Below are 60294 nucleotides of genomic sequence, written 5' to 3' on the forward strand. Positions count from 1 at the left end.
GTGGCTGCAGAGTACTTTATGCTGAAAAACATGAACAGACCCACGAGGACAAACAATACAGTGTAGTTATAGAAATAATGAAGTGTCTTACTATTCTCCACGGTTGGCCATCTTGCCTATTCTTTGAAGGTGGAAGGAGCCACAGTTATACACCTGAGCCTGTTTACTGCACAACACAATCCATCAATCAGATTAATACATGAGTGTGTAGGTGTGGGTTATAGGGTGTCTAATTGTTCTACATTTTTTCAATATGGGTGATTTAAAATAGCCTGTTTTGTTTTTGCACAGACATCACACCCTTACCTAAACAGCACCCTCACCTGAGAAGTAGAAATCAAAGGGAGAGAAACTGTGAATTGAATAACTGCAGTTGACATAGCTCAGTAAATGGAAGAATACTCTTATTGAAATGTGAATGGCTCTTAAAAGAGCCTTTGGTTGTACATAGTGTAGTCCATGGTGTTGCCAGGGAACAGCACCCTCTTTGAAGAAGTAGGAGGTGAAGATCTCCTGCACACGCATTGCCTCTCTTGCTGCGTTGTTGGACCCCATCCTTGAAACATCCTGCAGAGCAGCAGACTTCTCCTCTGGCACACGGCGGCGAGCTGCAGATCCCCTCCTGGTCCTCGTGTCCTCATGAAGTTACGCAGGACACAGGTAGCCTTCACACACCTGAATTCTTCCAGACAGTCCCAGATGACCCTTGTCACCCAACCTTGCAGTGCCCTACACGTTAACTGTAGGCAATCGTTTTGAAGGAATCTACAGTTACAAGGTCTCTGTAGGAATATGGAAGACAATGTAATTATTAGACTGTTACATCACCAGGTCATTGTGGATTACTAAAGTATAATATCCCTGATTACAAATCATGATAACATTGGATTGATAGATGCATGGGCACACATATGTAGATGTGTAGCATGTGACAATAACAGGATCATATCAAGGATAGCATCACAAATGAATACATAAATACCACTTGAAGCTTGATAATGAGTTGATCATTTGAATCAGCTGTGCAGTGCTAAGGCAAAAACAAAAATGTGCCCCTCTTTGAGTCCCCAGGACTGAGAACCACTGCTCTTCATATGTAGACTGGCTTTCATAGCGTTTGTAGCTCTCTTCACGACAACAGACACAGGTTGGTTCCTTGAAACGGGCGTTTATTGCCTTGCACGTCACGCCGTGAGAACTATATGTTTGAATGAACACAGTAACGTTGATAAATTATACAGTACTGAAACAAAGAAATACAAATGCACTTGGCGCGACTATAAACAAAGTTCTATAGGTTGAACAAAATACCTCGTTGGCTGCTTGTCCTGAAAAGAGGTTCTTGAATCCTTAAAGTCCCTTGAAAGTCCCTTTACTGTCTTTCTTAGCCTCTGCCATCAACAATTATGACTCAGACTAAGATCTGCTTAAGTTAGATTACACACAGTCAATTAACAAATTCCGTAGCAGTAACACAACAGAGAACGTTAGTTCCGGGATGGAACATTAAAAAAAAAACAATGGCCTAACGTTAATTTACCTGTTACATCACATTTAAATTCTTATCTATACATCAATAAATCATTTATTTATTTACTACATCAAATAAACCATGAATTATGTATTAATCATGCATCGTGAACACAGCATCTATGTAAGAACACTTACAGCGCTCTTTATCTGAGGACAGAAAACCTCACAAGTAACAGACTTCATTATAGTCAAATTACACCACACTGAATATTATGTTACTATTATCTCCGTCCTCACTTCTAGGGACAGGAACTACACAAAAGTACCTGCCCTATCCAGAATAGCCTCCTCTCTCACTGACAGTTGGGGCTGCTATCCTTTCACCCTCCTCCATGGCTGTTAGCTAGCTACCTACAAATGCATTTGGAGTTTGTTTTTTACTGTGATAAATACATCAAGATAGCTAGCTAATATGAATTTAGGTAGCAGATGATATTTAATTCACTTATCAATCTATCTATACAGAATGTGAAGTTGGGTAGATAGCTAGCTCATTAAGCAGCTCATTTGAGTTAGCCTGCACTGTAGCTAGTTAGCTAATAATACATCTTTTTTTTTACATTTTCAAAATCTATTTACTTACTTGAATAGGTTCTTCCAGCCATGTGGACAATTGGAAACAGGGCAGCAAAGTTTGTCACCAGAGCGTTTTAGAGGATATTACTATTGAACTATGTACCCATTTAATAACCAGACCTTCATACAAACTTGCTCTGCTGAATTCTTGATGGAGTCACAATGGGCGGCCTAAGAGGCATCTAGTCCATCTGCTGACTGGACGCAGTTCAGTAAAATGTACATTTTATTTTCAGACAACAAGTTAAAGGGTTAAAGGGGTCAAATACTTATTTCACTCATTAAAATGCAAATCAATTTATAACATTTTTGACATGCGTTTTTCAGGATTTTTTTGTTGTTATTCTGTCAAATAAACCTTCCATTAAAATTATAGACTGATCCTTTCTTTGTCAGTGGGCAAACGTACAAAATCAGCAGGGGATCAAATACTTCCCCCCCTTGTTAGATATTGCTGCACTGTGGGAACTAGAAGGACAAGCATTTCACTACACCTGCAATAACATCTGCTGAACACCTGTATGTGACCAATAACATTTGATTTGATTTATGAAGGTAATTTGTATATAATGTACTTTTCCCCACTCATTCACCCCATCTCTTTACATTGCTTATTTATATTCAGTGGCCTGACTGCATCCAGACTGTCAAAGGCCCATCCTGGTAGATCTGAACCTAATGCAGCTTGGAGTGATCAGATGACAGAAGTCACATTTAGGTGCCAGGTGTAACTGAGGCCCTAGATGCTCCATATCCATTACTTTGAGTGTTTTATATAATATGACTAAATGTGTTTCTGTGTTGCAGGGGCAGTCAAGAAATGGAACAGCAAGGCCACAGAACATGACATAAGCAGAGCTGTGGGAGACCACCTCAAGCCCCTGGTAGAGCCGGGGGTGGTGTTTACCACTCCAGCAGGCTGGAAAAGTGGGATTGATACCGTTTTTCCATATTAAGATGGACCAAGAGTCTATTGATTGTTCATTGGGTTCATTTGTTCAAATCAAATCAAGCTTTATGTATACAGCACATTTCAGACAGGACACAACACAATGAAAAAACAATGAAAATAAATATTTAGTACACAAACATGAGGATAAAAAACAGGAGACTGACAACTGAAAGACCAATGAGCACTTTAAGGAAATGCAATTGATTAAAAAAATGTATTGGATGCAATATCCAACCCCAAAATATAAGGGGTTCTGAAAGACACTCAGTGTCCACTGAAAGTTGACTAGTAACAACAACTGGGATCTAAACGACACCCACCATGAGACCCACTAAATCTGCCCAAGAAGAGGAAAACAAAAGAAAAACCCACACCAAACTTAAAGACAGGAAGCAAACCAAAAAGGTGGAGCAACTAAAGGTGTTGACTCTCCACATGTATCAAGACAACTGGAGCACTGGGCCAGACACTCTTAAATAGAACCTGGACCAGCTCAGGTGAAACACCTTCCCACTAACGAGATGGACAAGCCAGCACAGGTGTAACACATACTGACTAACGAGGTGACACCAATCAGTGCGTCCTACGTGCTAACGAGCTAGACGTGCTAACGAGCTAGACGTGCTAACGAGCAAAACATAAATGGAAAAACCAAAGCCTGTAACACCTTCCCCCTTAAGACAACAAATATATCCTATATTTTTGTTGGACAAGTTTGCTCACCACCAACAGAAAACAACTTCCATTTCACATTATAATCAACTACAATGCTTCACCTTCTACAATATAAACATGGTGTCTACTGGCTGTCAACAATTAAAAACAAGAAAAAAAACGTATTTTTCCCCCGCAATTCTAGAACTCTCATCTTCCTAAAACTCACTAGCTTCTAGAACTCTCGTCTTCCTAAAACTCACTAGCTTCTAGAACTCTCGTCCCCTTGGAACGTGGCCCCACCTGCTGAACCACTCCTTTATTGGGGGTGTCTTGCTAATTGCCTATAATTTCCACCTGTTGTCTATTCCATTTGCACAACAGCATGTGAAATGTATTGTCAATCAGTGTTGCTTCCTAAGTGGACAGTTTGATTTCACAGAAGTGTGATTGACTTGGAGTTACATTGTGTTGTTTAAGTGTTCCCTTTATTTTTTTGAGCAGTGTATATTGATATCATTTAACAACTCCTTCCTGTATTTTCTGATATTTGATCAGAGGTCTTTTATCAGATTATCTCTGGTCACAGCTATAAGATTTCTCTCCTGTGTGTGTTCTCTTGTGTACTGTCAGCTCTCCAGATCGACCAAAACTCTTCCCACATTGATTACAGCTATAAGGTTTCTCTCCTGTGTGTATTCTCTGGTGTAGAGTCAGCGTGCTAGATGCAGCAAAACTCTTCCCACATTGACCACAGCTATAAGATTTCTCTCCTGTGTGTGTTCTCTGGTGTAAAGTCAGAGAGCCAGACGTACTAAAACCCTTCCCACATTGATCACATCTATAAGGTTTCTCTCCTGTGTGTGTTCTCTGGTGTGATATCAGGGTGGTTGACTGAGTAAACCTCTTCCCACATTGACCACAGCTATAACATTTCTCTCCTGTGTGGGTTCTCTGGTGTAAAGTCAGAGAGCCAGATGTACTAAAACTCTTCCCACATTGATCACATCTATAAGGTTTCTCTCCTGTGTGTGTTCTCTGGTGTAATGTCAGCTGGCCAGATTGAACAAAACTCTTCCCACATTGACCACAGCTATAAGATTTCTCTCCTGTGTGGATTCTCTGATGAATTTTAATGCCTGATGAGGAGAATCTCTTCCCACTGTCAGAGCAGCAGTGAGTTCTCTTCTCTGTGGATCTCTGCAGGTGTTTCTTGAGGTGTTCTGATCTGGAGAGACTCTTCTCTGCCTCATCAGCATCATGAGGTTGTTGAGGCTCCCCAGAGGATCCACGATAGTGAAGTATCTCTTCTGTGTGAACAACAAAGTCAGACAGATGATTTAAAGGCCCACAACAGCAGAAATCCACTGTAAAAGGTGATGCCAACAGCGTAGCCATGATGTTATACAACAATTGACGTCTGTAATGAATGTTAAAATGATTTAACAATTGTCTTAAAATGAGCAAGAACAGTCATATTTTGTCTTGTTTTCACATTAGTAGTAACATCTAAGATTGTAGGCTAGAAATAAGTTATTCATGTTGTTGAAACTCTTGGCCCCTTTCTGTTTTTCCTAAAATTGAGGCACGAGGTCGATGCACATGCAATTTAGTTGTAGAAACTCCTCCCTGCTAATGAGGAAGCCGATAGTTATGGATGTACTACATCTGCCTGGAGCAAAAATGGTGAGCAAAGATTAAAGTTTTTCACAATGTATTCTGAATGGGGGAAAACTCAGGGAAGTAACTTCCATTTCCAGGTTGCTTATGAGTGCATTTCACACTACTTTGGATTATAATTGTAAAGCTCGCTTGAATGTCCTGCTTAATATAATGTTTGCTACAGTATTAAGAACCGAGTTAATGACAGTATCCATTTGGGTGTTGTCAATAAAGTTATGATTTTTTAAATGTATTTTAAATTACATTTTGTTTTTCACCTTTATTTAAGCAGGTAGGCCAGTTGAGAATAAGTTCTCATTTACAACTGCGACCTGGCCAAGATAAAGCAAAGCAGTGCGACACAAACAACACAGAGTTACACATGGGATAAACAAGCATACAGTCAATAACACAATAGAAAAATCTACATACAGTGTGTGCAAATGGAGTAAGGAGGTAAGGCAATAAATAGGCCACAGCAGCGAAGTAATTACAATTTAGCAAATTAACACTGGAGAGATAGATGTGCAGATGATGATGTGCAAGTTGAAATACTGGTGTGCAAAAGAGCAAAAAAGTAAATAAAAACATGGGGATGAGGTAGGTGGACTATTTACAGATGGGCTGTGTACAGCTGCAGCGATCAGTAAGCTGCTCAGATAGCTGATGCTTAAAGTTAGTGAGGGAGATATATGTCTCCAACTTCAGCGATTTTTGCAATTCGTTCAAGTCATTGACAGCAAAGAACTGGAAAGAAATGTGTCCAAAGTAGGTGTTGGCTTTGGGGATGACCAGTGAGATATACCTCTTTGAGTGCGTGCTATGGGTGGGTGTTGCTATGGTGACCTGTGAGCTGAGTGAAGGCGGCCTAGCAAAGACCTATAGATGACCTGGAGCCAGTGGGTTTGGCGACGAATATGTAGAGAAGGCCAGCCAACGAGAGCATACAGGTCGCAGTGGTGGGTGGTATATGGGGATTTGGTGACAAAACGGATGGCATTGTGATAGACTGCATCCAGTTTGCTGAGTAGAGTGTTGGAGGCTATTTTGAAAATGACATCGCCGAAGTCAAGGATTGGCAGGAAAGTCAGTTTAACGAGGGTATGTTTGGCAGCGTGAGTGAAGGAGGCTTTGTTGCGAAATATGAAGCCGATTCTAGATTTAATTTTGGATTGGAAATGCTTAACTTCATCGGGGTAGGGGGCAGTATTTTCACGTCCAGATGAAAAGCGTGCCCAGAGTAAACTGCCTGCTACTCAGGCCCAAAAGCTAGAATATGCATATAATTAGTAGATTTGGATAGAAAACACTTAAGTGTCTAAAATGGTTTGAATAATGTCTGTGAGTATAACAGAACTCATATGGCAGGCAAACCTTCTGAGGTTTGTAGTTTTTCAAGTGATTGCCTATCTAACACACAATATACATCCAATATACAGTGTCTATGGGGTCATATTGCACTTCCTAAGGCTTCCACTAGATGTCAACCGTCTTTAGAATGTTGTTTCAGGCTTCTACTGTGAATGGGGAGAGAATAAGAGCTGATTGAGTCAGGTGTCTGGCCGTCAGCCATTATTTTATTTACGCGCACAGCCATGAGCACGAGCTCAGTTCTCTTTCCTTTATGAAGACAAAGGAATTATCCGGTTGGAATATTTTTGAAGATTTATGATAAAAACATCCTAAAGATTGATTCTACACATCGTTTGACGTGTTTCTACAAACTGTAATATAACTTTTTTGACTTTTCGTCTGGACTTTAGTGCGCGCGCCTTCTGCATTTGGAATAGTGAACCTAACGCGCGAACAAAATGGAGGTATTTGGACATAAACATTAACTTTATCGAACAAAACGTACATGTATTGTGGAACTGGGATTCCTGGGAGTGCATTCCGATGAAAATCATCAAAGGTAAGTGAATATTTATAATGGTATTTCTGACTTCTGTTGACTCCACAACATGGCGGGTATCTGTATGGCTTGTTTTGGTGTCTGAGCGCTGTACTCAGATTATTGCAAAGTGTGCTTTCGCCGTAAAGCTTTTTTGAAATCTGACACAGCGGTTGCATTAAGGAGAAGTATATCTTTAATTCTATGCATAACAGTTGTATATTTTATCAACGTTTATGATGAGTATTTCTGTAAATTGATGTGCTCATTCATCGGGGGTTTTGGAGGCAAAACATTTCTGAACATTACATGCCAATGTAAAATGGGGTTTTTGGATATAAATATGAACTTTATCGAGCAAAACATACATATATTGTGTAACATGAAGTCCTATGGGTGCCATCTGATGAAGATCATCAAAGGTTAGTGATTAATTTTAGCTGTATTTCTGGTTTTTGTGACGCCTCTCCTTGCTTGGAAAATGGCTGTGTAGTTTTTCTTGTCTAGGTGGTGTCCTAACATAATCTAATGCTATGCTTTCGCCGTAAAGTGTTTTTGAAATCGGACACTGTGGTTGGATTAATGAGAAGTGTATCTTTAAAATGGTGTATAATACTTGTATGTGTGAGAAATTTGAATTATGAGATTTTTGTTGTTTTGAATTTGGCGCACTGCTATTTCAATGGCTGTTGGCGAGGTGGGACGGTAGCGTCCCACCTACCCCAGAGAGGTTTTAACATGCCGGTACATACTGCTGTAATAACATGCAAGCAAATTGTCAGCCAAAATATCGTGTAAGGTAACTTACTTGAAAAGAAATGTCTTTATTACATTGCTTAACATGTTCTTAACATTTGTCATAATTAGTTAAAGCAATGAATTTGTTTCGGCTCTCGTTGGACTTCGGCTGCATATTTTCTGCCATTTTCTTCAAATCTGAAAATGATGTGAAGATACGTCCATTTCCTGAAGAATTGCATTATGGGCCATAAAGTACTGCGTGTATACGTCATATTTTGGCGAATTAAGTACGACATCCGGGAACTTTTGGCATACTAACTACATCAACGACATCATAACCGCCATCGATAAGAGACATTACTGTGCAGCCGTATTCATCGACCTGGCCAAGGCTTTCGACTCTGTCAATCACCACATTCTTATTGGCAAACTCGACAGCCTTGGTTTCTCAAATGATTGCCTCGCCTGGTTTACCAACTACTTCTCTGATAGAGTTCAGTGTGTCAAATCGGAGGGCCTGTTGTCCGGGCCTCTGGCAGTCTATGGGGGTGCCACAGGGTTCAATTCTCGGGCCGACTCTCTTCTCTGTATACATCAATGATGTCGCTCTTGCTGCTGGTGAGTCTCTGATCCACCTCTACGCAGATGACACCATTCTGTATACTTCTGGCCCCTCTTCGGACACTGTGTTAACTAACCTCCAAACGAGCTTCAATGCCATACAACTCTCCTTCCGTGGCCTCCAACTACTCTTAAACGCAGGTAAAACTAAATGCATGCTATTCAATCGATCACTGCCCGCACCTGCTCGCCCGTCCAGCATCACTACTCTGGACGGCTCTGACTTAGAATACGTGGACAACTACAAATACCTGGGTGTCTGGTTAGACTGTAAACTCTCCTTCCAGACTCACATTAACCTGTTAGGGCTAGGGGGCAGTATTGACACGGCCGGATAAAAAACACGTACCCGATTTAATCTGTTTACTACTCCTGCCCAGTAACTACAATATGCATATAATTATTGGCTTTGGATAGAAAACACCCTAAAGTTTCTAAAACTGTTTGAATGGTGTCTGTGAGTATAACAGAACTCATATGGCAGGCAAAAACCTGAGAAAATTCCTTACAGGAAGTGCCCTCTCTGACAAGTTCTTGTTCTTCTTGGCTCTGTTTATTGAAAACTGAGGATCTTTGCTGTAACGTGACACTTCCTACGGCTCCCATAGGCTCTCAGAGCCCGGGAAAAAGCTGAAAGATATCGAGGCAGCCCCAGGCTGAAACACATTATCGCTTTTGGCAAGTGGCCGATCAGAGGACAGTGGGCTTAGGCGCGTTCACGAGTCGACCCCATGCTTTATTTTCTTTCGTCTTTTTACCTAAACGCAGATTCCCGGTCGGAATATTATCGCTTTTTTATGAGAAAAATGGCATAAAAATTGATTTTAAACAGCGGTTGACATGCTTCAAAGTACGGTAATGGAATATTTAGAATTTTTTTGTCACGAAATGCGTCTGGCGCGTAACCCTTATTTACACTTCGGATAGTGTCTTGAACGCACGAACAAAACAACGCTATTTGAACATAACAATGGATTATTTGGGACCAAACCAACATTTGTTATTGAAGTAGAAGTCCTGGGAGTGCATTCTGACAAAGAAAACCAAAGGTAATAATATTTTTCTTATAGTAAATCTGACTTTGGTGAGTGCTAAACTTGCTGGGTGTCTAAATAGCTAGCCCTGTGATGCCGGGCTATCTACTTAGAATATTGCAAAATGTGCTTTCACCGAAAAGCTATTTTAAAATCGGACATATCGAGTGCATAGAGGAGTTCTGTATCTATAATTCTTAAAATAATTGTTATGCTTTTTGTGAACGTTTATCGTGAGTAATTTAGTAAATTTTTAGTAAATTCCCCGGAAGTATGCTAGTTCTGAACGTCACATGCTAATGTAAAAAGCTGGTTTTTGATATAAATATGAACTTGATTGAACAACACATGCATGTATTGTATAACATAATGTCCTAGGTGTGTCATCTGATGAAGATCATCAAAGGTTAGTGCTGCATTTAGCTGTCTTCTGGGTTTTTGTGACATTATATGCTAGCTTGAAAAATGGGTGTCTGATTATTTCTGGCTGGGTACTCTGCTGACATAATCTAATGTTTTTCTTTTGTTGTAAAGCCTTTTTGAAATCGGACAGTGTGGTTAGATTAACGAGAGTCTTGTCTTTAAAATGGTGTAAAAATAGTCATATGTTTGAGAAATTGAAGTAATAGCATTTCTAAGGTATTTGAATAACGCGCCACGGGATTCCACTGGCTGTTACGTAGGTGGGACGAAATCGTCCCACTGGCCCTAGAGAAGTTAACATAGAACAGTGCTCAAAAACCCCGGAATACATAAATCGAATACCCTTCTACAAAAACACCACCACGAACCACATAAAACAAATACCCTCTGCCACGTCCTGACCAAACTACAATAACAAATAACCCTTATACTGGTCAGGACGTGACAGTATGGCTCCCTCCATACTAATTTTCCTGAAAAAAACTGTCCTAACCAAACAAAGCCACAAAAAAATGTTAAAAAAAATAAAATAATAATAATAATAATAATAATAAAAACAAATAAACTTGACTCCCCTTTGGAGTGCTAACTTTTTTTTCTACCTAACCAGCGGTATGGTTAATCCAGTGCCCACATTCTCCACCACGTGTGGCAAACCTCTTCAAAGTTAGGAGCGTTTGTCACAAATTAAGTGGGAAACTGTCACCAAAGTCAGCCCAGAATGAAAGTTATTTTGAACATGACAGCACCTGTGTGTTTGTTTCTCTGTCCTGGTCCACCCAGGCCGCAGGTAAGGTCAAGGATAGCAGGGTTCGGTACACAAATCTGATTCTCAGTAGGTCCATGTCTAAACGCCAACAGGTAAGTCCAAAACAGTCCAGCTCGTACACGGTAAATCCAGCCAATGTAGATTGTCTCTTTCTCTATGGTTTGTAGATCCTTCCCGCCCTCTCTCTCTCTCTTCCTGGTTTTTCTTGACCCTTTATCCGTGGGTCGGCTCCACCTTCTGAGGGTTCCCCTTGCTTCTGGGAACTGTAGTTTTGGCAGTCGGCCATTTTGTGATCTGTAGTTCTGATCGGGGTGGCCGTTTTAGTGATCGGGCAGAGCCCGTTTATTAGTTCTGCCCTCACATATCTGCCATTTATCACTCGACCCCCTTCTTTGCCACAGTTTGTACAGTCTGGTGATATACCAGGGACTGGGGATGCAGTTAGGTTTGTATGCAGTCTGATGATATACCAAGGACTGGGGATGCAGTTAGGTTTGTATACAGTCTGGTGATATACCAGGGACTGGGGATGTAGTTAGGTTTGTTTTCCTCTAGCTATTCTCCAGTTTTCTCCCAGCTGCGTTCATAGAACATAGATCACTGTTAAACTAGGCTGCAGAGTTCCTAGTTTGACAGATAATTCAACCAGTGTGTGACCAGTGGGTTTCTTTAAATGAATGAATATCAAACTGCCTTAAATACAGATGTGAAGGACAGTATGTTTTAAATTCTCACTTAAAATATGCACTGCTCTATTTGAATGTCTCAATATAAGATCACTGCACCAGTACATAGATGGGCTATCTACCTACCTCATCCCCATACTGTATTTATTTATCTTGCTCCTTTGCACCCCAGTATCTCTACTTGCACATTCATCTTCTGCACATCTACCATTCCAGTGTTTTATTGCTATATAGTAATTACTTAGCCACCATGGCCTATTTATTGCCTTAACTTACCTCATTTGCACTCACTGTATATAGACTTTTTGTTTTCTTTTGTTCAACTGTATTATTGACTGTTTTGTTTATTCCATGTGTAACTCTGTGTTGTATGTGTCGAAATGTTATGCTTTATCTTGGCCAGGTCGCAGTTGCAAATAAGAACTTGTTCTCAACTAGCCTACCTGGTTAAATAAAGGTGAAATGAAATAAATAAAGAAAAATATTATTTCATGAAAGGAATGAAAAATACATTTGTGTGCAACAAAAAAAGTATCTAAACTGCGTTTCCCTCCAGACGGCGATGTGCGTCTTTCAGGTGATGCTGCCAGCGTGACGTATAATCTAGTGGACGGAACGGATCAACAACAACGAGTCAGCCACCTTGGTAGCCAACAGCCGAAACATTTAGACTGTTTCTGTGCATATTTGCCTCTGTGTTTTAAATATACTTCTGACGTCTAGTTAATTGCCCCCATTTAAATGATATAGGTACATTGTTAGTCAACTAGCTGGCTTGATAAGTTAGCCTAGCACTACACTAGTCGCTCATGCTAACTAGCTAGCTAACATCCCCGACCATGAGCTCGCTGATGTATTCCTCGCCTGCTAAAGAAGACGTCTGTTGGACGGAGAAAGATGCTCTGGGGCTGAACATTGTCGTGAAAGAGGAGAAGGAAGAGGAGGATGTTACAGTAAAAAAATAAGTAGAGGGTGAGGCTGTTACCGTGAAAGAAGAAGAGAAAGACGTTACAGTGAAAGAAGAAGAGAAAGCCGATACAGTGAAAGAAGAGGAAGACGCGTTCAGAGTGAAAGAGGAGGAGGATGTTACTGTAAAAGAAGAGGAGAAAGTGGATGATGCAGTTTTTGGAGTGAAGAAGGAGAAAGAGGGAGAGAACTGTCATATTGACAGAGGAGGCAGGAGATCTGATTACCATCAGTAAGTACTGTCTTAAAAACGGGCTCTAACTGTCCAAAGGTTTTGAACGAATGTGAGGTTTTAAAGCAGCATACTGAAATTCTATACTTGAAAATGTTGTTCTGTACTATAGGAATTTATGTTATAATATAATGTTAAAGCTACATTTTAAAATGGGTTATTAAAGCCCTGAATGCTGATTGGCTGACAGCCGTGGTATATCAGGCCGTATACCACGGCTATGACAAAACATGTATTTTTACTATTCTAATTACGTTGGTAACCAGTTTATAATAGCAATAAGCCACCTCGGGTTTGTGATATATGGCCAATATACCACGGCTAAGGGCTGTATCCAGGCACTCTGCGTTGCGTTGTGCATAAGGACAGTCTTTAACCATGCTATATTGGCCATATACCACACTTCCTCAGGCCTTATTGCTTAACTGTAACATGTGTATACCATCAGAGTCCCTCCCACCTCAAAATCACAACTTAATTGTCTCACAGAATGGCAAACAAGTTATATATTAAACTTTTGACGTGTCTATTGTAGGCCTTGCGTGGAGTGTGGATACCAGCAAAACGCAGATTTCTAAATAATGTTGGAGAAATACATAAAATAAGTAGCATTATTGACATGAAAAGGACAGTGGTTTTGGGGAGACTGAACATATTAGCAAAAGGACAAGCGTTTTGGGGAGACCCAACATATTAGCAAAAGGACAAGTGTTTTGGGGAGACTGAACATATTAGCAAAAGGACAAGTGTTTTGGGGAGACTGAACATATTATCAAAAGGACAAGTGTTTTGGGGAGACTGAACATATTAGCAAAAGGACAAGCGTTTTGGGGAGACTGAACATATTAGCAAAAGGACAAGCGTTTTGGGGAGACTGAACATATTAGCAAAAGGACAAGCGTTTTGGGGAGACTGAACATATTAGCAAAAGGACAAGCGTTTTGGGGAGACTGAACATATTAGCAAAAGGACAAGCGTTTTGGGGAGACTGAACATATTAGCAAAAGGACAAGCGTTTTGGGGAGACTGAACATATTAGCAAAAGGACAAGCGTTTTGGGGAGACTGAACATATTAGCAAAAGGACAAGCGTTTTGGGGAGACTGAACATATTAGCAAAAGGACGAGCGTTTTGGGGAGACTGAACATATTAGCAAAAGGACGAGCGTTTTGGGGAGGCTGAACATATTAGCAAAAGGACAAGCGTTTTGGGGAGGCTGAACATATTAGCAAACGTTTGTTAGTCGACAAAAAACATGGGCAAAATAGCCATTTCAAGGAAAGGCTTGGCTAAAGAATTATCATTTAGAAAAGATAGTAATTATTACTTTAGAGATTAAGTGGGCCACCAACAAAACGTTATTAACATTGGATCAAATGCAGCCTTTAACATTGACTGGAATAGTAATATATATTATTATAGAGCTCTGCTCAGCTTATAAACATTACATTATCTATTATTATAGAGCTTTGCTCAGCCTATAAACATGACATTATCTATTATTATAGAGCTCTGATCAGCCTGTAACCATGACATTATCTATTATTATAGAGCTCTGCTCAGCCTATAAACATGACATCTATTATTATAGAGCTCTGTTCAGCCTATAAACATGACATCTATTATTATAGAGCTCTGCTCAGCCTAAAATACGACATTATGTAGCCTGGCAGGTAGGAGCGTTGGGCCAGTAACTGAAAGGTTGCTGGATCAAATCCCCGAGCTGACAAGGTAAAAAGCTGTCATTCTGCCCCTGAGCAAGGAAGTTAACCCACTGTTCCCTGGCTGCCGATGACGTGGATGTCTATTAAGGCAGCCCCCCACACCTCTCTGATTCAGAGGGGTTGGGTTAAATACAGAACACACATTTCAGTTGAATCCATTCAGTTCACTAGGTATCCCCCCTTTCCCTTTTCCTATTATAGAGCTCTGCTATAAACATGAGAGCAAGATTAGATTTTATGTTCAACATTATTATTATTATTAGGGCAGCCACCAAGTTTTTATTAAACTATGGAATGTTCTGAAAACTGACTTCAGGTTTTTGAGGAATCTTGCCTCACAGGAAGACTAATATTTAACTAGTATTTAACTAAATACTCTGTTTGTCTTTGGTAGGAGAGGGACCAGACTGTCACTCTGACAGCGGGGAGACTCCTTCAGGGGAACCAGACCCAGAGACGCCCAAACCAGCGAGACAACACCACTGTTCCCAGTGTGGAAAGAGTTTTAAGTGGTTAAGGAACCTCAAAGTACATGACAGAACGCATACAGGAGAAAACCCTTATGATAGCTCCCACTGTGGAAAGAGTTTTACCAAGTTAGGGAACCTAAAAGAGCATGAGAGGACACACACAAGAGAAAAGAGTTTCCAATGTTCCCAGTGTGGAAAGAGGTTTACCCAGTTACGGTACCTGAAACAACATGAAGAAATACACACAGAAGATAGGAAGACCTACCACTGCTCTCAGTGTGGAAAGATATTTGCTGGGTTAGGGAACCTGAAAATACATACGAGAATACACTCTGGAGAGAAGCCTTATCACTGTTCCCACTGTGGAAGGAATTTTAGGTTGTATGCGAGCCTGAAGGAGCATGAGAGAATACACACTGGAGAGAAGCCTTATCACTGTTCTCATTGTGGAAAGAGTTTTAGGTGGTCAGGGAGTCTGAAAAAGCATGTGAGAAAACACACAGGAGAAAAGCCTTACCACTGTTCCAATTGTGAAAAGAGTTTTAACCATCGAGGGAGTCTGAAAGCGCATGAGAGAATACACTCAGGAGAAAAGCCTTACAAATGTTCCCGATGTGAAAAGAGTTTTACCCGGTTAGGGAGCTTGAAAAGGCATGAGAGAACACACGCAGGAGAAAAGCCTTTCCAACATACTAATACACAGGAGGAGAAGGCATACCACTGTTCTCATTGTGAAAAGACATTTTCCCAGTCAGAGGACCTGAAATCACACGAGAGAATAGAGAGGCTGTGTTCTGACTTGTGTTTTTGACTGAGAATTTGTGTTTTTGTTCATGCTACATTAAATCAAATTGTATGAATGAAATTATACTGAAAAATAGGTCAACATTTTTTTTTCAGCTCAAGAAATGATCATGTCGAAAATCGCATTAAAATAGTTAAAACATTTTTTTTAAATATTTTGATTATGAACTTAAGATTGATTGAATGCAAGTGTAAACCCCTAAATGTTGTTCACGATATAATTGGGATATTTCAAACATGTTAATTATTAAATAGATTAATATTAGTATTTCTTCATTCAGATTGTCATTGTAAATTCGAATTGGTTTTTCTGCTAAGGGGACAGGACAACTTCACCGCATCAAAGGGACGATGGATGGGGCCATGTACCGTCAAATCTTGGGTGAGAACCTCCTTCCCTCAGCCAGGGCATTGAAAATGGGTCGTGGATGGGTATTCCAGCATGACAATGACCCAAAACACACGGCCAAGGCAACAAAGTAGTGGCTCAAGAAGAAGCACATTAAATCAAATTTATTTATATAGCCCTTCTTACATCAGCTGATATCTCAAAGTGCTGTACAGAAACCCAGCCTAAAACCCCAAACGGCAAGCAATGCAGGTGTAGAAGCACGGTGGCTAGGAAAAACTCCCTAGAAAGGCCAAAACCTAGGAAGAAACCTAGAGAGGAACCAGGCTATGAGGGGTGGCCAGTCCTCTTCTGGCTGTGCCGGGTGGAGATTATAACAGCACATGGCCAAGATGTTCAAATGTTCATAAATGCCCAGCATGGTCAAATAATAATAATCATAGTAGTTGTCGAGGGTGCAACAAGTCAGTAACACAAGAGTAAGTGTCAGTTGGCTTTTTCATAGCCGATCTTTGAGAGTATCTCTACCGCTCCTGCTGTCTCTAGAGAGTTGAAAACAGCAGGTTCTGGGACAGGTAGCACGTCCGGTGAACAGGTCAGGGTTCCAGCAGGTCTGGGACAGCAGGTCTGGGACAGGTGGCACGTCCGGTGAACAGGTCAGGGTTCCATAGCTGCAGACAGAACAGTTGGAACTGGAGCAGCAGCACGGCCAGGTGAACTGGGGACAGTAAGGAGTCATCAAGCCAAGTGGTCCTGAGGCATGGTCCTAGGGCTCAGGTCCTCCGAGAGAGAGAAAGAAAGAAAGAGAGAATTAGAGAGAGCATATTTAAATTCACACAGGACACCGGAAAGACAAGAGAAATACTCCAGATGTGACAGACTGACCCTAGCCCCCCGACACATAAACTACTGCAGCATAAATACTGGAGGCTGAGACAGGAGGGGTCAGGAGACACTGTGGCCCCATCCGATGAAACCCCCGGACAGGGCCAAACAGGTAGGATATAACCCAAACAGGTAGGATATATCCAGAGTGACTTACAAATTGGTGCATTCACCTTATGATATCCAGTGGAACAACCACTTTACAATAGTACATCTATATCTTATTTTGGGGGGGGGGTTAGAAGGATTACTTTATCCTATCCCAGGTATTCCTTAAAGAGGTGGGGTTTCAGGTGTCTCCGGAAGGTGGTGATTGACTCCGCTGTCTTGGCGTCGTGAGGGAGCTTGTTCCACCATTGGGGTGCCAGAGCAGCGAACAGTTTTGACTGGGCTGAGCAGGAACTGTGCTTCCGCAGAGGTAGGGAGGCGAGCAGGCCAGAGGTGGATGAATGCAGTGCCCTTCTTTGGGTGTAGGGACTGATCAGAGCCTGAAGGTACGGAGGTGCCGTTCCCCTCACAGCTCCGTAGGCAAGCACCATGGTCTTGTAGCAGATGCGAGCTTCAACTGGAAGCCAGTGGAGTGTGCGGAGGAGCGGGGTGACGTGAGAGAACTTGGGAAGGTTGAACACCAGACGGGCTGCAGCTTTCTGGATGAGTTGTAGGGGTTTGATGGCACAGGCAGGGAGCCCCACCAACAGCGAGTTGCAGTAATCCAGACGGGAGATGACAAGTGCCTGTATTAGGACCTGCGCTGCTTTCTGTGTGAGACAGGGTCATACTCTGCGAATGTTGTAGAGCATGAACCTACAAGATTGGGTCACCGCCTTGATGTTTGCGGAGAACGACAGGGTGTTGTCCAGGGTCACGCCAAGGCTCTTAGCACTCTGGGAGGAGGACACAATGGAGTTGTCAACCGTGATGGCAAGATCATGGAACGGGCAGTCCTTCCCCGGGAGGAAGAGCAGCTCCGTCTTGCCGAGGTTCAGCTTGAGGTGGTGATCCGTCATCCACACTGATATGTCTGCCAGACATGCAGAGATGCGATTCGCCACCTGGTTATCAGAAGGGGGAAAGGAGAAGATTAATTGAGTGTCGTCTGCGTAGGAATGATAGGAAAGACCATGTGAGGATATGACAGAGCCAAGTGACTTGGTGTATAGCGAGAATAGGAGAGGGCCTAGAACTGAGCCCTGGGGGACACCAGTGGTGAGAGCACGTGGTGCGGAGACGGATTCTCGCTACTTCACCTGGTAGGAGCGACCTGTCAGGTAGGACGCAATCCAAGAGTGAGCCGCGCCGGAGATGCCCAAATCGGAGAGGGTGGAGAGGAGGATCAGATGGTTCACTGTATCAAAGGCAGCAGATAGGTCTATAAGGATGAGAGCAGAGGAGAGAGAGTTAGCTTTAGCAGTGCGGAGAGCCTCCGTGACACAGAGAAGAGCAGTCTCACTTGAAAGACCAGTCTTGAAACCTGACTGATTTGGATCAAGAAGGTCATTCTGAGAGAGATACCACGAGAGATGGCCAAGGACGGCACGCTCAAGAGTTTTGGAGAGGAAAGAAAGAAGGGATACTGGTCTGTAGTTGTTGACATCGGAGGGATCGAGTGTAGGTTTTTTGAGAAGGGGTGCAACTCTCGCTCTCTTGAAGACGGAAGGGACGTAGCCAGTGGTCAAGGATGAGTTGATGAGCGAGGTGAGGTAAGGGAGAAGGTCTCCGGAAATGGTCTGGAGAAGAGAGGAGGGGATAGGGTCAAGCTGGCAGGTTGTTGGGCGGCCGGCCGTCACAAGTTGCAAGATTTCATCTGGAGAGAGAGAGGGGAGAAAGAGGTCAAAGCATAAGGTAGGGCAATGTGAGCAGGACCAGCGGTGTCGTTTGACTTAACAAACGAGGATCGGATGTCGTTAACCTTCTTTTCAAAATGGTTGACAAAGTCGTCCGCAGAGAGGGAGGAGGGGGGAGGGGGAGGAGGATTCAGGAGGGAGGAGAAGGTGGCAAAGAGCTTCCTAGGGTTAGAGGCAGATGCTTGGAATTTAGAGTGGTAGAAAGTGGCTTTAGCAGCAGAAACAGAGGAAGAAAATGTGGAGAGGAGGGAGTGAAAAGATGCCAAGTCCGCAGGGAGGCTAGTTTTCCTCCATTTCCGCTCGGCTGCCCGGAGCCCTGTTCTGTGAGCTCGCAATGAGTCGTCGAGCCACTGAGCAGGAGGGGAGGACCGAGCCGGCCGGGAGGATAGGGGACATAGAGAGTCAAAGGATGCAGAAAGGGAGGAGAGGAGGGTTGAGGAGGCAGAATCAGGAGATTGGTTGGAGAAGGTTTGAGCAGAGGGAAGAGATGATAGGATGGAAGAGGAGAGAGTAACAGGAGAGAGAGCGAAGGTTGCGACGGCGCAATACCATCTGAGTAGGGGCAGAGTGAGTAGTGTTGGAGGAGAACGAGAGGGAAAAGGATACAAGGTAGTGGTCGGAGACTTGGAGGGGAGTTGCAGTGAGATTAGTAGAAGAACAGCATCTAGTAAAGATGAGGTCAAGCGTATTGCCTGCCTTGTGAGTAGGGGGTACGGTGAGAGGGTGAGGCCAAAAGAGGAGAGGAGTGGAAAGAAGGAGGCAGAGAGAAATGAGTCAAAGGTAGACGTAGGGAGGTTAAAGTCACCCAGAACTGTGAGGGGTGAGCCATCCTCAGGAAAGGAACTTATCAAGGCGTCAAGCTCATTGATGAACTCTCCAAGGGAACCTGGAGGGCGATAAATGATAAGGATGTTAAGCTTGAATGGGCTAGTGATTGTGACAGCATGGAATTCAAAGGAGGAGATAGACAGATGGGTCAGGGGAGAAAGAGAGAATGTCCACTTGGGAGAGATGAGGATTCCAGTCCCACCATCCCGCTGACCAGATGCTCCCGGGGTATGCGAGAACACGTGGTCAGACGAGGAGAGAGCAGTAGGAGTAGCAGTGTTTTCTGTGGTAATCCATGTTTCCGTCTGCGCCAAGAAGTCGAGGGACTGGAGGGTAGCATAGGCTGAGATGAACTCTGCCTTGTTGGCCGCAGACCGGCAGTTCCAGAGGCTGCCGGAGACCTGGAACTCCACGTGGGTCGTGCACGCTGGGACCACCAGGTTAGAGTGGCAGCGGCCATGCGGTGTGAAGCGTTTGTGTGGCCTGTGCAGAGAGGAGAGAACAGGGATGGACAGACACATAGTTGACAGGCTACAGGAGAGGCTACGCTAATGCAAAGGAGATTGGAATGAAAATTAACTAAACAACTGGGGAAGCGAGAGAGCAGGGCCTCCCTCACTAACCATTCGCTGAAACACTCAAATATAACTATTCCAACTTCCACTTAGAAATTATAATTGATGTAAACCACAGTGGTTCAATGTTTCCAGGAATAGGCTCAAACTTATTTTATTCAGCTAGATAACTTGGTACAGTGTTCTTCCGTGAAACCCACCCAGTGCACCGTGTCCTATGACGCCATAGCTAACTAGCATGCTAGCATCCAATAACACACGGTTAGCACCAATACACAATGTTAGCACCAATACTTGGTTACAACAAACTACCAATGGATCATTCGTGTCCGTGTCTAGTTCCTTTCATAACGCAGAAGTAATTAAACGTTGGCTAGCTAACACAAAGTCAGTCCTGCTAGCTACACAAGTGGACTACACAACTCGAAAACTTACGTTGCAAAAATCTTATTGACTATAAATGATACACTACTGCTAGCTGGTAGAGTTGGCTAGCTAGCAGTGGCTGCGTTTACCTTTATCTTTGATACAAAGACAACTATGTAGCTAGCTAACGTTACACTAATCAAATCGTTCCGTTGTAATGTATTTCGTTTCTACAGTACTGCTAGTTGGTAAAGTTGTCTAGCTAGCAGTGGCTGTGGTGTTGTGTTGTTGACACCGTTTGGAAAACGGCGCGAACGAACGAATACAGCTGGCTAGCTAACCTTGTTAGTTTCTCAAAGTTAGTTTCTCAAAGCTACACCTACACCTTTAGCTACACCTTTATCCTTGATGCAAAGACAACTATGTAGCTAACTAGCTAACATTACACTAATCAAATCGTTCCGTTGTAATGTAAGGAATGTAAGGAAATGTAATATTACCCGCGGAGCGAAGTACAGCACGACTACTCACTCCAGCATCCGGAAGTCTCAGGTGGCTGTTGTCCTTGATGATCTAGTTTGTCCCCAGTGATGGGTTGGGCAGACCGCATCACCGGGGGGGAGTGCAGTTGCAGGCATTATCAGTTGCCGTACCAGACGGTGATACAGCCTGACAGGATGCTCTCAATTGTGCATCTGTAAAAGTTTGTGAGGGTTTTAGGTGCCAAGCCAAATTTCTTCAGCCTCCTGAGGTTGAAGAGTCACTGTTGAGCCTTCTTCACCACATTTCTGTGTGGGTGGACCATTTCAGATTTGATGTGTACGACGATGAACTTTAATCTTTCCACCTTCTCCACTGTGTCCCATCGATGTGGATAGGGGGGGTGCTCCCTCTGCTGTTCCTGAAGTCCACGATCATCTCCTTTGTTTTGTTGACGTTTGGTGAGAGGTTATTTTCCTGGCACCACACTCCCAGGGCCCTCACCTCCGCCCTGTGGGTTGTCTCATCATTGCTGGTAATCTGGCCTACTACTGTTGTGTCGTCTGCAAACTTGATGATTGAGGCTTGCGTGGCCACGCAGTCATGGTGAACAGGAAGTACAGGAGGGGGCTGAGCACCCTTCCTTGTGGGTATCAGTGACGTGGAGGTGTTTTCTCCTATCTTCACCACCTGGGGGCGGCCCGTCAGGAAGTCCAGGACCCAGTTACACATGGCAGGGTTTCAGACCCAGGGCCTCAAGCTTATTGAAGAGCTTGGAGGGTACTATGGTGTTGAATGCTGAGCTACAGTCAATGAACAGTATTCTTACATAGGTATTCCTCTTGTCCAGATGGGATAGGGCAGTGTGATGGCGATTGCATCGTCTGTGGATCTATTGAGGCGGTAAGCAAATTGAAGTGGGTCTAGGGTAACAGGTAAGGTAGAGGTGATATGATTCTTGACTAGTCTCTCAAAGCACTTCATGATGACGGAAGTGAGTGCTATGGGCCGATAGTCATTTAGTTCAGTTACCTTTGCTTTCTGGGCTCCCGAGTGGAGCAACGGTTTAAGGCACTGCATCTCAGTGCAAGATTCATCACTACAGTCCCTGGTTCAAATCCAGGCTGAATCACATCCGGCTGTGATTGGGAGTCCCATAGGGCAGCGCACAATTGGCCCTGTGTTGTCCGGGTTTGGCCAGGGTAGGCCGTCATTGTAAATAAATAATTTGTTCTTAACTGACTTGCCTAGTTAAATAAAGGTTAAATAATAATAAATAATAATAATAATAAATATATATATTGGCTACAGGAACAATGGTGGACATCTTGAAGCATGTGGGGACAGTAGACTGGGATAGGGAGAGATTGAATATGTCCGTAATATGTCTCATAGCAAAGGGTCTGAATACTTATGTAAATAAGGTATTTCTGTTTTTTATTTGTAATACATTTCCGATAATTTCTAAAAACCTGCTTTCACTTTGTCATTATGGGGTATTGTGTGTAGATTGATGAGCAACATTTTCTATTTAATCCATTTTAGAATGAGGCTGAAACGTGACAAAATGTGGAAAAGTCAAGGGGTCTGAATACTTTCCGAATGCGCTGTAAACTAAAGTAAAAAAAGGTAATTAAATACATTTAAAATTGACTTTATCTAAAAATAAAATATTTCCCTCAACTGCGTTTCCCTCCAGTCAGCAGACGGCGATGTGCGTCTTTCAGGCGATGCTGCCAGCGTGACGTATAATCTAGTGGACGGTTCTTCATAAACAGCTCGTCAACCACCTCGGTAGCTTGCTAGCCAACATAGCCGAAAGATTCAAGCTATTTAGACGCTTTCGGTGTATATTACCTACCGTGTTTTAGACACACTTCTGTCGTATCTACTTGTTGACCTATTTAATTTAATATTACGTTATTTTGTATTAGTCAGCTATAGTAGCTGGCTGGTTAAGTTAGCATTAGCCTGGTCGCTAATGATAGCTAGCTAGCTAACATCCCCGAACATGAGCTCCCTAAACTACTCCCCTCCTGTTAAAGAAGAGGAGGTCTGCTGGACGGAGAAAGAAGCTCTGGGGCTGAACATTGTCGTGAAAGAGGAGAAGGAAGAGGAGGATGTTACAGTAAAACAAGAAGTAGAGGGTGAGGCTGTTACAGTGAAAGAAGAGGAAGACGCGTTCAGAGTGAAAGAGGAGGAGGATGTTACATTAAAAGAAGAGGAGAAAGACGTTTCAGTTAAACAAGAGGAAGAAGAGGATGATGCTGTTTTTGGAGTGAAGAAGGAAGGAGAGATTATTGTCACATTGGAAGAGGAGGAGATAGGAGATCTGATTAACACCAGTAAGTACCGCCTTAAATTAGTTTTTAACTTTGGATATTCGGAGTTGGCTCGTCAATACCTCTTCAACGGAGGGCCCTGGGATGATGACTGATATGTCTAGAATCAGACGACGTAGAGAGCAAGCTACCCCTTGTTTCCAGAAAGTGACTTAACATATATATTTGAGAAGGGTCTATCTGCTGACCGCAGACTGGGGGGCCACGGCATGTAGTGATTTTAATGTAGTGATGTTTTACTACACACCGTGCACCCCAATAGAGCCATGTGAGAGTTGGGTTGGCTACACCAAAGATTATGGATATACTGACAAGATGTCTCTCTGCCCTAACAAGGGGAGTCGTTGTCCACAAAGCGGCACTGTGAGTTGTCTATTTCCCACCTATCCTTTCTTTAAATTGGTGGATACATCTTATTATTGTAATCTATTGTTTATAGTCTATGAGGGTTGTTGTCGTCAACCGCCTGTATTCAATGGAGAGAGATGCTAAGCTACTAGCATGAATATGCATAGCGATCTGGAGACAACTCCTATAGTGTTTTTATCAAAGTTGTCAGTATGTCACGTGTCCACATAACAACTTTATCATTACGAAACTTCTGTTAGATCAAGTAAACCTCATGTAGGAAATAAGCCATTCATTTTGTTATTGACCAAATTCAACACTTTCCACATTGGGTTGATAATATACAACCTGTTGGGGCAAGGTGGCAGTATTTGCACGGCCGGATAAAAAACGTACCCGATTTAAACTGGTTACTACTCTTGCCCAGAAACGAGAATATGCATATAATTAGCAGATTTGGATAGAAATCATTGAAGTTTCTAAAACTGTTTGAATGGTGTCTGTGAGTATAACAGAACTCATCTAGCAGGCCAAAACCTGAGAAGATTCCATACAGGAAGTGCCCTGTCTGACAATTTGTTGTCCTTCAGTTGCATCTCTATCGAAAAAACAGCATCTCTGCTGTAACGTGACATTTTCTAAGGCTTCCATTGGCTCTCAGAAGGCGCCAGAAAGTGTAATGGGTGTCTGTAGTCTCTGGGCAAAGAACAGCAGCTCTGTTTGTGAGTGGTCAGCCTGGGAACAGTGAGACTGAGAAGCGTGTTCATGAGAATTCAATTTTTTTTATTTCAGCCTTTGAATGAATTCAACGTCGCCCGGTTGGAATATTATCGCTATTTTACAAGAAAAATAGCATAAAAATTGATTTTAAACAGCGTTTGACATGCTTCGAAGTACGGTAATGGAATATTTTGAATTTTTTTGTCACGAAATGCACTTGCGCGTCATTGTTTGGATAGTTACCTGAACGCATGAACAAAATGGCGGTATTTGGATATAACTATGGATTATTTGGAACCAAAACAACATTTGTTGTTGAAGTAGAAGTCCTGGGAGTGCATTCTGACGAAGAACAGCAAAGGTAATCCAATTTTTCTTATAGTAAATCTGAGTTTGGTGAGGGCCAAACTTGGTGGGTGTCAAATTAGCTAGCCGTGATGGCCGGGCTATGTACTCAGAATATTGCAAAATGTGCTTTCGCCCAAAAGCTATTTTAAAATCTGACACCGCGATTGCATAAAGGAGTTCTCTATCTATAATTCTTAAAATAATTGTTATGTATTGTGTGAACGTTAATCGTGAGTAATTTAGTAAATTCACCGGAAGTTTTCGATGGGTATGCTACTTCTGAACATCACATGCTAATGTAAAAAGCAGTTTTTTGATATAAATATGAACTTGATTGAACAGAACATGCATGTATTGTATAACATAATGTCCTAGGAGTGTCATCTGATGAAGATCATCAAAGGTTAGTGCTGCATCTAGCTGTGGTTTTGGTTTTTGTGATATATATGCTTGCTTTGAAAATGGCTGTGTGATTATTTTTGGCAGGGTACTCTCCTGACATAATCTAATGTTTTGCTTTCGCTGTAAAGCCTTTTTGAAATCGGACAATGTGGTTAGATTAACGAGAGTCTTGTCTTTAAAATAGTGTAAAATAGTCATATGTTTGAGAAATTGAAGTTATAGCATTTTTGAGGTATTTGTATTTCGCGGCACGCGATTCCACTGGCTGTTACCTCGCCCAGGGAGGTTAACCTACTGTCATGACCTAGAGAGTTACAACCTACTATAACCTACTGGCATGACCTAGAGAGATACAACCTACTGTAGCCTACTGGCATGACCTAGAGAGATACAACCTACTGTAGCCTACTGGCTTGACCTAGAGAGCTAAAGTTTTAAAATTCCTGGATTTTAAATGAATATTTTCCATAATAATGATAATTTGTATCTTCCTATCCACATATTGGATCCCTCTTCTTTGTCATCCACTCTACACCAATAACAGACAACTACTGTGGGACTCCCAATCATTCAGCCTGTATTCGAACCAGGGACTGTAGTGACGCCTCTTGTACTGAGATGCAGTGGCTTAGACCGCTGCATCCGTGTGTGTGTGTGTGTGTGTTAACTATGTAACTGTACTAGAATGCTTAGAAGGCCGCTAAAAGTTTTAATATCGGTTATCGGTATCATTTTTTGGGGCAAGGAAAATATTGGATATCGGTATTGGCCAAAAATGTAATATCGGTTTTAGGATATTGCGGTGAGAAAATCCCTCTAAGCTCACACAGCTCTCCTGCACCTTTATCAGATCCTCAGCGATTCTCGTCAGCCTCCAGAGAGGTAGTCAGGTGTAAAGTGCTGCAATCATCATGGTGTGTAATTGTTGTTTTGAGTGAGGCCATAGCAGGCACAGTCTTGTTTCACAGATTACTTCAATCTGTTTTGAAAGTATCAGAAACCTCTTGTATTCAGGTCTGAATCGTAGCCACGACCTCAGTTGAAATGAAAACTATCTCCGAGCATAGTAGCTTGATGGCCTCGAATGTTCATTTTAGCCCCCAGACAAAACCACACACCCGGGCAAAGTGCAAGTCTCTGGGCTTTCAGTCTCAGGAGAGGGTGGTGATGAAACTGGGTGTTGTAGGCCGGGTTCATCTAACTAATATTTGAAAATATATGTTTTACTGCTAATTTCACATACATTTTAAGAATACTGCTGCAGCAAACAGAAAACACATTGGGTTTTTACAGAAATGTTTGATGATTGACTAGGAATGCCTTGGTGACCACTGTTTTTCACACTGGCTATTATTTTAATGAACTCCCCCAAACAAGACCCAATCTGAACCAATCATAGATTTATATGTTTCACCAGTTTGGCCACACAGTACAGCACAGGAGACAACTAAGTAACTAGATACTCTGTTTGTCTTTTTCAGGAGAGAGACCAGACTCTCCCTCTGACAGTGGGAAGAGTCCTTCAGGGGAATCAGACCCAGGGAAGAGTCCTTCAGGGGAATCAGACCCAGGGAAGAGTCCTTCAGGGGAATCAGACCCAGGGAAGAGTCCTTCAGGGGAATCAGACCCAGGGAAGAGTCCTTCAGGGGAATCAGCAGAATCAGGCCCAGAGATGCCCAAAGCAACAGGAGGACATCATCACTGCTCCCACTGTGGAAAGAGTTTTACCAAGTTAGGGAACCTGAATAGGCATGAGAGGACACACACAGGAGAAAAACCTTTCCAATGCTCCCAGTGTGGAAAGAGTTTTAACGAATTAGGGTACCTATTAATACATAAGAGAATACACTCTGGAGAGAAGCCTTACCATTGCTCCAAATGCGGAATGACTTTTACCTGGTTAGGGAGCCTGAAAACACATGAGAGAATTCACACTGGAGAAAATCCTTTCCAATGTTCACACTGTGGAAAGAATTTTACCCAGTTAGGGAACCTAAATCGGCACAAGAGGACACACACAGGAGAGAAGCCTTATCACTGTTCCCAGTGTGGAAAGGGTTTTAGGGGTTTAATGAGCCTGAAACAGCATGAGAGGACACACACAGGAGAGAAGCCTTATCACTGTTCCCACTGTGGAAAGAGTTTTAGGGGTTTAATGAGCCTGAATCAGCATGAGAGGACACACACAGGAGAGAAGCCTTACCAATGCACCATATGTGGAAAGAGATTTACCCTGTTAAAGTCCATGAAATTACATGGAAGAATACATACGGGAGAGAAGCCTTATCAATGTTCCCAATGTGGAAAGAATTTTAGGGGTTTAGTGAACCTGAAACAGCATGAGAGGACACACCCACAAGAAAAGCCCTACCACTGCTCCCTGTGTGGAAAGAGTTTTACCAAGTTAGATGGCCTGACTAGGCATGAGAGGACACACTCAGGAGGAGATAAGACCTACCACTGCTCCCTGTGTGGAAAGAGATTTAACCGGTTAAGGCATCTGAATAAGCATGAAAGAATACATACACAGGAGGAGAAGACATACCACTGCTCTCATTGTGGAAAGACATTTTCCCAGTCAGAGGACCTGGAATCACATGAGAGAATAGAAAGACTGTGTTCTGACTTGTGTTTTTGACTGAGAATGTGTGTTTTTGTTTATACCACATGAAATATTGTTTATATGAAGTCTTCAACAAAATAGGTTTACTTAAAAAAAGTATGTTTTATGTGTCTAAAATGAGATTTAAAAGTACATTGATGTATTGGATACAAGTGTAAAGCCTTAGATTTTCATTTGATGACTGGAATATTTGAAAATGTTAATTATTATATAAGTAATGTGGTGGAAATTCTAACCAGAAAGGGAAAGAGAGACTGTAGATTCTTCAAATACCTTATTTTATGATAAGAATTCCAATTGTGGAGCGGTTAACAATCACACAACAGGTGCAACAGCCAAGAGCCCAACGAACAAGAGGTCTCTGCTTTTAGAACCTTTGTCTACGTGGCAGTTTAGCAGGTGTGTGACATCATGATGGGAACATGGCATACAAACAAGTGATGATGCCAGTTTTGTTGCTCCTTTCTGCTGATAGAATTATCACTGCTGCTCAAACTAGCCTCTGTTCTCTTCATATCTCCACACAGCTTTGACCTTGACAGATACGAAAAGAACTAGATGGACCAAAAACTGGTCTCTCTCTGACGGCCCTTTGTCTTTGGCCACGTGACCAAGTTACTCAGAAACAAGAGAGGAAAAACACTGGATTCTTCTGACATGAGAGAAACAGACAGAGGAAATGTACAGGTTTAAGGCTCATACAGCGCAGGTGCATAACAAAGTTTGTAATTTTCCACGATAGTAAGTAAGTAGCCTTGCAGGAGCCTTGGCTTGTCTGATCCAGAACATCTCATAGTAACAGGAGCCTTGGCTTGTCTGATCCAGAACAGCTCATAGTAACAGGAGCCTTGGCTTGTCTGATCCAGAACAGCTCATAGTAACAGGAACCTTGGCTTGTCTGATCCAGAACAGCTCATAGTAACAGGAGCCTTGGCTTGTCTGATCCAGAACAGCTCATAGTAACAGGAACCTTGGCTTGTCTGATCCAGAACAGCTCATAGTAACAGGAGCCTTGGCTTGTCTGATCCAGAACAGCTCATAGTAACAGGAACCTTGGCTTGTCTGATCCAGAACAGCTCATAGTAACAGGAGCCTTGGCTTGTCTGATCCAGAACAGCTCATAGTAACAGGAGCCTTGGCTTGTCTGATCCAGAACAGCTCATAGTAACAGGAACCTACTTCCCCTGGACAGGACTCTAGTCTATAGATCCTCTTAATTTTTCACTGCTGCTCTTTAATTATTTTGTTATCTTTATTTCTCATTTGTATTTTTTGAAGTTATTATTATTTATTTATTTATTTAACTGCATTGTTGGTTAGGGCTTGTAAGTATTTCACTGTAAGGTGACGGTCTACACCTGTTGTATTCAGTGCATGTGACATAAGATTTGATTTGATAGTCTATTAAGTTGTTATATAGATTAATGGAATTTTGCATTTCTTGATTCCAACCTTGAAACCTCTTGAATTGGATTTGATATATGATTTGAATATTGCTAAATGAATTTGATTGGATACATTTGCAGATAAACATATTGGCACCGTTGCACTTTTCTTAAATAATGACCCATTTCTTCTAAAATAAGTTGAAACTGATGGTCTCCATATCTTATAGGATTTTCAACATTGCAGAACCAATACATTTTTTTGTTAACTTAAGTTTACATTCGGCTAATTCAGCCGCACCCGTTGCTGACAGGTGTATAAAATTGAGCACACAGCCATGCAATCTCCACAGACAATCATTGGCAGTAGAATGGCCTTACTGAAGAGCTCAGTGACTTTCAACGTGGCACAGTCATAGGATGCCACCTTTCCAACAAGTCAGTTTGTCAAATTTCTGCCCTGCTTGAGCTGCCCCGGTCAACTGTAGGTGCTGTTATTGTGAAGTGGAACCGTCTAGGAGCAACAATGGCTCAGCCGCGAAGTGGTAGGACACACAAGCTCACAGAACGGGACCGCTGAGTGCTGAAGCGTGTAGCACGTAAAAGTCGTCTGTCCTCAGTTGCAACACTCACTACCGAGTTCCAAACTGCCTCTGGAAGCAACGTCAGCACAAGAACTGTTCGTCGGGAGCTTCTTGACTATCTTCACATTACGCACACACACACACACACACACACAGCTGCCTAGCATGAAAATATTTTTGATATCTCGGATTGTTCTGACAAATATTTCCAGGCTGCGCTGGCATGGAATCTCCCAGGATAAACATCCATGCTCTCCTCCCGGAGGTTATGACAACACAACATCAAACACCGTAAATACACAACTTCAAGCAACCACATGAAAAGGTTGGGAACATGTTTTCATTGGCCAGTGAGTGGTTAAGCCCTCGCCACAGCTACAACTTATTGATCAACGCGAGTTTGATAAGATTTATGTTTGGTTTGTTAAAATAGAATCTTTAGTCTTGGTTCCCTGCATTTTATAACATTTCTTTACTTTTGATATTGAATACTGCATTGTTGTTGAGGAAGAGCTTGCAGGTAACGGGGCATTTATACTATTGGTAAAACATGTGGATAACCACGCTAGCTTCGCTCTCGTGTGGTGCTAACAAGTATAATAGGTAGTGCTAGGTATCAACAGCCTCCTGAGTGGTGCTAACAAGTATAATAGGTAGTGCTAGGTATCAACAGCCTCCTGAGTGGTGCTAACAAGTATAATAGGTAGTGCTAGGTATCAACAGCCTCCTGAGTGGTGCTAGCAAGTATAATAGGTAGTGCTAGGTATCAACAGCCTCTCGTGTGGCGCAGCTCTGCATCGCACTACAGATCCGGGTTCGATCCCGGACTGTGTCGCAGCCGGCCGCAACCGGGAGACCCATGAGGCGGCACACAATTGGCCCAGCGTCGTCCGGGATAGGGGAGGGTTTGGATTTCCTTGTCCCACCGATCATAAGATCTAAATGATAGGTTTACAGTCTAAGCCCTGTCTGAGGATGTCCCTGCCTGAGGATGTCCTTGTCCCACTGATCATCAGATCTAAATGATAGGTTTACAGTCTAAGCCCTGTCTGAGGATGTCACTGTCTGAGGATGTCCCTGTCTGAGGATGTACCTTGTCCCACCGATCATCAGATCTAAATGATAGTTTTACAGTCTAAGCCCTGTCTGAGGATGTCCCTGTCTGAGGATGTCATTGTCCCACCGATCATCAGATCTAAATTATAGTTTTACAGTCTAAGCCCTGTCTGAGGATGTCCCTGTCTGAGGATGTCCTTGTCCCACCGATCATCAGATCTAAATGATAGTTTTACAGTCTAAGCCCTGTCTGACGGGGGAGGTTCCTCTAAGCTATATGGAACTGTTTTAAGAAGGTTATACCAAGGATCATTTTGCTATTTGATTTTGAACTTTAAGACCCATGGAAGTATCAATAAAGAAATATTCAAAAGTTATTTTATGTAAAACAATATTTGGCCATACTGCTATAACCCATACTAAGGCATAGCATAACATTCACAACATGGAACAACAGTCCCCCAAAACATCTAAAGGAAGTTTGTTCTGAAGTGTCTGTCCTATATCTGAGAGATGCATGTCTTTAACCCCCTTTTTTTTGCCACTTAAGTCTTTCCACATTGTGTTACGTTACAGCCTTATTCTACAATGGATTAAATAAATAAGAATCCTCATCAGTCTACACACAATACCCCATAATGACATCACAATACCCCATAATGACATCACAATAAATGTCACATTTATTAAAAATAAGAAACATAAATACCTTATTTAAATAAGTATTCAGACCCTTTGCTATGAGACTCGAAATTGAGCTCAGGTGTGCATACTGTTTCCATTGATCATCGTTGAGATGTTTCTACAGCTTGATTGGACATGATTTGGAAAGGCACACACCTGTCTGGCTACCACAGCATTCTGAAGCGATACGCCATCCCATCTGGTTTGCGCTTAGTGGTACTATCATTTGTTTTTCAACAGGTCAATGACCCAACACACCTCCAGGCTGTGTAAGGGCTATTTGAGCAAGAAGGAAAGTGATGGAGTGCTGCATCAGATGACCTGGCCTCCACAATCACCCGACCTCAACCCAATTGAGATGGTTTGGGATGAGTTGGACTGCAGAGTGAAGGATAAGCAGCCAACAAGTGCTCAGCATATGTGGGAACTCCTTCAAGACTATTGAAGAAGCATTCCAGGTGAAGCTGGTTGAGAGAATGCCAAGAATGTGCAAAGCTGTCATCAAGGCAAAGGGTGGCTACTTTGAAAAATCAAATATATATTTTTAACTGTTTACCACTTTTTTGGTTACTACATGATTCCATATGTAGAAAATGGTAAAACAAATAATTATAACCCTTGAATGAGTAGGTGTGTCCAAACATTTGACTGGTACTGTATATACACTTACAACTGTATATCTCATGAATGTTTTTACATTCAGTTACATGAAGTCACTTTCTTACCACTTCTTCCATAGGCAAACATGTAAGGAAAGCTTTTTTTATATCAAAAGGGATGCTGCCAAAAATGTATTGAATTCAAATGGATTTACCCAGCCTACAAAGCACTACAGCCACTCTGTGATGACCAGTTCTGCTCTTTTATTGAGGGATCTCGTCTAGATTAAACCTCATAGGAAGACAGTTTTATCATGTGGAGGTTTCATTCAGGTCTCTGTTTAACGGGATACTCTGTTTGTCTTTGGCAGGAGAGAAACCAGACTCTCACTCTGACAGCGGGAAGAGTCCTTCAGGGGAACCAGACCCAGAGACGCCCAAACCAGTGAGACAACACCACTGCTCCCACTGTGAAAAGAGCACTCAGACCTCAGACTGGGGGCGAAGGTTCACCGTCCAACAGGACAACAACCCTAAGCACACATCCACGACAGCACAGGAGTGGCTTTGGGAAAAGTCTCTGAATAACCTTGAGTGGCGCAGTCAGAGCTGGAAATTAACCCAATCTAACATCTCTGGTGAGACCTGAAAATAGCTGTGTAGCAAAGCTCCCCATCCAATCTGACAGAGTTTGAGAGAAGAATGGTTGAAACTCCTCAAATACAGGTGTGCCAAGTTTGTAGCATCATACCCATGAAGACTGGAGGTTGTAATCGCTGCCAAAGGTGTTTCAACAAAGTACGTAGTAAACGGTCTGAATACTTCTGTAGATTTTTCAGTTTATTATTTTAATAAATTAGCAAAGAAATATATATAGTGTTTTTGGTTTGTCATTATGGGGTATTGTGATGTCATTATGGGGTATTGTGTGTCGATTGAGTATTTAAACAAATCATTTTAGAATAACCTAACAAAATATGGAAATAGTGAAGGGGTCTGAATACTTTCCAACTGCACTGTGTTGTTACACCATGTAGGAGCAGTATAGACCTAGTCTGTTCATTATATACATCTACATGATGTATTGTTACACCATGTAGGAGCAGTATAGACCTAGTCTGTTCATTATATACATCTACATGATGTATTGTTACACCACGTAGGAGCAGTATAGACCTAGTCTGTTCATTATATACATCTACATGATGTATTGTTACACCATGTAGGAGCAGTATAGACCTAGTCTGTTCATTATATACATCTACATGATGTATTGTTACACCACGTAGGAGCAGTATAGACCTAGTCAGTTCATTATATACATCTACATGATGTATTGTTACACCATGTAGGAGCAGTATAGACCTACAGTAACTAGCTACTTATTTAGATTTAGTTTGACTGAATGAAACTGGCTTAAATGTGCTGTAGTAAACATGTTTTATTCGCACTAATCAATCAACACATTCAGGGCTTTGTATGTCTAAATATAATAGTATTATTTAATTAAATCTATGTAAAATAATCTTTGTCTGAAAATAAAATCTGATCCTCAACTGCGTTTCCCTCCAGTCAGCAGACGGCGATGTGCGTCTTTCAGGCGATGCTGCCAGCGTGACGTATAATCTAGTGGACGGTTCTTCATAAACAGCTCGTCAACCACCTCGGTAGCTTGCTAGCCAACATAGCCGAAAGATTCAAGCTATTTAGACGCTTTCGGTCTATATTAGCTACTGTGTTTTAGACACACTTCTGTCGTATCTACTTGTTAACCTATTTAATTTAATATTACGTTATTTTTTATTAGTCAGATATAGTAGCTGGCTGGTTAAGTTAGCATTAGCCTGGTCGCTAATGATAGCTAGCTAGCTAACATCCCCGAACATGAGCTCCCTAAACTACTCCCCTCCTGTTAAAGAAGAGGAGGTCTGCTGGACGGAGAAAGAAGCTCTGGGGATGAACATTGTCGTGAAAGAGGAGAAGGAAGAGGAGGATGTCACAGTAAAACAAGAAGTAGAGAGTGAGGCTGTTACAGTGAAAGAAGAGGAAGACGCGTTCAGAGTGAAAGAGGAGGAGGATGTTACATTAAAAGAAGTGGAGAAAGACGTTTCAGTTAAACAAGAGGAAGAAGAGGATGATGCTGTTTTTGGAGTGAAGAAGGAAGGGGAGATTACTGTCACATTGAAAGATGAAGAGGGGGAGATAGGAGATCTGAGTAACACCAGTAAGTTCCGCCTTCAATTTGTTTTTAACTTTGGATATTCGGAGTTGGCTCGTCAATACCTCTTCAACGGAGGGCCCTGGGTTTGATGACAGGTATGTCTAGAATCAGACGACATAGAGAGCAAGCTACCCCTTGTTTTCTCCGTTCCGTTTCCAAAAAGTGACTTAACATACACTACCGTTCAAAAGTTTGGGGTCACTTAGACATTTCCTTGTTTTTGATAGAAAGCAATTTTTTGTTGTCCATTAAAATAACATCAAATTGATCATAAATACAGTGTAGACATTGTTCGTTGTAAATGACTATTGTAGGTGGAAATGGCTGATCTTTAATGGAATATCTACATAGGCGTACAGAGGCCCATTATCAGCAACCATCACTCCTCTGTTCCAATGGCATGTTGTGTTAGTTAATCCAAGTTTATCATTTTAAAAGGCTTATTGATCATTAGAAAACCCTTTTGCAATTATGTTAGCACAGCTGAAAACTGTTGTGCTTATTTAAAGAAGCAATAAAACTGGCCTTCTTTAGACTCGTTGAGTATCTGGAGCATCAGCATTTGTGGGTTCGATTACAGGCTCAAAATGGCCAGAAACAAAACTTTCTTCTGGAACTCGTCAGTCTATTCTTGTTCTGAGAAATGAAGGCTATTTCATGTGAGAAATTGCCAAGAAACTGAAGATCTTGTACAACGCTATGTACTACTCCCTTCACAGAACAGCGCAAACTGTCTCTAACCAGAATAGAAGGAGGAGTGGGAGGCCCCGGTGCACAACTGAGCAAGAGGACAAGTATATTACTGTCTTGTTTGAGAAACAGACGCCTCACAAGTCCTCAACTGGCAGCTTCATTAAATAGTACCCGCAAAACACCAGTCTCAATGTCAACAGTGAAGAGGCAACTCCAGGATGCTGGCCTTCTAGGCAGAGTTGCAAAGAATAAGCCATATCTCAGACTGGCCTATAAAAGATTAAGATGGGAAAAAGAACAGACACTGGACAGATGACTTCTGCCTAGAAGGCCAGCATCCTGGAGTGTTTTGCTGGTACTATTTAATGAAGCTGCCAGTTGAGGACTTGTGAGGCGTCTGTATCAGCAGGTTGTGTTCCTCTGACAGGTTGTGTTCCTATAGGTTGTGTTCCTATATCATAACACACTAACACCAGTGTTCCTATATCAGACCACACTAGCACCAGTGTTCCTATATCAGACCACACTAGCACCAGTGTTCCTATATCATAACACACTAACACCAGTGTTCCTATATCATACCACACTAACACCAGTGTTCCTATATCATACCACACTAGCACCAGTGTTCCTATATCATACCACACTAGCACCAGTGTTCCTATATCAGACCACACTAGAACCAGTGTTCCTATATCATACCACACTAGCACCAGTGTTCCTATATCAGACCACACTAGCACCAGTGTTCCTATATCAGACCACACCAGTGTTCCTATATCAGACCACACCAGTGTTCCTATATCATAACACACTAGCACCAGTGTTCCTATATCATACCACACCAGTGTTCCTATATCAGACCACACTAGCACCAGTGTTCCTATATCAGACCACACCAGTGTTCCTATATCAGACCACACTAGCACCAGTGTTCCTATATCAGACCACACCAGCACCAGTGTTCCTATATCAGACCACACCACTGTTCCTATATCAGACCACACTAACACCAGTGTTCCTATATCAGACCACACTAGCACCAGTGTTCCTATATCAGACCACACTAGCACCAGTGTTCTTATATATGAACACACTAGCACCAGTGTTCCTATATCAGACCACACTAACACCAGTGTTCCTATATCATAACACACTGACACCAGTGTTCCTATATCAGACCACACTAGAACCAGTGTTCTTATATATGCCACACACCACCTCACCCAGCACCAGCCCTGTTCCTATATCAGACCACACTAGAACCAGTGTTCTTATATATGAAAACACTAGCACCAGTGTTCGTTGTTGCCTCAGTTTGCCACTTTGGCTTGTTGTTATTTCATTCTGTTATTTTCTTCTTGTCCCATCGGCCATGGTCATAGGAGCTTATATTAATGAATCCCCTCTGTTGCAAACCAAATGCTAGGCTAGAATCATGGGGTAATAATCTCTAGATAATTCTTTCTAGTGGACATTAGTTTATAAATTGCCTGGCAGGGCTGTGGGACAGTGGATATATAGGAATGATTCAAATAGAACTGTTAACAGCCATTACCCGGGTAGTATTGTGAATAACTAACGGCTATTAACCAATCAGCATCTAGGATCCAAATGTTGTGTTATAATGAAATATCTAGGTCTGGATTAACCTGTTAGGGCTAGGGGGCAGCATTTGCACGTCTGGATAAAAAAAATGTACCCGATTTAATCTGGTTACTAATCCTACCCAGTAACTAGAATATGCATATACTTATTATATATGGATAGAAAACACTCTAAAGTTTCTAAAACTGTTTGAATGGTGTCTGTGAGTATAACAGAACTCATTTGGCAGGCAAAACCCTGAGACATTTTCTGACAGGAAGTGGATACCTGATGTGTTGTATTGACTTTAAACCTATCCCATTGAAAAACACAGGGGCTGAGGAATATTTTGGCACTTCCTATTGCTTCCACTAGATGTCACCAGCCTTTACAAAGTGTTTTGAGTCTTCTGGAGGGAGATCTGACCGAACAAGAGCCATGGAACGATGATGTCCCATTAGACACCTGGCGCGCGAGTTCATGTTGGGTACCCTCGTTCCAATACGTTATAAAAGAGTATGCATTCGTCCACCTTGAATATTATTCATGTTCTGGTTAAAAAAGGCCCTAATGATTTATGCTATACAACGTTTGACATGTTTGAACGAACGGAAATATATTTTTTCCCCTCGTTCATGACGAGAAGTCCGGCTGGCTTAGATCATGTGCTAACAAGACGGAGATTTTTGGACATAAATGATGAGCTTTTTTGAACAAAACTACATTCGTTATGGACCTGTGATACCTGGAAGTGACATCTGATGAAGAGAATCAAAGGTAATGGATTATTTACATAGTATTTTAGATCTCCCCAACACGACGTCTAGTCTGTATCGCAACGCGTATTTTTCTGGGCGCAGTGCTCAGATTATTGCAAAGTGTGATTTCCCAGTAAGGTTATTTTTAAATCTGGCAAGTTGATTGCGTTCAAGAGATGTAAATCTATAATTCTTTAAATGACAATATAATATTTTACCAATGTTTTCTAATTTTAATTATTTAATTTGTGACGCTGACTTGACTGCCGGTTATTGGAGGGAAACGATTTCCTCAACATCAATGCCATAGTAAAACGCTGTTTTTGGATATAAATATGAACTTGATAGAACTAAAAATGCATGCATTGTCTAACATAATGTCCTAGGAGTGTCATCTGATGGAGATTGTAAAAGGTTAGTGCATCATTTTAGCTGGTTTTATGGTTTTGGTGACCCTGTCTTTGACTTGACAAAACATTACACACAACTCTTGTAAATGTACTGTCCTAACATACTCTAAATTTATGCTTTCGCCGTAAAACCTTTTTGAAATCGTAAAACGTGGTTAGATTAAGGAGATGTTTATCTTTCAAATGGTGTAAAATAGTTGTATTTTTGAAAAATTTGAATTTTGACATTTATTTGGATTCAAATTTGCCGCTCTTGAAATGCACCTGCTGTTGATGGAGTGCACCACGGGTGGCACGCTAGCGTCCCACCTAGCCCATAGAGGTTAAACCTCAGTAGGAAGACTGTTTTATCATATGGTTTCATTCAGGTCTCTGTTTAACTAAATACTTTGTTTGTCTTTGGCAGGAGAGAGACCAGACTTTCCCTTTGACAGACGGAAGAGTCCTTCAGGGGAACCAGACCCAGAGACTCCCAAACCAGTGACACGACATCACTGTTCCCTGTGTGAAGGGGTTTTACCAAGTTAGGGAACCTAAAAGAGCATGAGAAAAAACACACAGGAGAAAAGCCTTTCCAATGCTCCCAGTGTGGAAAGAGATTTTCACGAACTCATGAACTAATATTACATGAAAGGACACACACGGGAAAAACCACACTATTGCTCCCAGTGTGGAAAGAGTTTTGCGCAGTTAGGGAACCTAAAAAAACACAAGAGAGTACACTCTGGAGAGAAGCCTTACCCCTGTTCCCATTGTGGAAAATATTTTAGGCTGTCAGAACACTTAAAATCACATGAGAGGACACACACAGGGGAAAAAACACACACTTGCTACCAGTGTGGAAAGAGTTTTTCTCATTTAGGGAACCTAAAAAAATCATAAGAGAATACACACTGGAGAGAAACCTTACCCCTGTTCCCATTGTGGAAAGAATTTTAGGTTATTACAAAACTTAAAATCACATGAGAGGACACAGGGGAAAAACCACACAATTGCATCCAGTGTGGAAAGAGTTTTTCCCATTTAGGGAACCTGAACAAACATAAGAAAATACACTCTGGAGAGAAGCCTTACCCCTGTTCTCGTTGTGGAAAGAATTTTACATTGTCAGAAAGCTTAAAGTCACATGAGAGGACACACACAGGGGAAAAAACCACACAATTGCTCCCAGTGTGGAAAGAGTTTCCCATTCAGAGACCCTGAATCAACATAAGAGAATACACTCTCGAGAGAAGCCTTACCGCTGTTCCCAATGTGGAAAGAGTTTTGCATTGACAGATAACCTGAAGGAGCATGAGAGGCCACACACAGGAGAAAAGCCTTACCAATGCTCCCAGTGTGGAAAGAGATTTTCAAGAACACCAGATCTTAAGAAGCATGAACGGACACACACAGGAGAAAATCCTTACCACTGCTCCCAGTGTGGAAAGAGTTTTACTGACTTAGCCTGAACATACATAAGATAATACACTCTAAAGAGAAACCGTACCATTGTTCCCAGTGTGGAAAGAGTTTTACTAAGCTAGGGAACCTGAAAAGGCATGTGGACATACACACATAGGGGAGGATAAGCTCCCAGTTTGGAAAGATTTTTAGTTAGGGAACCTAATTGTGGAAATACATTTTCCCCGGACAGAGGACCTGAAATCACATGACAGAATAGACAGGCTGTGTTCTGACTTATGTTTGACTGTTGTTTTATGGCACATTAAATCATATTGTTTACATGAAATTTAACTCAAAAATAGGCCTCTACTTTTGTTTTAGTTTTTTCCTCTGGAGACATGATAACTCAATGCCTAGGTTTACCTCCACTGTTCCCGCACCCTACCATACCCCTGTCTGTACCTTATGCCTTGAATCTATCCTACCACGCCCAGAAATCTGCTCCTTTTATTCTCTGTTCACAACGCACTAGAAGATCAGATCTGATAGCCTTTAGCCGTACCCTCATCCTACTCCTCCTGTTCCTCGGGTGACGTAGAGGTTAAGCCCTGTGTGTCCCCAGGCGCTCTCATGTGTTGACTTCTGTAACCGTAAAAGCCTTGGTTTCATGCATGTTAACATCAGAAGCCTCATCCCTAAGTTTGTTTTACTCACTGCTTTAGCACACTCCGCCAACCCTGATGTCCTTGCCGTGTCTGAATCCTGGCTTAGAAGGCCACCAAAAATTCAGAGATTTCCATACCCAACTACAATATTTTCCGTCAAGATAGAACTGCCAAAGGGGGAGTTGTTGCAATCTACTGCAGAGATAGCCTGCAAAGTTCTGTCATACTTTCCAGGTCTAAGCCCAAACAGTTTGAGCTTCTAACTTTAAAAATGAATCTCTCCAGAAATAAGTCTCTCACTGTTGCAGCCTGTTATAGACCCCCCTCAGCTCCCAGCTGTGCCCTGGACACCATATGTGAATTGATTGCCCCCCCATCTATCTTCAGAGTTCGTTCTGTTAGGTGACCTAAACTGGGATATGCTTAACACCCCAGCAGTCCTACAATCTAAGCTAGATGCCCTCAATCTCACACAAATTATCAAGGAACCCACCAGGTACAACCCTAAATCCGTAAACATGGGCACCCTCATAGATATTATCCTGACCAACTTGCCCTCCAAATACACCTCTGCTGTTTTCAATCAGGATCTCAGCGATCACTGCTTTCGACTTTGTCAATCACCGTATTCTTATCGGCAGACTCAACAGCCTTGGTTTCTCAAATGACTAACTCGCCTGGTTCACCAACTACTTCTCAGAGTTCATTGTGTCAAATCGGAGGGCCTGTTGTCAGGACCTCTGGCAGTCTCTATGGAGGTACCACAGGGTTCAATTCTCAGACCGACTCTTTTCTCTGTTCAACGATGTTGCTCTTGCTGCGGGTGATTCCTTGATCCACCTCTACGCAGACGACACCATTCTGTATACATCTGGCCCTTCTTTGGACACTGTTAACAATCTTCCAAACGAGCTTCAATGCCATACAACACTCCACCCGTGGCCTCCAACTGCTCTTAAACGCTAGTAAAACTAAATGTATGCTCTTCAACCGATCACTACCCGCCCGTCCAGCATCGCTACTCTGGCATCGCTACTCTGACTTATGTGGAATATGTGGACAACTATAAATATGTGGACAACTATAAATACCTAGGTGTCTGGCTAGACTGCAAACTCTCCTTCCAGACTAATATTAAGCATCTCCAATCCAAAATTAAATCTAGAATCGGCTTCCTATTTCGCAACAAAGCCTCCTTCACTCACGCTGCCAAACATACCCTTGTAAAACTGACTATCCTACCGATCCTTGACTTCAGCGATGTCATTTTCAAAATGGCCTCCAACACTCCACTCAGCAAACTGGATGCAGTCTATCACAGTGCCACCTGTTTTGTCACCAAAGCCCCATATACCACCCACCACTGTGACCTGTATGCTCTCGTCGGCTGGCCCTCGCTTCATATTCGTCGCCAAACCCACTGGCTCCAGGTCATCTATAAGTCTTTGCTAGGCCGCCTTCACTCAGCTCACTGGTCACCATAGCAACACCCACCCATAGCACGCGCTCCAGAAGGTATATCTCACTGGTCATCCCCAAAGCCAACACCTACTTTGGCCACCTTTCCTTCCAGTTCTCTGCTGCCAATGACTGGAACGAATTGCAAAAATCGCTGAAGTTGGAGACTTATATCTCCCTCACTAACTTTAAGCATCAGCTATCTGAGCAGCTTACCGATCGCTGCAGCTGTACACAGCCCATCTGTAAATAGCCCATCCAACTGCCTACCTCATCCACATGTTTTTATTTACTTTTCTTGCTCACACCAGTATTTCTAACTATGTGTTGTTGTATGTGTCGCACTGCTTTGCTTTATCTTGGCCAGGTCGCAGTTGTAAATGAGAACTTTTTCTCAACTGGCCACCTGGTTAAATAAAGGTGAATAATAGTCACATGTTCAACTATCATCAGCTGATCCAGGAAATCATTTTCTGAATGACAGTCAAATGACAAACATCACGACATATGTGAGGTTTGGGTACTACAGTAGGTCTATGTTATTGTTAGGTGGAGTTATGGGCCAATTTGGCAAACACTTAGTGTACAACCCCTCATTGTCAGGCTGATGGAAAAGCTAGCCAAAGAGCATTTTACTGTTTGAAGTGTTTTTAAGTATAAAGCGGTTGATTTGCGATGATGACACAACCATTATATTAAACAGAACATTCAAACGAGCCTTACAATTATAATCCAAAGTAGTGTGAAATGAACTCATAAGCAACCTGGAAATGGAGGTTACTCCCCTGAGTTTTTCTCCATTCACATTCAGAATACATTGTGAAAAACTCTAATCTTTGCTCACCATTTTTGCTCCAGGCAGATATAGTACATCCGTAACTAGTGGTTTCCTCATGACCAGATATACTACATCCATAACTAGTGTTTTCCTCATTAGCAGGGAGGAGTTTCTGCAATCAAATTGTGTGTGCATCGCCCTCATGCTGCAATTTTAGAAAACACAGAAAGGGGCCTATATTGGAGAACAAAAGTCGTCTGGCACACTGCTTAGAGTTTCAACAATTTTAATACCTTATTTCTAGTTACTACTAATGTGAAAACAAGACAAAATATGATTGTTGCTAAGTTGACTGTCTTAATTGTCAAATAATTTAACAGATGTCAATTGTTGTACAACTTCATGGGTATGATCTGGTCATCGCCTTTTACCTCAAATAAACAGTGGATTTCTGCTGTTGTGGGCCTTTAACCGTCTGTCTGACTTTGTCGTTCACACAGGAGAGAGGCGGGACAGTCGTGGATCCTCTGGGGAGCCTCAACAACCTCATGATGCTGACGAGGCAGAGAAGAGTCTCTCCAGATCAGAACACCTCAAGAAACACCAGCAGAGATCCACAGGGAAGAAATCTCATTGCTGCTCTGACTGTGGGAAACGTTGCAAATATTCATCAGACCTTAAAATACACCAGCGAGTACACACAGGAGAGAAACCTTATAGCTGTAATCAATGTGGGAAGAGTTTTACTACATCTAGTCAGCTGATAGTACACCAGAGAACACACACAGGAGAGAAACCTTATAGCTGTGATCAATGTGGGAAGAGTTTTACTCATTCAAGCTCCCTGAAATCCCATTGTAAACTACACACAGGAGAGAAATCTTATAGCTGTGTTCAATGTGGGAAGAGATACTCTGATAAAAGTTATCTGATCAAGCATCAGAAAATACATACATGAAGGAGTTGTTTCATGATATCAATGAAATGATGTCACAATGTAGAATGTTTTAACTTTGTAGTTGGAGTATTTTAAGGAATTTCACAATTTAGAACCCCAAACGTTTGCCCCATTCAATTGATTTCAGCGTGATTTGGATATTAGCCTTGGCAAAAATCCAGGCTCTGAATTGAAAGAGTACTTACCATGTTGGTGACCCACTTGAATCAAAATGCAACACTTCAAAATGTAGCTAGCTGTTTTCTACAAATTATCCTCTAACCAGTGATGTACACATTATTCCCAGATTCCGTGTGGTTTTTGAGCTGTTAGTTTTAACAGGACGTGCAACCTCATCTCCCCTCCGCAATTGATTTCAACATGATATTAATGAGTGATGACAAATAAGTGTTGCGTTCCTTTGTTTAGCGACCCCGAAATTTAAATGCAAAACTCCAAAATGTAGCTGACTGTCTTCTGCAGGTTGTCCTCTAATCAGTGAGGTAAAATATATCTCCCATTTCCATGTGTTTGTTTAGTTGTGTTTTTTAGTTGTGTTAGTTTCAACAGCACGAACAACCTGATTTCCCCCCTAATCGATATCATTGATTTATTGCTAAAACAACAGCGTTTTTGGTGCTTGTGCAGTTTATAACGTGCTTGTTTAAAAAAAAAAAATACAAGTAATATGATTATTATGGCAGATGTTTGTGGATATAGTACATTTTACGTTTAGGTTTTCAATTTATCACAAACTGTTTCTGCATTTGGACTATTGATATGGACACGTTAAAACTGTGACATTGGGGACTTCCAACCTAGCAAAATGTCGTTGAAACTAAGACTATGCCCGACATACAATATAAGTTTGGTTTTAGTTGAAAAGAAAACTATTTAATTTCAATGTACTTGCAGCTTATACACAGCTTATACACATGGACGTCTATAATCAGTTTTATTAACAAGCCTAATAAATTGAGTCATAAATATACAATATATTTGTTGTCCTAAGGGGAAGGTGTTTCAGTCTTTGATTTTGAGGTAGCTCGTTAGCACGTCTAGCTCCGTTAGCACGTATAGCTCGTTAGCACGTAGGACGCACTGATTGGTGTCACCTCGTTAGTCAGTATGTGTTACACCTGTGCTGGCTTGTCCATCTCGTTAGTGGGAAGGTGTTTCACCTGAGCTGGTCCAGGTTCTATTTAAGAGTGTCTGGCCCAGTGCTCCAGTTGTCTTGATACATGTGGAGAGTCAACACCTTTAGTTGCTCCACCTTTTTGGTTTGCTTCCTGTCTTTAAGTTTGGTGTGGGTTTTTCTTCTGTTTGCCTCTTCTTGGGCAGATTTAGTGGGTCTCATGGTGGGTGTCTTTCAGGTCCCAGTTGTTGTTACTAGTCAACTTTCAGTGGACACCCCCATAGTGTCTATCAGAACCCCTCCTAAAACCTCACCTGTTTAGTTGTGGTTGTTGTCAGTGACTCTTTGTTAGTTCTCTCTTCTATTTAAGGGACATTTCTGGTTTTCTTGATGGGGAACGTAACAACAAACAATGTAGTAAAACAAGCTGATATTTTGGGTTGGATGTTGCATCAAATTAATATTTTAATCTATGGCATTTCCTTAGAATGTTTATTAGTCTTTCAGTTAATCTTTTTTATCTTATGTTTGTTGTGGTAAATATTTGTTTATTTTCATTGTTTTTTTCCTGTGAAGCCATTGTGTTGCATCCATGTCTGAAATTTGCTATATAATTAAAGCTTGATTTGATTTGAACATATTGCAAAACAAATGAACCCAATGATTGACAAATCAACAGACTCTTTGTCCCTCTTGAGTATGAAAATCAGTATCAATCCCATGTCAAAGGATTCAACTACTGAAAACTGAAACAAGCAAATGGATCCCACTTTTCCAGCCTGCTGAAGGAGTGGTAAACACCACCCCCGGCTCTACCAGGGGCTTGAGGTGGTCTCCCACAGCTCTGCTTATGTCATGTTCTGTGGCCTTGCTGTTCCATTTCTTGACTGCCCCTGCAACACAGAAACACATTTAGTCATATTATATAAAACACTCAAAGTAATGGATATGGAGCATCTATGGCCTCAGTTACACCTGGCACCTAAATGTGACTTCTGTCATCCGATCACTCCAAGCTGCATTAGGTTCAGATCTACCAGGATGGGCCTTTGACATAGTCTGGATGCAGTCAGGCCACTGAATATAAATAAGCAACGTAAAGAGATGGGATGAATGAGTGGGGAAAAGTACATTTTACACATAACCTTCATAAGAAATGAAATCAAATGTTATTTGTCACATACATGTGTTTAGCAGTTGTTGTTGCGGGTGTAGCGAAATGCTTGTGCAGTAATATCTAACAATTTCACAGCAAATACCTAATACACACAAATCTAAGTAATGGAATAAAATATATAAATATATGGACGAGCAATGTCAGAGTGGCACAGACAGATACAGTAGAATAGTATAGAATACAGTATATACATATGAGATGAGTAATACATAGACAGATACAGTAGAATAGGATAGAATACAGTATATACATATGAGATGAGTAATGCCAGATATGTAAACATTATTAAAGTGACTAGTGTTCCATTCTTTAAAGTAACCAATGATTTCAAGTCTGTGTATGTAGGCAGCAGCCTCTGTGTTAGTGATGCTATTTAACAGTCTGATGGCCTTGTGATTGAAAAACAGCTTCTGTCTCTCGGTCTCAGCTTTGATGTACCTGTACTGACCTCGCTTTCTGGATGATAGCGGGCTGAACAGGCGGTGGCTCGGGTAATAACAAAGAACAAATGTGTGTGCCTGAGGGGAAATTCACTTTCATACAGCCAAAAGGGGTGAGAAATTACACCAATATCAGTGGATTATTTGCACTAATGTAAATAAACATGGATGATGGAACATATTCCCTTTGCTGACGTGATGGCTATTTAAACCTCTCTAGGGTACGTGGGACGGTAGCCTCCCACCTGGCCAACATCCAGTGAAGTGCAGGGCACCAAATTCAAACTACAGAATAGTAAATATTTAACATTCTTGAAAATACACATGCAATATGTCAAATTAAAGCTTGACTTCTTGTTAATCCAGCCACGGTGTCATATTTCAAAAAAGGCTTTACGGTGAAAGCAAACCATGCGATTATCTGAGGACAGCACCCCATCAAACAAACACAGACAATCATATTTCAGCCCGCCCGGCGCGACACAAAACTCAGAAACAACGATATAATTCATGCCTTACCTTTGAAGATCTTCTTCTGTTGGCACTTCAAAATGTCCCATAAACATAACAAATGGTCCTTTTGTTCGATTAATTCCGTCGTTATATCTCCAAAATGTCCATTTATTTGGCGCGTTTGATCCAGAAAAATACTGGTTCCAACTCGCACAACATGACTACAAAATATCTAATAAGTTACCTGTAATCTTTCTGCAGCGATACTCCATCACATCTGGTTTGCACTTAGTGTGACTATCATTTGTTTTTCAACAGGACAATGACCCAACACACCTCCAGGCTGTGTAAGGGCTATTTGACCAAGAAGGACAGTGATATGTAGCATCAGAGGACCTGGCCTCCACAATCACCCGACCTCAACCCATTTGAGATGGTTTGGGATGAGTTGGACCGCAGAGAAGGAAAAGAAGGAAAAGCAGCCAACAAGTGCTCAGCATATGTGGGAACTCCTTCAAGACTGTTGGAAAAGCATTCCTGATGAATTCCTCATGAAGCAGGTTGAGAGAATGCCAATAGTGTTATTGTCGTCACTATTATTGTACAATGTAGAAAATAGTAAAAAAAATGTAAAAAATTGAATAAGTGTGTCCAAAATGTTAGTCCATAATCAACTAGTCTCCCACTGTTTAACCAGAATAACATGAGTTGTGTCCTTCAAACTGTTAGACTGTTAGTCCATAATCATATTCAGCTACTTAGATGTCATGTGTTGTCATGTCATGTTCTCTATAATGAAACATCACCAAGTGAAATAAAGTTGATAAGATATTCTTAATAGACATTAAATAAAAAATGGTTGTTCAGAAATCATTAATTATCATGTTGCTCTCATGAAATGAACTAAATATTTCACAATCATTACCACTGCTGATATTCACATAGAATAATTACAAGGATCATATTTCTCAGTTTCATTGACCTGCAGACATCAGACACCACCTCTCCCTTATGCACATGTGACTGAAATGGAACCAAGCACACAAATCACTAAACAGATTTGATGGCCCAATAAAAAACAGCAAGTTTCTGCGAGCCAATGGGATAATTCCAGTGCAGTACATGTGTAAAGGGTGTAGAGGGATACTCGAAATTAACCAATCCTCCGTGGGTCTGGACAGGTGTGATGTAGTTAATGCAGATGGAGGTGTGTTCTAGTGGGTCTGGGCAGGTGTGATGTAGTTAATGGAGATGGACGTGTGTTCTAGTGGGTCTGGACAGGTGTGATGTAGTTAATGGAGATGGAGGTGTGTTCTAGTGGACAGGTGTGATGTAGTTAATGCAGATGGAGGTGTGTTCTAGTGGGTCTGGGCAGGTGTGATGTAGTTAATGGAGATGGACGTGTGTTCTAGTGGGTCTGGACAGGTGTGATGTAGTTAATGGAGATGGAGGTGTGTTCTAGTGGGTCTAGGCAGGTGTGATGTAGTTAATGGAGATGGAGGTGTGTTCTAGTGGGTCTAGGCAGGTGTGATGTAGTTCATGGAGATGGAGGTGTGTTCTAGTGGGTCTGGACAGGTGTGATGTAGTTAATGGAGATGGAGGTGTGTTCTAGTGGACAGGTGTGATGTAGTTAATGGAGATGGAGGTGTGTTCTAGTGGGTCTAGGCAGGTGTGATGTAGTTAATGGAGATGGAGGTGTGTTCTAGTGGGTCTGGGTAGGTGTGTGTATGTTTTGTATTGTTTATAAAATATCAAATAAAATATGTTTAAGTCCCAATGCAAAGGTACACCTCACTGTTCTATTTTTGGAGTTATTACATAAAACCAATTAGAATTACAAAGAATGATAAAGTCAGGTGTGATGTAATATGGAGGACCAGCCTATTCCCTATGATGTAAACTACAACAGAAATAACTTCAAATGTATAACTTCATATTAAACCAATCGTTTGCACTCATGGGTTCCCACTAGATAACACAACCACACAGTATATGAAACGCATGAGGTGTGGCTAATGTTGACAAGCTGCAGCTAGCTACCGAGCTAGCATACAAACTCTGTAGCACAGAGTAGATCCTCCATATGACGTAGAGAAATAGTGCATTGCGGGTAGTTTAGAAGATATCCAGAAATAAGTTAAGAAATATGGAATAACACAAAAATATAACTGTACTTATAGGAAACCAGATCGTGATTACAACTCAGTTACTAAGTATTTAACCACACTGTGTTGTTACACGGGTGAGTAAAAACTCATGCTTCCTACACTTTAACTTGTTGTCTGAAGATAAAATGTACATTTTATAGAACTGCGTCCAGTCAGCAGATGGACTAGATGCCGCTTAGGCCGCCCATTGTGACTCCATCAAGAATTCAGCAGAGCAAGTTTGTATGAAGGTCTGGTTATTAAATGGGTACATAGTTCAATAGTAATATCCTCTAAAACGCTCTGGTGACAAACTTTGCTGCCCTGTTTCCAATTGTCCACATGGCTGGGTAAACCTATTCAAGTAATTAAGTAAGTAAATAGATTTTGAAAATGTAAAAACCAACAATGTATTATTAGCTAACTAGCTACAGTGCAGGCTAACTCAAATGAGCTGCTAAATTAGCTAGCTAGTTGGCTAGCTAACTATCTAACCAACTTCAAATACTGTATAGATAGATAGCTAGCTAAGTGAATTAAATATCAGCAACTACCTAACTTCATATTAGCTAGCTATCTTTATGTATTTATCACTGTAAAAAACAAACTCCAAATGCATTTGTAGGTAGCTAGCTAGCAGCCATGGAGTAGGGTGAAAGGATAGCAGCCCCAACTGTCAGTGAGAGAGGAGGCTATTCTGGATAGGGCAGGTACTTTTGTGTAGTTCCTGTCCCTAGAAGTGAGGACGGAGATAATAGTAACATAATATTCAGTGTGGTGTAATTTGACTATAATGAAGTCTGTTTCTTGTGAGGTTTTCTGTCCTCAGATAAAGAGCTCTATGAAAGCCAGTCTACATATGAAGAGGTCCCAATGAAGAGCAGTGGTTCTCAGTCCTGGGGACTCAAAGAAGGGCACATTTTTGTTTTTGCCTTCACACTGCACAGCTGATTCAAATTATTCAAACTCATTATCGAGCTTCAAGTGGTATTTATGTATTCATTTGTGATCAAATCAGATTTATTTATATAGCCCTTCGTACATCAGCTGATATCTCAAAGTACTGTACAGAAACCCAGCCTAAAACCCCAAACAGCAAGCAATGCATGTGAAAGAAGCACGGTGGCTAGGAAAAACTCCCTAGGAAAAACTCCCTAGAAAGGCCAAAACCTAGGAAGAAACCTAGAGAGGAACCAGGCTATGAGGGGTGGCCAGTCCTCTTCTGGCTGTGCCGGGTGGATATTATAACAGAACATGGTCAAGATGTTAAAATGTTCATAAATGACCAGCATGGTCAAATAATAATAATCATAGTAGTTGTCGAGGGTGCAACAAGCATGTCCGGTGAACAGGTCAGAGTTCCATAGCCGCAGGCAGAACAGTTGAAACTGGAGCAGCAGCACGGCCAGGTGGACTGGGGACAGCAAGGAGTCATCATGCCAGGTAGTCCTGAGGCATGGTCCTAGGGCTCAGGTCCTCCGAGAGAAAGAAAGAAAGAAAGAAAGAGAGAATTAGAGAGAGCATATTTAAATTCACACAGGACACCGGATAAGACAAGAGAAATACTCCAGATGTAACAGACTGACCCTAGCCCCTCGACACATAAACTACTGCAGCATAAATACTGGAGGCTGAGACAGGAGGGATCAGAAGACACTGTGGCCCCATCCGATGATACCCCCGGACAGGGCCAAACAGGCAGTGATGCCGTCCTTGATATGATCCTGTTATTGTCACATGCTACACATGTACATATGTGTGCCCATGCATCTAACAATCCAATGTTATCATGATTTGTAATCAGGGATATTATACTTTAGTAATCCACAATGACCTGGTGATGTAAAAGTCTAAAAATTACATTGTCTTCCATATTCCTACAGAGACCTTGTAACTGGAGATTCCTTCAAAACGATTGCCTACAGTTACCTTGTAGGGCACTGCAAGGTTAGGTGACCAGGGTCATCTGGGACTGCCTCCTGGAGGAATTCAGGTGTGTGAAGGCTACCTGTGTCCTGCGTAACTTCATGAGGACACGAGGACCAGGAGGGGATCTGCAGCTCGCCGCCGTGTGCCAGAGGAGGAGTCTGCTGCTCTGCAGGATGTTTCAAGGATGGGGTCCAACAACGCAGCAAGAGAAGCAATCCGTGTGCAGGAGATCTTCACCTCCTACTACTTCAGAGGGTGCTGTTCCCTGGCAACACCATGGACTACACTATGCACAACCAAAGGCTCTTTTAAGAGCCATTCACATTGCAATAAGAGTATTCTTCCATTTACTGAGCTATGTCAACTGCAGTTATTCAATTCACAGTTTCTCTCCCTTTGATTTCTACTTCTCAGGTGAGGGTGCTGTTTAGGTAAGGGTGTGATGTCTGTGCAAAAAACAAAACAGACTATTTTAAATCAATGTAGAACAATTAGACACTCTATAACCCACACCTATACACTGATGTATCAATCTGATTGATGGATTGTGTTGTGCAGTAAGCAGGTTCAGGTGTATAACTGTGGCTCCTTCCACCTTCAAAGAATAGACAAGATGGCCAACCGTGGAGAATAGTAAGACACTTCATTATTTCTATAACTACGCTATATTGTTTGTCCTTGTGTGTCTGTTCATATTTTTCAGCATAAAGTACTCTGCAGCCACTTAGTGTGGTGTGGACACCAGGTGAGGCCACACACAGATTCCTGTTGAACACTGTCGCTTTAACTACCTTATTTTCTCAATAACAGTCTCTCTCCTTCACTTCATCCCTCTCTCCTCTTCTCCCTAAATCCTCTAGGTTATATCAGCTGTGTCGGTGAACCCCTCCTGCATCTGAACTGGCTACATAGAGGGCATAGCATGATCAGAGGTGAGAGGTCACTTGGTCAGGTCAACAGGAAGTATTATTAAAGAGATGATTTACATTGAATTACAGACAGCGATGCAGTAGTCCCAGAGTTAATGATGCCTGGTCAGTTTATATTATACAGGAAGTATTATTAAAGAGATGCTTTACATTGAAATACAGATAGAGATGTAGTAGTCCCAGAGTTAATGATCCAATGTCAGTTTTGCATTTCACCTCCTGATTGATGACTAACAATGTTAGAATAAAAAATAAAAACACATGCTCTCTCTCTCCATCTGTCTCTCGTCTGCAGGTATATTTTGATGTGAGATGATGCCAACCCCCAGTCCCATCATCGCCACCTCACCTGCTTTTAAGAACCTTTGGGCCGACGAGAGACACTATTATGTAATTGTGATGAACTGAGAGAATATTTAGGTAGCACTGTGATTCAATAATCATGTGCTGCCTTCCCTGCTCCTATGTGCTTACCTCTTTCCCTTTATGTCTTTTACATCTCTTTCACCACCTCCTCTTTCTTCCTCTGTTTTTATAATGCACAACAGATGTGCATTGAAGGACAGATTGAAACTTGTATTTCTAACACTTGGATAATGAGCTTTTCAATAAAGCGTTTCACATTCTCTACTGGTTGAAATGAAGTGTAATTTGATGAAATACTCCACCTATCCTGTGTTTATCAGATCAATGCAGATGAAGGACATTAGATGGTGAGATGAACCAGTGTTAGAGTATTTACATGATGCATAGGAAGTGTAGTGTTCTGTTTTTTAACATATTTCTGTAGATATGAATTAACTAGTTAAATCCTGTTTCTAGTCTATTAGTTACAATGTGTAACCATTGATGTCCCAGGAGTACAATTTCATACTCATGTCACAACACCCATAAAGCTAGTCAGCTTGCTGGCTAATATTAGCTAGTCAGCTAGCTGGCTAATGTTAGCTAGCCCAGCTAGCTGGCTAATGTTAGCTAGCCCAGCTAGCTGGCTAATGTTAGCTAGCCCAGCTAGCTGGCTAATCTTAGCTAGTCAGCTAGCTGGTTAATGTTAGCTAGTCAGCTAGCTGGCTAATGTTAGGTAGTCAGCTAGCTGGTTAATGTTAGCTAGTCAGCTAGCTGGCTAATGTTAGCTAGTCAGCTAGCTGGTTAATGTTAGCTAGTCAGCTAGCTGGTTAATGTTAGCTAGTCAGCTAGCTGGTTAATGTTAGCTAGTCAGCTAGCTGGCTAATGTTAGCTAGTCAGCTAGCTGGCTAATGTTAGCTAGTCAGCTAGCTGGCTAATGTTAGCTAGTCAGCTAGCTGGTTAATGTTAGCTAGTCAGCTAGCTGGTTAATGTTAGCTAGTCAGCTAGCTGGTTAATGTTAGCTAGTCAGCTAGCTGGTTAATGTTAGCTAGTCAGCTAGCTGGTTAATATTAGCTAGTCAGCTAGCTGGCTAATGTTAGCTAGTCAGCTAGCTGGTTAATGTTAGCTAGTCAGCTAGCTGGTTAATGTTAGCTAGTCAGCTAGCTGGTTAATATTAGCTAGTCAGCTAGCTGGCTAATGTTAGCTAGTCAGCTAGCTGGCTAATGTTAGCTAGCTCAGTTAGCTGGCTAATCTTAGCTAGTCAGCTAGCTGGTTAATGTTAGCTAGTCAGCTAGCTGGTTAATGTTAGCTAGTCAGCTAGCTGGTTAATGTTAGGTTGTCAGCTAGCTGGCTAATGTTAGGTAGTCAGCTAGCTGGCTAATGTTAGGTAGTCAGCTAGCTGGCTAATGTTAGCTAGTCAGCTAGCTGGTTAATGTTAGCTAGTCAGCTAGCTGGCTAATGTTAGGTAGTCAGCTAGCTGGCTAATGTTAGCTAGTCAGCTAGCTGGTTAATGTTAGCTAGTCAGCTAGCTGGTTAATGTTAGCTAGTCAGCTAGCTGGCTAAATTGCGATTTTCGTAAATGAACTTCACGATAAAAAAAAGCATAATCGTTTGTCTCTACATTAACTAACATTCCTGTCAACTGTACATGTTTTTGCATGATTCGTTATGACGTTATAATCCTTTACATTTGCTTCCATCCTAGTATTTCTGTCCGCCGTCTTTGATCCAGTTCAGTTCTGTGTAGGGGTACCCCTCTCTCCTAGTATTTCTGTCCTCCATCTTTGATCCAGTTCAGTTCTGTGTAGGGTTACCCCTCTCTCCTAGTATTTCTGTCCTCCATCTTTGATCCAGTTCAGTTCTGTGTAGGGATACCCCTCTCTCCTAGTATTTCTGTTCTCCATCTTTGATCCAGTTCAGTTCTGTGTAGGGGTACCCCTCTCTCCTAGTATTTCTGTCCGCCGTTTTTGCTGAAGAAAGTCTAACAGTCACTAGTGCAGCAGCAGCCTCCCCTGGTCCGAGTGCCGGCCTGGTAAGAAGTTCAAGATGCGATGGAACGGTTGACGAAAAAAAGAAATCACAGAAAAAATATATTGATTGATATTGATTTATTTGGGGGGGGGGGGGGACCTAATGAATATTTTAGGCCTAGCGACGTCCCTGATTCCTACCCTTTATCTTTTGTCTGAAAATAAAATAAATATTTTACTCAACTGTGTTACCCACTCCAGTCAGCAGATGGCGGTCTGGGAATTTAAGGTAATGCTGTTGGTGTGACGTATAATGTAGTGGACGGAACGCTTCTTTCAACAGCAGCAACAGTTATTCAGCCTCCTCGGTAGCTTGCGAGACAAAATAGCTGAACCAATTAAGCTCTTTAGACGCTTTAGTGTATATTAGCCGCTGTGTTTTAAACCCAATTCTGTCGTTTAGTTAGTTATCCGATTTAATTTCATATTTACGGTGTTGTTGTTATTGGTAAACTAGCGGGCTGGTTAAGTTAGCATTAGCCTAGCTAACATTCCCAACCATGCGGTCACTAAGCTACTCTCCTGCTAAAGAAGAGGAGAACATCACAGTAAAACAAGAAGTAGAGGGTGATGCCGTTATACTGTGAAAGAAGAAAAAGACGCGTTCAGAGTGATTGTTGTTATTGTTTCAACTGCAGATTGCTGGGTTGTGTGGGTTTTTAAAACAGCAACAAAATGGCTGCCCAGAGGCTTGGTTTGGTAAACAGCTGATGGATGGGGGAAGAAGTGTAACCACTCTCAAATTCATACAGAAAGCTATTGTAGCAACCGTAACTCAACACCTAGCGACCTCTTCAAGAAGTTCAGACATCTTGGCGTAACAGTTATAAGGTGTTGGCATGACAGTCACTGGACCCAGGTTTGAGTTCAGCTCAGGGCCTCCCCCTGAATTCACTATACTATGAATACAAAGATCAGCCATCCATGATGTCATAATGATAGTTTAACCAGGTTTCTAGGCTATATAGTATATTCTAGAATTCATCCATGATGTCACAATGATAGTTTAACCAGGTTTCTAGGCTATATAGTATATTCTAGAATTCATCCATGATGTCATAATGATAGTTTAACCAGGTTTCTAGGCTATATAGTATATTCTAGAATTCATCCATGATGTCACAATGATAGTTTAACCAGGTTTCTAGGCTATATAGTATATTCTAGAATTCATCCATGATGTCATAATGATAGTTTAACCAGATTTCTAGGCTATATAGTATATTCTATAACTGCCAGTGTAGATTTCCTGTGGAGGCTAATTATTAGAGCTGTTGATAAGTCATTGTATAATATTCAGCCCAATTTTTTTCATGCCATTACATTAAAGGCAAGACATACCTAGATTTAATTACATTCATGAATTGGTTTGAAACCTTTGTTTTAAACCCTTCTCAAAGTTGGTGCCTTGACAGATTTGTAAAAAATGGTTTGTCATGAAACACTATTTTTATATTTATTTAAACGTAACCTTTATTGAACTAGGCAAGTCAGTTAAGAACAAATTCTTATTTACTATGACTGCCTACCCTGGACGACGCTGGGCCAGTTGTGCGCCGCCCTGTGGGACTCCCAATCACGGCTGGTTTTGATACAGCCTGAATTTGAACCAGGGTGTCTGTAGTGACGCCTAAAGCACTGATATGCAATGTCCGCTGCGCCACTCTGGAGCCCCAACATCATGTTCTAGTGCTGTCCCCAACTAAAATACATCTTGGTTAACCAAGAGTCATCTGTTCTTTCTACCAATCGCCCCATGTGTTTTTATAAAATCTATATGTACTGAACTTGTCTGATGCTTTAAGCATGCTGTTTGATTAAATAAATAAGACACACAAATGACTAGAGGGAGCCAGTCGTCAACATAACCTGACTAGAGGGAGCCAGTCATCACTATAACCTGACTAGAGGGAGCCAGTCGTCACTATAACCTGACTAGAGGGAGCCAGTCATCACTATAACCTGACTAGAGGGAGCCAGTCGTCACTATAACCTGACTAGAGGGAGCCAGTCATCACTATAACCTGACTAGAGGGAGCCAGTCATCACTATAACCTGACTAGAGGGAGCCAGTCATCACTATAACCTGACTAGAGGGAGCCAGTCATCACTATAACCTGACTAGAGGGAGCCAGTCATCACTATAACCTGACTAGAGGGAGCCAGTCATCACTATAACCTGACTAGAGGGAGCCAGTCGTCACTATAACCTGACTAGAGGGAGCCAGTCGTCACTATAACCTGACTAGAGGGAGCCAGTCATCACTATAACCTGACCTAGAGGGAGCCAGTCATCACTATAACCTGACTAGAGGGAGCCAGTCATCACTATAACCTGACTAGAGGGAGCCAGTCGTCACTATAACCTGACTAGAGGGAGCCAGTCATCACTATAACCTGACTAGAGGGAGCCAGTCTTCACTATAACCTGACTAGAGGGAGCCAGTCATCACTATAACCTGACTAGAGGGAGCCAGTCGTCACTATAACCTGACTAGAGGGAGCCAGTCATCACTATAACCTGACTAGAGGGAGCCAGTCGTCACTATAACCTGACTAGAGGGAGCCAGTCATCACTGTAACCTGACTAGAGGGAGCCAGTCGTCACTATAACCTGACTAGAGGGAGCCAGTCGTCACTATAACCTGACTAGAGGGAGCCAGTCGTCACTATAACCTGACTAGAGGGAGCCAGTCATCACTATAACCTGACTAGAGGGAGCCAGTCATCACTATAACCTGACTAGAGGGAGCCAGTCATCACTATAACCTGACTAGAGGGAGCCAGTCATCACTATAACCTGACTAGAGGGAGCCAGTCATCACTGTAACCTGACTAGAGGGAGCCAGTCGTCACTATAACCTGACTAGAGGGAGCCAGTCATCAACATGACCTGACTAGAGGGAGCCAGTCATCACTATAACCTGACTAGAGGGAGCCAGTCATCACTATAACCTGACTAGAGGGAGCCAGTCATCACTATAACCTGACTAGAGGGAGCCAGTCATCACTATAACCTGACTAGAGGGAGCCAGTCATCAATATAACCTGACTAGAGGGAGCCAGTCATCACTATAACCTGACTAGAGTGAGCCAGTCATCACTATAACCTGACTAGAGGGAGCCAGTCATCACTATAACCTGACTAGAGGGAACCAGTCATCACTATAACCTGACTAGAGGGAGCCAGTCGTCACTATAACCTGACTAGAGGGAGCCAGTCGTCACTATAACCTGACTAGAGGGAGCCAGTCGTCACTATAACCTGACCTAGAGGGAGCCAGTCATCACTATAACCTGACTAGAGGGAGCCAGTCATCACTATAACCTGACTAGAGGGAGCCAGTCATCACTATAACCTGACTAGAGGGAGCCAGTCATCACTATAACCTGACTAGAGGGAGCCAGTCATCACTATAACCTGACTAGAGGGAGCCAGTCATCACTATAACCTGACTAGAGGGAGCCAGTCATCACTATAACCTGACTAGAGGGAACCAGTCATCACTATAACCTGACTAGAGGGAGCCAGTCATCACTATAACCTGACTAGAGGGAGCCAGTCATCACTATAACCTGACTAGAGGGAGCCAGTCATCACTATAACCTGACTAGAGGGAGCCAGTCGTCACTATAACCTGACTAGAGGGAGCCAGTCGTCACTATAACCTGACTAGAGGGAGCCAGTCATCACTATAACCTGACTAGAGGGAGCCAGTCATCACTATAACCTGACTAGAGGGAGCCAGTCGTCAACATAACCTGACCTAGAGGGAGCCAGTCATCACTATAACCTGACTAGAGGGAGCCAGTCATCACTATAACCTGACTAGAGGGAGCCAGTCGTCAACATGACCTGACTAGAGGGAGCCAGTCATCACTATAACCTGACTAGAGGGAGCCAGTCATCACTATAACCTGACTAGAGGGAGCCAGTCGTCACTATAACCTGACTAGAGGGGGCCCCCCTTCCCCCTCTGCTGCTGGAATTCTGCTCCTGAAATTTTCAGTAATCGACTACACCAGCAATCAGCAACCTTTTCCAGTTGGAGTGCCAATTTATCTGACCATTTCTACAAATCTGTGTGCCAGTTATGATTTTCATATGCACAATTACGTGGAACAGTTTCATTTAATTTATAATAGTATCTCAAAATTATTGTCTGTGATTAATCTACATTCTATCTAAATCTAAATGAAAATTATACAAATGTAAAAGTAACTTTTATTTCCATTGCCAACTATGTAAAGAAATTGCCTACATAAAGCCAACAAATAAAAACATTGCATTCTGCAGGCAGAAAATATCGTGATAAAAATAAATATCCTAGAAATCACTTTGGCTGCACATGGCCTGTCTACAACAAACCTGAAACATTATATCAACTATCAACTGGGTCAGTGAAACTCAGATAGCAAGCTTGCAACATTGTATACATGTTTTCTGTCCCTCCCAAAAGATTGAATTTGTAGATAATTGGTCCTCTTTCTGGGACTCGCCCACAAACAGGACCAAGCCTGGCCTGTTGAGGAGTGACGGACTCCATCCTAGCTGGAGGGGTGCTCTCATCTTATCTACGAACATAGACAGGGCTCTAACTCCCCTAGCTCCACAATGAAATAGGGCGCAGGCCAGGCAGCAGGCTGTTAGCAAGCCTGCCAGCTTAGTGGAGTCTGCCACTAGCACAGTCAGTGTAGTCAGCTCAGCTATCCCCATTGAGACCGTGTCTGTGCCTCGATCTAGGTTGGGCAAAATTAAAGATGGCGGTGTTTGCTTTAGCAATCTCACTAGCATAAAGACCTCCTCCATCCCTGCCATTATTGAAAGAGATTGTGATACCTCACATCTCAAAATAGGGCTACTTAATGTTAGATCCCTCACTTCCAAGGCAGTTATAGTCAATAAACTAATCACTGATCATAATCTTGATGTGATTGGCCTGACTGAAACATGGCTTAAGCCTGATGAATTTACTGTGTTAAATGAGGCCTCACCCCCTGGTTACACTAGTGACCATATCCCCCGTGCATCCCGCAAAGGCGGAGGTGTTGCTAACATTTATGATAGCAAATTTAAATTTACCCCAAAGAAAACAACAACGACGTTTTCGTCTTTTGAGCTTCTAGTCATAAAATCTATGCAGCCTACTCAATCACTTTTTATAGCTACTGTTTACAGGCCTCCTGGGCCATATGCAGCGTTCCTCACTGAGTTCCCTGAATTCCTATCGGACCTTGTAGTCATCGCAGATAATATTCACATTTTTGGTGACTTTAATATTCACATGGAAAAGTCCACAGAACCACTCCAAAAGGCTTTCGGAGCCATCATCGACTCAGTGGGTTTTGTCCAACATGTCTCTGGACCTACTCACTGCCACAGTCATACTCTGGACCTAGTTTTGTCCCATGGAATAAATGTTGTGGATCTTAATGTTTTTCCTCATAACCCTGGACTATCGGACCACCATTTTATTACGTTCGCAATCGCAACAAATAATCTGCTCAGACCCCAACCAAGAAGCATTAAAAGTCGTGCTATAAATTCTCAGACAACCCAAAGATTCCTTGATGCCCTTCCAGACTCCCGCTGCCTACCCAAGGACATCAGAGGACAAAAATCAGTTAACCACCTAACCGAGGAACTCAATTTAACCTTGCAATACCCTAGATGCAGTTGCACCCCTAAAAACTAAAAACATTTGTCATAAGAAACTAGCTCCCTGGTATACAGAAAATACACGAGCTCTGAAGCAAGCTTCCAGAAAATTGGAACGGAAATGGAGCCACACGAAACTGGAAGTCTTCCGACTAGCTTGGAAAGACTGTACCGTGCAGTATCGAAGAGCCCTCACTGCTGCTCGATCATCCTATTTTTCCAAATTAATTGAGGAAAATAAGAACAATCCAAAATTTATTTTTGATACTGTCGCAAAGTTAACTAAAAAGCAGCATTCCCCAAGAGAGGATGGCTCTCACTTCAGCAGTGATGAATTCATGAACTTCTTTGAGGAAAAGATCATGATCATTAGAAAGCAAATTACGGACTCCTCTTTAAATCTGGGTATTCCTCCAAAGCTACGTTGTCCTGAGTCTGCACAACCCTGCCAGGACCTAGGATCAAGGGAGACACTAAAGTGCTTTAGTACTATATCTCTTGACACAATGATGAAAATAATCATGGCCTCTAAACCTTCAAGCTGCATACTGGACCCTATTCCAACTAAACTACTGAAAGAGCTGCTTTCTGTGCTTGGCCCTCCTATGTTGAACATAATAAACGGCTCTCTATCCACCGGATGTGTACCAAACTCACTAAAAGTGGCAGTAATAAAGCCTCTCTTGAAAAAGCCAAATCTTGACCCAGAAATTATAAAAAACTATCGGCCTATATCGAATCTTCCATTCCTCTCAAAAATTTTAGAAAAAGCTGTTGCGCAGCAACTCACTGCCTTCCTGAAGACAAACAATGTACACGAAACGCTTCAGTCTGGTTTTAGACCCCATCATAGCACTGAGACTGCACTTGTGAAGGTGGTAAATGACCTTTTAATGACGTCAGACCGAGGTTCTGCGTCTGTCCTCGTGCTCCTAGATCTTAGTGCTGCTTTTGATACCATCGATCACCACATTCTTTTGGAGAGATTGGAAACCCAAATT

The 60294-nt window shown here is 42.1% G+C and overlaps 1 protein-coding gene and 1 long non-coding RNA gene across 3 annotated transcripts; both read left to right on the forward strand.

Moving 5' to 3' along the window:
* Positions 1 to 22848: 22848 nt before the first annotated feature.
* On the forward strand, positions 22849 to 32963 carry LOC106561272 (uncharacterized). Of its 2 annotated transcripts, none has more exons than XM_082968921.1 (2): positions 22849 to 23410; positions 32528 to 32963. In XM_082968921.1, exons 1-2 carry the CDS (start codon positions 23077 to 23079, stop codon positions 32803 to 32805), a joined length of 612 nt encoding a protein of 203 aa, XP_082825047.1. In that variant the 5' UTR covers positions 22849 to 23076; the 3' UTR covers positions 32806 to 32963. The 2 variants fall into 2 exon arrangements, with proteins under 2 accessions (XP_082825047.1, XP_013980518.2); XM_014125043.3 differs by lacking the exon at positions 32528 to 32963 and adding an exon at positions 26707 to 29394.
* Positions 32964 to 33763: 800 nt separating this feature from the next.
* On the forward strand, positions 33764 to 44860 carry LOC123733195 (uncharacterized). The gene is made up of 2 exons (XR_014382637.1): positions 33764 to 34380; positions 42613 to 44860. It is a non-coding gene; the product is annotated as an uncharacterized LOC123733195 (long non-coding RNA).
* Positions 44861 to 60294: the final 15434 nt, after the last annotated feature.

The sequence above is a fragment of the Salmo salar genome, chromosome 02 (genome assembly GCF_965601325.2).
Source record: "Salmo salar chromosome 02, fSalSal1, whole genome shotgun sequence".
Taxonomy (NCBI): domain Eukaryota; kingdom Metazoa; phylum Chordata; class Actinopteri; order Salmoniformes; family Salmonidae; genus Salmo; species Salmo salar.

Coding starts and splice junctions, on each gene's coding strand:
- LOC106561272 (XM_014125043.3), top strand. CDS start 23,077: ATGAGCTCCCTAAACTACTCCCCTCCTGTTAAAGAAGAGGAGGTCTGC. Junction 23,411..26,706: donor AGGAGATCTGATTAACACCA/GTAAGTACCGCC, acceptor TGTCTTTTTCAG/GAGAGAGACCAGACTCTCCC.